At 37.4% G+C, this 72,089-nt stretch overlaps 1 long non-coding RNA gene across 1 annotated transcript; it reads left to right on the top strand.

Annotated features, from left to right (window-relative positions):
• The first annotated feature begins 34,320 nt into the window (after window positions 1-34,320).
• On the top strand, window positions 34,321-60,786 carry LOC141551821 (uncharacterized). Its single transcript, XR_012484972.1, has 3 exons — window positions 34,321-34,478; window positions 35,748-35,856; window positions 59,901-60,786. It is a non-coding gene; the product is annotated as an uncharacterized LOC141551821 (long non-coding RNA).
• The last annotated feature ends 11,303 nt before the right edge of the window (window positions 60,787-72,089 follow it).

Below are 72,089 nucleotides of genomic sequence, written 5' to 3'. Positions count from 1 at the left end.
CCTTCTTCTGTGCCTAGTGTTGTAAGTAACTGGATGGTTTCTGGTCCGTCCTTCCCAGTGGACGAAGAAATGCATTCTGTTACAAGTGCTTCTTCGGCTTTTGTTAAAATAGTTCTAGCAAAAGAAACCTTATCATGCATTCTATTTGAGGATAATTTTCAACATCATAGAACAAAATCTGTCCTTCTATTATGTCCAGCAATTGGTGATAGAAACATCCTCACAAACAATATAGTACTAATCTTCTTTCTACACCATCTTGTATAATCTTCTGGTTTTACAGATGAGAAACTAAGGCCCAGAGACTTTCATAAGTAGTAAGAAATTGAGCCAGGATTTAAACCCAGTTACCCTGACTATAATCATATCTGAAGACTATAGTTATATACTTCAATTAATCAATCAGTAAGCATTTATTATGCATCTACTGTGTACTGGCAGCATACTAACCTCTAGTGAAACAAAAGGAAAAAAAAACTCAGGGAATTTACATTCTCCTGAGAGGCAACATCCAGGTAAATAAATATATACACAATAAACACAAGGTAGCTAAATCCAAGGTACTTAGGCAGGGAAGCCACAAACAGTTGAAAGATGAGAAAAAATCTTAAGTGGAGAGCTAAACAAGCATTTATTAAGTAACTGCTATGTGCCTGGCATTGTACAAAGTATTTTACAAATATCTCATTTGATCCTCACAACAGCCCTAGGAGATAAGTGCCATTATCCCCATTTCACACTTGAGGAAACTGAGGCAGACAGAGGTCTTACCCAGAGTCACATAGCTAGTTCATACTTGAGAATAATTTGAATTCTGGTCATTCTGACTCCTGTTCTGGCTCTATCCACTATGCCACCTGGATACTTCATCTAAATCTTCTTTTAACCCCAATTCTGTAATGTATTTCTAAATGACAAAGTTTTTACAAGCCTACTTGTATTCTAAACTGGCTAATGTCCCTCTTTTTCCCTATTATTCCTGAATCACTCCTTCCCTCTTTTTCTTCTTCCTTCTTCTTCTTCCTCTTTCTCTTTTTACAGTTTCTCTTCTTTCTCTTTGAAGAGACAAAACTCAGATCTGAAGTCTTCTTCGTGCAAATGAATTTGGTCAGTGGCTTATCCTGTTTAAAGAAAAGAATTCTCTTTTTATGAAATTTGGAGGAGTAACCTGTGTATCAAATTGTATTTCTGTGACTTTCAATGTTAACGGGTAAGCTTTCATGATCACTCTCTGTTTCCTACCTTACTTTTTAGCAAAAGGAAGATAGATGGTTTTTTAAGCTAGATTGAAAAGCAATAATATGAATGGACCTTCAAAAATCAACTATTTATTCAGTAGGTTTCTTCATCAGCCTAGGAGAATCAGAGACATAGGAGAGAAGAATGAGCTTGATCCAGTGAATGAAAGTTAGCAAGTCCCCAAATGGGTTTGGAAGTCATTTAGGGGAGAGGATGCTATTTTTATTAGGGCTTTGAGGAAACTGAAAACTTGCATGGACAATCATGGGCCAGGCTAGAACTCTAAGACATTACGTAAGAATTAAATTCAATTTCAAATAATATATCCCTCTTGTTGATGCTTTGATTAGCTTGGTGAAGTGCTTTTTTTTTTCAGTTTAAAATCTTCAATTTAGATGGGGACTTAATGGTGAGGGAGAACAAAAGAATATCTTTAGAAATGATGGGGTAAAATCAAATGATATCTATAAAAATTTGGAAGCAAAGATTTTTAGGTTCAAAAGTTTCTGTGCCACTTCCACTGAAACTGAGAGTGAAATCACAATGTGGAATCATATTAGCAACGAAAGAGACCTTAGAGATCATTTGCTTCTTTTCTCCCCATCAGCAAGTTCAGGGCTGTCTACCCCAAGCACGGGAAGACTTTTCCTGGCAGAAAGTGCAAAGGAGAACAATTTGTTCCACTGTCCGTGAAAGTGGCCGAAGCAGCTGAGATGGAGCACTCAGAGCTTGGCCAGACATCTAAGATACCAGGGTCATCCACCGCATCCAAGGCCATCATCATATATCTTGATTTTTGTCTTGTCACTGGACTTCGATGACTCAGGGAGAGAGAATGAGGCTGATGCTCTGAGCAACTCTGCCTCACTTAAATCCAATTCGAGGACAAGTAGAGACATCACTCTCAATGTCACTGGTCCTCTGGAAAAATGAAGGGCAGAAATGTATATTGTCTTTTCTTGTAAATAACTCCAGAAAACACATTTTATGATTGGAGTGTATGAACAGAGTGGGTGGAGGAGAAAGAGAAAAATATGAATATTAAGAAATACTAGCAGCAATCAGGCAAGGTACCTGGCAATGAATCTGTGAAGCCGGCTAGGCTAAGGCTCCCCTAGCATAGCTAGATACGCCCTGCTTCCAGTAGGGGTAGTAGGATCATTTAGAGCTAGAAGAAAACTTAGAAGTCATCTAATTGAATCAGTATTCTGCAGATGAGAAAACTGAGATTCAAAGGGGTCAAACAACCTGGTCGGGGTCACAGTCAGCAATTATTAAGTACCTACTATGTGCTAGATGTTATGCTAAGTACTGAGGATACAAAAAAAAATGCAAAATAACCCCTGCCCTCCAAAGCTCATATTTTAGTCTTGAGGTAATTTGTAAGTAACTGGATGCATGCACAATATGGAAAGGGGAAATAGAAATTAATCTCAGAGGGGAAGACAGTAGCAGCTGAGAGGACCTTACTGGAAATGAGTCCTGAAGGAAGCTAGGAAGTCAAAGAAGTAGCCATGAGAAGGGAAAATAATACAGGAATGAAAACCCACCACAAAGGCATGGAAATGGAGCTGTATGTGTGTTTGTGCATGTGTGTGCAGTATGTGTGTTTGTGTGTATTGTAATGCATGTTTTGTGTATATGTGTGTTTGTACGTATATATTTGTGTGCTCAGGAAAGGTTTAAGAAGGGGATGTGTCCTGGGTGAGGTCCTAACACACTAAGAGGGTTGAATCCTTTCCCCAGAAGCCGGGAGCAGAAATCTTTGCATCCATACCAAAGGAACTCAGGATACTCTTCACCAGCCCCCACCCCCACCCCATCCATTGTCTAAATAGAAATAAACATCAGAGTGATGGATGGATGCTGGTGGGTGTTGTTATGGCAACTGATGAGCCTTTTTGTATCTCTGAAGGCAACTGGCACTCTCTGAAAAAAAAAAAAAAAAAAAAAAAAAAAAAAAAAAAAAAAAGAAGTTTCTACTAATTCATTACAGGGAAACCAGGAGGAGAGGAAGAGAAGAAGGGGAAAAGGGGAGAGGGGGGAGTAGAGGGAATTCCATGAGCTTACTGAGCAAGAAGTCAGGGGGTTCAACCAAAGTGAAAACCAAGTCTGCCAGAGGTGACTCCCTCTCCCTGATTCATAAGTGACCAATCAGTTCTTTCTTCCAAATGAGTAACCCTCAGAAATTCAAACCTTATCCTGTGTTCCCAGAAGTGAATGAAGGAGAGGATGAGAGAGTCAGCCAGACTAGCTAGGTTCCTTGCCTTGGTAGGTTCACACCATTTCATTTTCTGCCTCCCTGCTCAGAGCCTCCTCTCTCCTCACCCCTGCCTCTTGGAACCCCTCCCCCCTCCTCCTCCCCTGCCCCCCCGCTGGACTAGGTCTTTCCTGCTCCCCTACATCGTTAATGCTCTCTGAAAAAAATGCTTGCTGATTTGACTTACTAGTCACATCTCTCATTTCCCTCTGGTCCTCTGTTCTCCAGAAAAGGCAGGAGGGGATTGTGGGTTAGAGACTAAGGATTCTATTAAAACAGCGTGTCCCAGATCCCTTTGGAGGGACTTCTTAAATGCAATCCCTCTTAATTCTGGTGTCTTCCCTCAATTATTTCCTATTTATCCCGTAAATAGCATTTTTTGTATATATCTGTTTGCATGTTGCGCCCCCCCCCCCTTCTAAATTGTAGGCTTCTGAAAGCAGGCATTGTCTTTTGCCTTTTTTTGGATCCCCAGCACTTAACACAGTAACAGCCTGGAATGTAATTGACAATAGATGTTTATTGATGGATTTAATTGATTAATTAATTGAAAATAAAATGCTTGAGATTAATAAAAAACCAATTATATTGAAAAACAATTATTAAAATATATTTTTAAAACTCAAATTTAAGGACTCCAGAGTCCCTGTAAAAGAACCTGCCTCTTGTATAGAGAGTCATTAATCTCTCTGCTTCTAGTAAGTGTATTATAAAATGAGGTCCAGGGGGAAGGGAGAGCTTTCCAAGGCACAAAGAATGATTCTAAGCAGTGTTAGGAACACCAGGAGCAGGACATGGGATAGTCTGAGATCTTAGCAGGCACCAAGCCCCTAGACAAGGGTTCCTCAGCAAGTGTTTGAGCAAGATAAATATTTCACCAGAAAAGGAACATTTATGTGAAAGTTCACAAAAATAAGGGTTGCAGGAGACCTTAGTTTCTTGTCACTCTCTGCTTGTACAACTTTGAACAGGATTTTGTCTTTCTCTGGCCCTTACTTTCCAGATTTGCAAAATGACTTTACATGTTCACTAAGAACTAGAATTCCATGAGTTGAAACTCCAACTTGAACTAGTGTTCACTAATCATTGTTCCATCCATCTGCAAGGGCCCTGAATTACCTAACTCTTCTGAGACATGACTACCCCAAAGGAAGCCTTCTGCCCTATGTTTGCCCAGTCCTCTAAGGCTTAAGACAAAGGCTTTTGTGAAATTGTTAGCCTTGTCAATGGTTATTGGATAGGAGGGACACTTTTGAGGATTCCCTGAATCTTGTCCTCCTATAGCTCTAGACATACCTTCTTTGATACCTGGGAAGGACAAAGTCCCTGTTGGGTATATGAAATCTTCCCTTAAAAGAGAAGTGAGCCTCAGAATAATCAACCTATCAATCAAAAAAAAACATTTATTAAGCACCTCCTATGTACCAGACAATGCATTTGGTACTGGAGATAAAAAGTATCAAAGAATCAATCCTTGCTTCCAAGGACCTTGTATTCTTATAGGTATGAACTAACATTTCATGGGGCATTTTTAATTTTTAAAAAAGGAGGAATAAAAAGAAGGGAAAAGGACCCACATGTGCAAAAATGTTTGTAGCAGCTCTTTTTGTGATGGCAAAGAATTGGAAAATGAGTAAATGTCCATTAATTGGGGAAGGTGAATAAGTAATGGTATATGAAAGTAATGGAATATTATTGTTCTATAAAAAAATGATGAACAAGCTGATTTTAGAAAGGCCTGGAAAGATGTACATGAACTGATGCTGAGCTGCATTGTATACTGTAGTAACAGCAAGATTATGTGATGATCAACTATGAAAGACTTAGTTCTTCTCAGAGATTCAGTGATCCAAGGCAATTCCAAAAAACTTTGGATAGAAAATGCCATCTGCATCCAGAGAAAAAACTATGGAGACTGAATATAAATCAACACATGCTATGTTGATTTTTCCCTTTTTTATTCTCTTTTTTCTCTTGTGGTTTTTCCCTTTTGTGCTAATTTTTCTCTCCCAATATGATTCATAAAGCAATGTGTATTTTTAGAAAATTAATGTAACTATAACCAGAAAATGAAAACAATAAAAAGGGGAAACAAAAATTCATTTATAGTTAAAATAAATAAATAAAAACAAAGAGACCAAGAAGCAGAAAGGATCTACTAATTTATTGATGTAGGAAATCAAATCATTGAAAAGACAAAAAATATGATAGCCATTATACCTATAAAGTCATGCAAAACATTAAATATTAGCCATATTGATGGTGGAGGAAGCAAGAATAATAGAGAAAAACAATATCCTCTAATCTGCACTAAAAGTTCATTGGCTCTCTATCTAGAGATGTATAACATTTTTCATCATAGGTCTTTTGGAAATTATATGAATTATTGTACTGATCCAAGTTGCTAAGTTGTTCACAGTTGATCGTTGTTATAATATTGCTATTACTGTGTACGATGATCTCCTGGTTCTCTTTGCTTCACTTTGCATCATTTCATGCCTTCCCGATTTTTTCTGAAATTATCCTATTCATTTCTTATTGTACAATCATATATCATAACTTTTTCAGCTATTTCCTAATTGATGGCCATTCATCTATTTCCAATTCTTTGCAGCCACAAAAAAAAAATGTTATATTTTTTGTACAAATAGGTCCTTTTCCCTTTTCTTTGATTTGTTTGGGATACAGACCTACTAGGGATGTTGATGGATCAAAGAGTATCATAGTTTTTATAGCCCTTTGGGCAGTATTGCAAATTGTTCTCCAAACTGGTTATGCCAGTTCACAATTCCACCAAGAGTGCATTAATGTACCTATTTCCCAAATTTCCTCTAGCATTTGTCATTTTCCTTTTCTGACATCTTAGCTAAATTGTGAATGTGAAGTGGTACCTCAAAACTGTTTTAATTTGTATTTCTCTAATTATTACTGATAGATTTGATTTATTCTTCTGAAAACTATTCATATCATTTGACTATCAGTTGAGTGGCTCCTAATTTTGTAAATTTGACTCAATTATCTCTATATTTGAGAAATGAGGACTTTATCAAAGAAATGTGCTATAAGAATGTTTTTCCTAGATTTCTGCACCCCTCATTTTGGCTACATTACTTTTGTTTGTGCAAAACCTATTTTAATTTAGTAGACTGCCTTCCTTCACTTTTTTATTGATTCTCTGGATTCTTGATCTTTTGGTCCTTCAGCTAGATTTTTAAATTTTTTTTCTAGCTCTCTAAAGTAATTTTTTGGTGATTTGATTGGCATGAATGTCAGATATTCTATTCATTTCTGATATTTTCATTAGAAATATTTGGCAGCACTCTAGTTCATTACATATTAAGTTTTTCCTTGTAGGATTACACTCAGATTTATTATTTTTTATTTTGATCTAATTTATTTCATAAAATCACTTTTTAAATGGTTTCTAAACCACCCATCCACCTTATTTACCCACATTTCTTCCCTTTTCTCATCAAGCTCCCTTTGCTATATCTTCAGCCTAGGTATCAAGGAACAGCCTCCCCCAAAAGGTTAATTCTGACCAGCAAGGTGTCTCAAAGTAAAGTCTCCTAGTGCCCAGAATCTCTGCTCAGAGCCCAGAACTCTTTAACAATTGTGTCTGCCAAAGATCAGCCAGCATCTGCCTTCTGACCTCTCTAAAAGTCATATTAATCTTTAGCAAAATTGAAAGGTAGGACCCAGCTCATAGAGAATGTCAAAAAGTGGTAGTATACAAAATATGGATCTCTTCTGACACAAACTTGGGGATGGTCATCACAACCAGCACATCAGTGGACAGCAGAAAAAGCAATTGCCTTAAGTAAATTAGACAAGCATTTATTAAGCGTCTGCTATATATACTAGGCCCTCTTTTGCTATTAATCATAACTAGCCATTTTGCTCCTAGAATAAATTAGGGAATAAATTGTGGCTACTGAGAGAGGTATCCATGTGTCAGGACACCACAAAGTTTCGAAGCTACTAAAGAAGCAGAAAAGGAATAAGAAAAGGAGGGTATCACTGCTATGCAGGCAAAGCCAACTAAAAAAGGAATAGCAGCCAAGGATGGACTTATCATAAATTTGTCACCTTGGGCAAAGCCCCCATTACCCCATCCTAGTTATGGTTCTTTCTATGGATCTTTAAAAAGATATTGGGCCATTCTCTTTCAAGGAGCCATGTATACCTCACATGGTGGTTAGTAAAACTTAAATCAGTTGTATAAGTGGGAATTGTTATTGCCAAGACAAATGCTTGTTAGAAATCAACAAGTAACAGATACAGTAGGTCTCCCTATTTGCTATGGCTGAGAAGATAACACTTGATCTCTTCGCCAAGTGGAAAGACACAGAGCCAAGGACAACATTGATTTAAAAGTACAAGCTCATTTGCAAAACATTACAAAAGCAAATGAATTCAGATTACAAAAAATATTACTTCACAAAACAGCAGAAACCAAAAGAGGGGAAAATGAGCTTGCAGAGAGCTTGGCAAGAGATCCAGATCATTTCCAAAACATTTGCCCCTCTGTAATCTACTACACTCTACTTTCCTACTCCTCTCCTCCTACAAAGGTACCTTAGGGTACAATGGCAGAAGAAGAGAAACATGGGCAGAGCTGGTCCTCAATCCCAGTTCTATCAGGATATCACAAAGAGTCACAAGGCAAGGGAAGGTATATGGACAACATGGTAAATAGATACTTCTCCCCTCCTCCAGAGACTTATGGAAAAGGCAGCATAACAGTTGGAAGAGCATTGGTGCTGAAGTCAAAGAATCTGGATTCAAATCCCACTCTTTCTCCAGTGAAATGAACAGTTTGGGTAAATGTTCTCTGATATCCCTTCCAGTTCTAAATCCAGTCATCTAATGGATAGCAATCCAGGTTTCCTGGGCCTCCACATCCCATCCCAATTTACTCAATAGTAGATAATTAATGCTTCTTGACTAATGATTAGTTGTATCCACTTTCCAGTCAAATCTTCTTTATGAATAGATCAAATCATAACATTATTCTACTCAAGGTATTTCAAAGGTTTCTACAACTAGTTAAGGTCCAGTTCAAAATTCTTTGAAGACACATCATGATCTAGTACTAACTAATTTTTCCAGTTTTATGTACCACTATCCCTTCCCCTCTAAATTCCAGCTAAACTGAATTCGATTAGATGGCTTCTCAGATCCCTGATAGTTCTGAAGATCTTTATTTCACTGCGTGTGTGTGTGTGTGTGTGTGTGTGTGTGTGTGTGTGTGTGTGTGGAGAGAGAGAGAGAGAGAGAGAGAGAGAGAGAGAGAGAGAGAGAGAGAGAGAGAGAGAGAGAGAGAGAGAGAGAGAGAAAACAAACATGCTTTGGTATAAAGCTATTAAATTTAATTTGTTGTTATTCAGTTGTACCTAACTTTTCATAACCCCATTTTGGGTTTTCCTTGGCAAAATTACTGGAATACTTTGCCATTTCCTCCTCCAGCTTATTTTATAGATGAGGAAACTGAGTCAAATAGTGTTAAGTGATTTGTCCAGGATCATAAAGTTAATAAGTGTCTAAAAGGTGTCTTTCTGATTCCAAACCAATACTCTATCTACTGAGCCATCTAGCTATTTCATTAATTCTAAAGAAGAATGGAAATTTGAACCTTTAGAAAGCCTGAGGTCTTTTCTTTCTGAAAAGAGATAATAAGAGGTAAGAGATAAAAGAGGTAATGGGAGAGTATGCATTTTGATTTGATTGCTAGTACAATCACACACACACACATACACACACACACACACACACACACACACACACACACACATGGAATATTAGTATGAAATAAACTAGTAATGAGCTGTATAAGATCAAACTCTGTCTAACAGAATTTAACATAGACTACTGTATTTGACTGGATCACATTCTCAAAGTAGCTGGGAGAAAGAGAGATGAGATAGGACAATCTAATTCCAGTCCCCACCTCCTTTTTTCTGTCTGTACTAGGTTAATGCTGCCGAAAGCCATCTTTCTCCTGTGTATCCATGTTGCCTTGAGTGCCTTTCAAATGAGATAGCATATTAGCATTAAAGATGATGCCTGACATATAGTATGTGCTAAATGTATGTCTGTTCCCTTGTTTTTATTCCCTCTTGCACTTCCTCTGTTCCCCCTGTATCCCAGTTTGTCAAGTTACCAAAGGAAACTGTTTTCCTTCCCATCACCACCAATTCTTTCTCTTTCCTTTTCTTTCCCTCTCTCTTTTTCCTTAAGCCAGATAAATACTGAGTCAAATTATGGCAGATAAGCATGAGATCATTCTCAATGGCATCCTGGACTGAGGGGAAAGAATCAAAAGTTAAGAAGCAAAATTAGAACTAATTCCCTCAAGTTTCAAGCTCCTATCAAGTACTCATAATTGCCCTCCAGATTCTCCTCAAAGGCTTCTCTTTCTCTCTTCATCTTAAACAGTTTCTTTTTATAATTCTAACCAAGTGTTGTGATCGAAAATCACAGGGTTCAAATCTCATTTTTAATGCTACCTGTATCAACTTAGACACATCTATAAAATGATGGCATTGGATCCAGTTGTCTTTAAACTAACTTCAATTCAAATCTCCTCTGATCAACTATGGTGGATTATTGTTTCATTATGAGGACCTTGAGGCAATGGGTAAGACATCTTTGTGGGAGGTAGTTAGAATATAAGTATGACATCATTTCCAGGGAAAATGAGATCTGAAAATCAAATTAGAAATTATGTTGGGGAACACACATCTCTCAAATAGTTTGAGACAGTATGTACTTAAAATTAGAGAGTTGTTTATGGTACATGGATCGAAAACATTTTAGAGATGAGGAAACTGAAGCTCAGAAACCTTGGACAATTTATTCAGACTGACACAATTAGTAAGGGATTAGTCAATCAATCAACAAGTATTTGTTAAGGTTTTACCATGTGATGGGTGTTTTATTTTCTATCATGCTACAATCCCCTGGATTTCTCTACCATACCCCCAGAAATCACCTCATGTGAGAAGAGCATGTCAGCCCTAGAACTTGAAAGTAACTTCTGCCCCTGGGGACTCAACCTTTGATTAAGAAGGCTATTTGAAGACACTCAGTTTAAAGAGAACAATCAGACTAGCCATTGTTTCATTTCCCAACAGGGGAACTGATCTGGATTTCTCCATCATCCCCATATTTCCTCTGCCCTATCCCAACTTTTTTTCACTTTCCTTTTATGTGTGACCTTTCCTGCTAGAATGTAAGTTCTTTAAAGGTAGTAATTGTCATTCCTTTTGCTGATATTTGTATCTCCAGAGCTTATCCCCCTACTGGCACAGGTGCTTAATAAATGCTTGCTGACTGCTCATCTGAAGAGAGAATGCAATAAATGAAAAAATTCCCAGTAAGTGATGGAACCAGGTTCAAACTCAAGCCTCTCTTGCCCAAGTTATTTCTCTTCCCACTCTACTCATGACTTATTTTGGTGCTTGCTTCCTTGAGGTAGTAGGTGCTGCTGCAATGGATAGAGTGCCAGTCCTAGGGTTAGGAAGAACTGAGTTCAAATTTGACCTCAGATACTTTCCTAGCTATGTAACCTCCAGGAAAATCATTTAAATCTGCCTCAATTTCTCCATTTGGAAAATGACCTGGAAAAGATAATGGCAAGCCACTACAATATCTTTGCCAAGAAAATCCTAAATGATATCACAGAGTCAGATATCACTGAAACTATTCAACAATATTCTTGTGGTGCCTTTTTTAGTGTAATGGTTTATTACTCTGCTATAAAAATGAATGTGATGAATGCAGAGAAGCATGTAAAGACAGAGTCATAAAAACAATATACATGATAACTATATTGCAAATGGGAAGAAAACTTCCACAAAACTAATCAAAAATGAAATGTTGCAAAATTATAAATAAAAATTTGATTCCAAAGAAGAAATAAGAGAAAGCATTTCCCCTTGCTCCTTTAAAGATATGCAATATTCCATAGCATTGGATGCTCTGTGTATATGTAAAACATTACATATAATTTCATTTTTATTTTAACGTGTTGATTAACTTTACTGATTTTTTTTCTTTTTTTTGACTATGTGACAAGGGATGGCTCTCTGAGGACAGAGGAATAAAATAGAATTCAAGGCAATGTAAAAACAAAAGATAAAAACATCTATTCTTATGAGAAGGTTATTGCAACAATCTATGCAGAAGGTGACAAGGACCTGAATTAAGGTGGTGACTATGTGAGTAGAAAGATGTGAGAGATAGTGTGAAGGCAGAAATGATTCGATTTAGCTGGCCAGTTATGTGGTTTGGGTGAGAATGAAGAGTCTAGGATGATACTGAGGTTGCTGACCTGGGTAACAGGAAGGATATTGTTGGTGTCCTCAACAGCAATGGGGAAGTCAGGCTAGAAATCTATGTAGTTCTTCAAACTTTGGGGAAGGGCAGAGAAGGGTCAAAATAAGGAGTGTGTGTAAGAAAAATATATGAATAAAGGTAAAAGGAATTTGGTTTTGACTTACCACAAAGGCTTGAGAAGTTACAACCCATCTCTTTTGTATTATCTATATTTCCATTCTATGGAAATTCAAACACATACTGAGTACCTACAATATACAAGGCATTGAGGAAAGTAACCATCATATCCTATATTTACAATCAAAAACTCCAAAAGAAATAACATACAGAGGAAAACTTTGGCGGATTTCAAGGCAACTAACATTTTGTCCCTGTGCTCTTCGCATGAGAGATATTAAAATTGCATATAACATATAGTCCCTGCTCTTAAGAAACTTCAATTGTGGTGGTAGAAAGAAACATATGACCTCTGGCCTGAAGTGCTCCTATTCCGCTCCCCCAAAAATCTTGGGTACAATATAAACTATATCCTGGGGCCATGGAAGTTAGTTTCTCTCTTAGCTCTTATCTTAACTTGGATTTCTCCAGGGGAGAAAATTCTAAAGTAAAATTAGATATGGATCATATCTATGGTTTCCCCAAAAGTGGTTAATCAATACCCCAAATTCTAATCAATGTTCTCTTTGAACATCAGGTATGAGACCCCTTTTTATTTGATCCACCACAGAAAATACATAAAACCCACAAGAAACATAAGCACAGAAAATGTAATACACTAAATTGTCCATTAGACTCATTAGCCTCTCCCTACCCCAGTGGAATTGTCGAATCTACTCATTCCCCTCAGACCTGCAACATCCAAACAACTCACAACATTGTCATGTAGAAGTGGCAAGTTACAGATTTTCTGCCTACCATGACATAGGTCTGGTCCTCCATGTGATGGGCAGTTGTCTTTCATCTCCAATTTTCATACTGTTGAGGCAATTGCCCTCTGGGAGATCAGTGCCTAATTAAAACTCAGAAATTCTCAAACTCAAGGGATTACTTTTGAGATCACCACTGAGGTAGGAAATGTCCATTTTCAAGATTGTCTCTCATTTATGCTAAGAAAAAGAATAGAAAAGCAAAAATAATGAGGAAACAAAGGTTCCTCAAGCTTGCTTTCGTGAATATTAGTCAATTACTGTGCCCTTCTGGGATCTATCATTTTCTGTCTCTTGGTGAGGGAGGTGTAAAGAATCCCTTCTCCTCATCCCAAGACTCTCCCCACTTTGTTGCGCTTTAGTCATTATAACCAAGGTGAAGATAACTCCCCCCCCACCAAAAAAAAAGAGTAAAAGATCTGGGCAATGTTTAAAACCCAGTTTTATAATGTATAAAACCCAGTTTTATAGAGCAAATTGAGATAGGTCCTTCCATTTTGGAGCGTCAGACAACTAACATCAGGATGCAGGTTCGGTCTCTAAGGACCAAGTAGACAATATAGAATTTTTTGCATCTTTTCTACAAGAAATATAGCAAGTTCTATAAGAGGAGTCCTTTCCAACAAAGCTCCTTTGTTGGTCGTTGTCCTTGAGTCTTGAAAAGAACCCAAATGACATCACTAGGGTCAAGTATGTTCTATTGTGGAGGATTAGACGAATACAAGTCCAAAAGGCTCTACCACAGGTTGGGCACAAATGGTTCATATAAACATTTAGAGTGAAGATGGCTCTGAATTTGTGCATCTCACTTCCATTTGAGTTTTTGTAATATTGCTATGTCTATAGAATACAGCACCTTCTATGAGATGGATATGCCAATGTCTCCCATGTATCACAATCAATTCCAAAAATAACAATAATAGAAAGCATAAAGCAATAAGAGAGCTGGTAAAGGTGGGACAGGAGAGCTCTTAGGGCTTTGTAAGAAGGTCTCTGAATGATGGGAGCACTAAATTGTGTCCAAGAATCTCAGTCTTAATACCACTTCCCACACTATCAAGGTGAGTGAATGTTGACAAATCTTTCAACTCTATGACTCAGCTTCTCCTCTCAAATGAGGGGACATTCACTCTTAAAGGTCCTTTTCACCCATCGTGAAGTCATTATGATTCAATTGGACAGACAAAGCTGGGAAAACAAAGGTAGAAGAAATTGAGCTATTATAGGCAGAGAACAAAAACATACATCAATGAGATTGGGTTCAGAGAACTGGAGGTGGAACCAGAGGAGTGGGAAATAATTTTGAAAAGATAGGGGGTAATCAAGTCAAGGGGGGGTGAGCAAAAGGCTGAATACCAATTCAAGGAGGTGGGTTTTAACACATTCCACGAAACTGACTAATGGTGTAATAAAGAACAGCTTACTTTATATCCTAAGCTTCACATATGAAATAAAGTTGGACCAAATAAACTCAAAGTTCCTTCCAGCTCCAACACTTTATGATTATATCATTTTAGTGAGATATGCCCTCCCTGAACCTGACTTAGATTGAGGAAAGAAGAAGAGATAAACAGCACCTTGGAAAATCTAAGAAAGCCCTCTAGTGCCTGATGTTTGAGTTGATGAGCAAAGATAAGAACTTTATCTTATGGTAAGATACCCCCTAAGTAGGATGTGATCTTATCTTATTTGTCTTGAGCAAGCTTGATTGCCACACAATAAAGAGTAGCTTCTGAACCTCAAATGGACATTGGTCAATGATCTCAAAAGATGAAAGTTCCTATCACCCCTTATGTTTCTATGGGCAACCCAAGAGTTCTCAACAAGTGCCTTCTTGAGATGAGCCAAGGCTGGATCAAATCAAATCCAACCTTCTCTTTCAGTCTTTGTCTTGGAAACATCCACAATCTGATCCCATCCAAACCAACTTTGTTTCTATTATCTTACATAGCTCCAATCAGTCAGGAGTGCAAGCAATAAAAGCTCATTAAAGGCAGGAATTACAAATTTTAATTTATTTTAATGTTCCCAATGCCTACCACAGTATCTAGTGTACAGTAGGTACTTAATAAATATTTGTTTAGTTGAATTGAACTACATAATCAGAGCCATAGATAATGAGAGTGCAAGGGGGCCTTAGATAATAGGATGTTAAAGTCAAAAGAGACTTTATTGTAGAATGTCAGCACCAGAAGGGAACCTTAAAATATCGACTGCCAGACCTAGAGGGACCTTGGGCCACAAAATGTCACAGCTGGAGGCAAAAAACAACTTGGAACTTAGATTTGTTAGCATTGTAAAGTACCTTAAAGCATAAAATATTTCAGGTAGAAAAGTCTTTGGATTATAGAATTCCAGCAATAGAAAAAATTTTTCTAACTAATTTTCAATTTCCAATTCTTTTAAGAATGGGAGAACTAAGGATCTCCTCTGAAGCAAATACAATAAATTTTGTTTTGACCCACATAAGGTATGTGATGTTTATATTTCTGCCAAGATCAAGTAACTACTCTTCATGATTCATGAGTAGGGTAGTCTCCTTCCTAGAAGAAAAAAAAATTAAATTGAAAAATGTTCTTCATTCCCCAAGTTACCAAGGAAAAATGATGTTTTCCTTTTTAAAAAATGAAAGAGCTTCAATGTGAAAAAAGAAGAAAAAGGAACTGGAGTTGATTTCTGGGGGGAGGTTAAAGCATGAAAGAATGCGACAAAGAAAAGAAGGGGAAAGGACCAGTGACAATTTGGAGCTAAGCAATAGATATAATATAATAGGCTTTTCTTGAAGTGACAGGCAGAAACTCTGAGAAGAAAAGAGCTCTTTGACGTTCAAAGAATGGTGATATGGATTCATAGGTGGTGCTAGAGGACAGCTCTTCCTATAAGGGTCAGAGGAAGAGAAGAGGAATAATGGTGGTTAGTGACTTTCTGAGAAAAAATACTAAGACAACTCTTTTTGTACCTGATAACAATCAAGAAGTCTGCCGTCTTAAAGAGGCATGTAACCAGTTCATGACAGAGAACCTACTAAGACTCATCAAACCTAATGATTCTCAGGGGCACAGGTGATACTGCCAAAAGGAATCTGGAAAGATGATTGGCAAGAAACTGAATATCAGTGGGACACAGATGGTGTTCTCATCTCTGCTTTCAAATGAGAAGGCAGGAACTATCAATTTCTAACTATAAGTTTCTAAAGAGAAAGATAAAAATCAAGCTGGGGAGCTTCCTTCAGCTGAACTAACCCAGGAGACATCCCCAATGCATATATATTTTTAATAACCTTCTATTATGGCTAAGCAAATAACCTTTTGTCTACTGTTTAAAAAAAATAAAGAGAAGGACAGAAGAGATATTGGAAGTAAACAGATGGTTACAAGGAAGATATTTGAGAATAGGTTTTGGATTTTCATATCTATCAAGTTTAATACCACAGAGAATATCTATAGTTTGGGAAAGGGAGTAGTGAAAACACTCCAATATTCACAGGAGACAAAAACCAAAGAAAGTAGATAGCAATTAAAACCATTATCTCAGTAATGTATAGAGAAGTGCATTAAGTATGAGTAGAGTTCAAAATGAATTAGACAACGCAAAGAGCTCATAGTTATCACAGAAATGGGCTAAGAGCCATAATCAGAATATGATTCTGCAATAATGTATCTTACTATAAAGAAATAAAAAAAATAAAAATGGAAAGGGGAGGGTGGAGTACTATTTTATGTTAAATGTTTTTTGTTACATATTAAAACTGTAAGAATCAGAGATAGGGAGTGTTTGGATGAATACCAATGGAAAGAGAAAGAGAAACAATGTAGTCATTGACAAAGATGTCCCATTAAAATGTGAGCTCCTTGAAGATAGGGATTTATTTTTACTTTTTGAGTCTAGCATGGCATATAGGAGATATAAAAATTTTTCTATGTGTTTCTTTCTTTGTTTTTACTTTTGATGAGGCAATCAGGGTTAAGTGACTTGTCCACAGTCACACAGCTAGTCTCAAACGTCTGAGGCCGAATTTGAATTTAGATACTCCTGACTCCAGAGCTAGTGCTCTATCCACTGCACTCTCTGGCTGTAGTGACCATCATAAATTTTTATGGATTCAAAAGTTTATTACAGACCATCCACAGAGAAAAAGATAGTTTGGGAAGTAAATAACAAGCCACCCATGGAGGCATAGTATCCACAGTGATAACGCTGGCACAGAGATTTCCTAATGGAAGATCTTTCTCTAACAATGTGAATGGGTTATTCATCTGTAGATTATTATCTTAGAGAATTTCTTTTTTTTTAATTTTTTATTATATATATATTTTTATAATATTATCCCTTGTATTCATTTTTCCAAATTATCCCCCCCTCCCTCTATTCCCTCCCCCCGATGACAGGCAATCCCATACATTTTACATGTGTTACAATATAGTCTAGGTACAATACATGTGTGTGAATATCATTTTCTTGTTGCACAATAAACATTAGAATCCGAAGGTACATGCAACCTGGGCAGACAGATATTAGTGCTAACAATTTACATTCACTTCCCAGTGTTTCTTCTCTGGGTGTAGCTACCTCTATCCATCATTGATCAACTGGAAGTGAGTTGGATCTTCTTTATGTTGAAGATTTCCACTTCCATCAGAATACATCCTCATACAGTATTGTTGTTGAGAATTTCTTAAGACATTGAGTGACTTAAGTGACTTGACCATGGTCACATAGCTGGTATATATCAGAGGAAATAGCTCATTTCTTGTCTTCATGCTTCCAAGACCAGCCTTCTAGGACATTGTCAACAGAAGTGAGGAATTATTTCAATTATCTGACTTCTGATGGAGCTTTCTTTCTGCTAAGAGCAGAGCAGATAAAAATTTCTTGACTTGTATTAATGATAATTGTATCCTTCAAAAGGCAGAAGGAAAACCAAAGGAAACCTCTTTTGAATTTGCTTCTTATTAAATCTTATCAATTTGCTGAGATGGAAATTATGGAAACTTTTGAGGAAAAGAATGTTCTTTTGTTAGAATTTGTGATATGGAAGAAAAGTGTTATATATACCCTAGATTCTGGCAAAGCATATTTCAAAACATTAATAGAAAGTATAGTTAAAATAGAAGTTTTTGGTGTAAAATTTTACAGAGAATTTGAGAATGAAATATTAAAAAGTTGATTGGTGAGTATCTAAAATGGAAACAATCATCACAAAAAGCCAGCATTGCTTCTGCAAAAACAGCCCCCAGCCTGTAGGTTACTTACTGTTATACACATAATTTGCCTAATTTAAGCAAAGCATTTTATGATGTATCTCATACTATTTGGGATAGGGAGGTAAGAGAGGGAATGGGAAATTTGACCTAGAGAGTCCTTTCTTAGGTGGACCTAAAAGTAGCTAAATGGCCAGACCCAACAAGTAAAAACAATTTGATGAATAAAAGCATATCTATAGAATTTGTAGATTTGACAAAACTGGGGAGGATAGTTCATAATGAAATAGTTAGGAGCCAAAAAGATCTGTTAGGCTAGAGCAACTGGATCAAATATAATAAGGTTAAATTCAAACAAAATAAAGGTAAAGATTTGTATTTGGGTGCTCACTTTGGAATTGAAATAGTCCCAAAGATACCTTCCAATTGGTTGTAATTCAGGAGGATAAGTGATTTGAGTGCTCAAGGAAGACTAGTATCTCTGCTGTAAGGGCTTGCTAAGATCTTTCCAAAAATCTATAGTATGTACAGTGACCACACTCCAATAGACCATCTTGGCAGATGGGTTAAGATAGGTTGAGGGTAACCAACTGGGCCTCAAACCCATTGGCGAATTAAAGGGGTGTCTACCCTAAATATGTGAAGACTTCCTCTGGTGAAACAGATGGATGAGAACAATTTGTTCCAATGGCCATGAAGATGGAGCACTTAGAACTTGCTCAGACATCAAAGACACTGAGGTCATCCACTACATCCCACGTCATACCACCAGTCATCTTGCCTTTTGTCTTACCACCAAATTTTGATGAATCTAGAAGAAAGAGTAAGGCTGAAGACTTTGTGTAACTCTATCTCAATTAAATCCAATTCATTCATCAGTCAAGACCTTACCCATGATGTTATTGGTCCTTATTGAAAATTAAGGACAAACAGCAATAATTTGGGGCATGCTATGATAGTTCAACATCTTCATTTGATGAGATTATCCTTGGAATGAGTCTAATGCATTCCTGTTACTTTCTTGTCTCATTGCTCTTATACCCTATAACTCAACCAAATCTCTTCTCTTATGTTCATCACACAATACTATCTCTGATATTTGTGACTTTATACTGGCTATCTCCTATTCCTTGGATGTACAATTACGTCTACCTTGTACAGGCCTCCTTTGCATTCACTATACTTCTTGGGCACCATCTTTTATACATAAAGCTCTTCCTGATTCTTCCCAAGTGCCAATGCCCTGCTTCTCAAAGTATCTCATTTTAAATTACTCTGTGTGTGTACACACAAAATAAATATACATACATATATGTATGTATGTATAAATAATATATTTATGTGATATGTGTATATACACATATTTGGCACCCCATTAGAATATCAGTTCATTTAAAATTGGAGTTGTTTCATTCTCTATACCTCTGTTTCCAGTGCCTACCACACAATAAATTCTCAATAAATATTTCATTTATTGGTATATAAGTTAATTTTCTACCACCAGATGGGTCTCTCACCTTCCCCAACATTCTTGGTCCCCCTCCTTTCTCTTCTCAATTTTCTCCCTCATCTTCTCCTCCCCCACTTTTTCCATCTCTTCACAATCTTCTGGACCCAACTTGAGTTCTATTTCTTCCATCCATCTTCCCTAATTACCTCAACCGAGAATGATCTCTCTCCCCTGAATTTACTCTTTTGATACTTAATCATATAATATTATTTTAACTTTTATCTAACTTTTCAATGTGCATATGTTTTATGCCTAGGAAAATAGATGAATAAGTAGATAATGCAGAACTTAATATCAGTAAGATTACTTGACTTCTCTTAGCCTCAATTTCCTTATCTGTAAAGTGGATATCATAAAATAGTATCTATCTCAAAAGGTTGTTTTGAAGACCGAATGAGATAAGATATGTTTTTTAAAAAAAACTTTTTTGTAACTTCTAAGAACTACAAAAGTTCTAGTTGCTATTATTTTCCAATTAAGACCAAAGTCCCATAAGAGCAGAGGCCATGTTTTACATGTCCCAGAATTCCCCAGATCCCTAAGCACAGGGCTAGGTTCATAACATATACTTGTTGGTAGATAAGATTTGTAGAAGGAATATGAGCCATAAATATCATGAGTCAAAAACATCACATTTAATGGATGATGAGGATGAAGGGAAAGACCAGCCCCAGAACCAGGGCATGTTAGAATTAAATATTCATTAATCCAGTCTTCCTATTTTAAAGATGAGAAAACTGAAGCCCAAATGGGGCAATCGATCCAAGAAAGTGAAAAGCAAATCCAAGATTTTAAAAACAAATGTATAACCCCTATGTTGACTTGATGCTTCCAAGTAATAAAAAGAGAATAACAACCATAATAAAAGATTAATAATATGCTTTAAGATTCATAAAGTTCTTTTCATCTATTATTTCATTTTAAATAGATTTCCCCCTCTCCCTGCATCCATCCCATTTCCCCTTCTAAGAGAATCATCCCTTATTACAACAGTTATCAAACTTTTTGATTTAGGAACTTTTATACTTTTAAAAATTAGTGAGGACCCCTCCTAAAGAGTTTTTGTTTGTATGGATTATATCTAAAGATATTTGCTCTATTCAAAATAGAAATTGGTTCATTTTTAAAATATTTATTAATTCATTTTGAAATTAAAATAATGAACCCATTATATGTTAACATAATAACATATTTTTCTGGGAAAATAGCTAGATTTTCCAAAGCAAAGAAATTAGTGAGGAGTGTCATTATTTTACACAGTTTTGCAAATTTCTTTGGCTTAATGGAACACAACTAGATTTTCTTATCTGCTTCACCATTCAGTCTGTTGCAATATGTGGTTTTGGTTGAAGTGCAGGAAAAAAATCTGATCTTAAGCAAATGGTAGTTGGAGTGTTTTAAAAAATAACCTTTCAATAGCATTATGAAAATGGTTTGAGCTCATGAATCACCTGAAAATGTATCAGTGGCCCCACTCCCATCCCCATGAATCCATGGACCATACTTTAAGATGAACTACCCTATAACAACAAGACAATTTTTTTAAAAAGTGAGAATAATTACACAAAACCAATCAATATTTTTAAATCTAGCATTATACATAATTCTCCATACCACTGACTACACAAACATACACACATGCACACATCCCCCTACAAAGAAGCAGAAGGAAGTATCTTCTCATATCTCTTCTTTGGGGTCAAATTTGCTCTTCATAATTTAACAACATTGATTTTCTCTTATTTCATAGTGCCAGAGTTCCATAGAACAATTATTTCATGGTTCTTTTGTTTTGTATTGTTATAGTCATGGTACTTATTGTCTTCCTAGCTCTACTTCCTTCCTTTCCTATCAATTTGTATAAGTCTTCCCAAGATTCTCCATATTCATCACATCATTTTTTTTTGTAGAATTGTACTCCATTACATTCATGTTCCAAAATTTATTTAGCCATTCTCCAGTTGATAGGCTTCTACTTTGTCTCCAATTCTTTGCTACTACTGGAACATGCTGCTATATTTTGGTGTGTATGGAGTTTCTCTCTCTCTCTGTCAATTACCTTATCCATTAATTCATTGCAGCTAGAAGGCAAGTGTGCTTAAAATTAAAGTCTAGGAGCTCTTTTATAACTTTATTTCTCTATAATTGCTTTCCATTGCAATTTAACATATTTTTACTTTTTACATTTAAAGCAGCTATTCTGTGAAGTTCATAGGCTTCTCCAGACCATCATGACACACAGAAAAAAGTTAACAATCCCTGATATAAGAGAATTGGGACACAGTATTTTGTACTCTCACTCCCACTCTTAGCTAAAAAGACTTAAAAGTGAAGCACTTAGTAGATTCAAGGAGGACCAAAGTCTAGGCATCAGGAAAAGATTGGCAATAAGAAGAAATGGCAATTTTACTTAGCAAGTCATTAGGAAAGCCTTTCAACACGTATGAACATGTAGCATATACATGTATATACCTGAATGGGATATACCCCCCCACCAAGATTTGCAGTTCTCTTTATGAGTTTTGTTTCCCTCTTACTTGAGGATTAATCTTATCCTCACAATGATAAAATAATAAAATTAATAAATATAATTAATTAAATAATTAAAATGTCCACAGATTGAGATTGACTTACCTTTGCCAGGGGAGATCCAAATGAGGTACTCTCAGATCATCCTGTTGGCTCTCTGGGTCTTTTGGTACAAATAGATTCAGACCATTGATCCCTTTACAATTAAGTTGCATTCTTTTGTTAACAATTATATCTTGCTCAGAGAATTGCCTCAGTTTGCCATTTTGTTGAATGGATCTCTATGTATCAACATGCATTTTATAATCCTTTATTATCAATTTATTATTATTGTATTCTTTTGTTAACAGATTATATCTTGCTCAGAAAATTGCCTCAGTTTGCTGTTTTGTTGAATTTCACTTGTGAGAGTACCTCGTTCTAAATAAATGCTCTAGCGACATGTCCATCTAATTGCATGTATATGTTTATATATGGATCTCTGTGCATATGTATAATCCATCATTGTACTGGAAGGTGAGTTTCATCTCCAATTTCCCTTGGATTTCAATTGACCAGTATAGCATAGAATTCAGTCCAGTACACTAAGCATTTATTAAACATAACATATGCCAAGCCCTGGAGACACAAAGACAAAATGAAAAGCCATCCCTATATCCTCAGGTAGACATGTAAACAGGCAAGTAGAGAAATGATTGTCTGATATGAGAGAGCCACTTTTCAAGGGAGATGACATGAACTCAAAGTCATGGATTCCAAGGGTTTAGGAAAAGAAGCAAGCATGCCAGGTATAATGAGCATTCTAGACAAAAAAAAAAAAGTCAGAAATGATGAGTTCAGATCTCTAGGTTCATTCACTGCTCACCTGTGAAGTGCCCCAAACTAAGGCATGGCTCTTCCCTACAGTTCAGTTTCCTTGTGTATAAAATGAGGGAGTTGGATTTAATTCTCCCTAAGGTCCCTTATAGTTCTAACATTCTATGTATGATTCTATAATTCCTCTGTGAGTCTTGTGATGCAGGATGATGGTATCCCTCTCTCCCCCACGCTCCATTGTCCCTTCCCTAATACACGAGATGGCAGAAGAGCCAGGAGTCATTGTCACATTACTCTGTGTATCAGGACAACCTCTGTACTTGTCAGAATCATACACAATCACAGCTCCCCGCAGCCTGGTGTACCTCCCAGTCAGCCATTCATTCAGACACCAGTAAGGAAGGAATTTTCTGGCAATCATCCATGATCATTAAGCTTCATCTTCTTTCGAAAACCAAGTATGTACTTCCTCCCTCACATCCTCTCACATACTCATTCAAAAATTACCTCTATCTAATCCTGCTTCAGTGACAAGACGATTGCTATCATCATGAGTCTAAGTGTTTTATAATCAACATGTGAATCATTCAGTCTATGTATGCAATAATCACCATTCATCATTCATTTCATAAATTATATTTCCACAGGCAGACATCAGTTTCACTTATGCCCACTTAAGAACTACTGAATGTTCAAGCTGGAAGGAATCTTAGAGTTTAACTTATCCAATGCCTTCATTAAACAAGTGAGTGAACTGAAACCCATGTTCACAAAAGGACTGCCCACAAATCCCAAATCCAATAATTCAGTTTCACCTCAACAAAATATTTATTAAGTATTTAGTTTTAATTTTTTTTAAATCAGACTTTTGATGTTGTCCACTATGTGGATCTCTATATAAGAATTCCCTCTACCCAATGAAAATCAATAACTGTTTGCAATTTATAGTCTTAAAAAATTGCTTGGGTGATTGAAAGATTAAGTGATTTACCAAGATTCATGCTTGCCAGTATAATCTTCCTGATCAAGAGACCAACAGTCTATCCACTATACCAAGCTGACTCTCGGGTACTAGAAATAGAAATACAATAACAAAAACAGTATCTTTGCCTTTAAGGAGCTATGATCTATTAAGCCTTAGATTTTATCCCAGTTCTTACTCCCACCAATATGGTGTACTCTTAATTATACCACAATGCCTCTTTTCAAATGTTAAGATATGCATAATCCCACATTAAATAGACCTCAAAGTCTACAAAGATGCATGTGTACACACTCAGATGCATATGTGTATACAGAGATACAGAAAACAAACTACACACTTACATGCATAACCTGAGCCCCAAAGCTCATTTGCAGGGAACTCTCCTTACTGGTAGAGATCAATGCTGCAGGCTGCATGAGGGTTGGGGCAGAGTTAATTGAGGAGAGATACCATCTTTTAATTTCTCCAGGTTCTTCTGGCTTCAATATCAAGAGTGAGATCATGGGGAATTCCAGTCTTTCTTCAGGACCAGGGAAGGAAATTATTCTAGGAAGAAGCTGACATGGAGACTTTAGTCACGTCCTTATCCTCAGCTTGCTACACTGAAGATGTGAAGCAATTTTCCCCTTGTATATTCTCTATAACTCTTTTTCTTAATTGAGCTGTTACCTCACTCCTAAAGGGAAACCTCATTCATTCTGTACTGTTTAATGTATATTTTTATATGTATACTTTCTCTGATTTTAGTTTTGCTCCCGTGCTCTGAAGGAATTTATACCCTGAGGAAGAAATAACACTTACATAATTAAGTAAAATAAATACAAGCTCTTCTCAGGAGCAGGACAAAAGTACTGGCAACTAGGGAGCTCAAAAAACTTTACATAGGAGATTGTAAGAAATTCTAAGAAAGAAAGGTAAGGAAGAAAAGCATTCCAGGAATGGGAAACACCTGGTACAGTTTTACAGAGACTAAATACAAAGCAAACACAGAAGTTTAGGAATGAAACAGACTTTAGAGATAATTTTAGTCCAATCCCTTAATTTTGCAAAGGAAAAAAAAAACTTTTTTGCCAAGAGTCTCTTTCTGTAACAGTAAGAGATTCAACTATACCAACTATATCAACTGCACAAGAAGTCCACAAAGTCCTTTGCTTCTAACCTTCCCCATACCTCTAAAAAATTAATCACTCCCTCACCAATTATTCTCTATTTCAGTAAATATACTTATTTAATTTAAAATAAATACCTTCTATTTGAAACCAGAGTTTTATTATTTCAACTTAATTTTTTTAAGCTACCTCCTCTCTGATTCTCCTTTAAACAGATTTGATATCATCCTTCCTAAGAAAACACTCATAATTCAAAGAAGGGGACAGGCTGATTACCTAAAGTCCAGCCTTTGATCCCAAGTCTTCTGACTCCAAAGCCAATGAGTTAAGGTGAGGTTCTGAACAGCAGTTTCCCCTCCTTGAAAAATGTCTCCCCTACTGCCTGAAATTCCCCTGTTTAGGGACTCTTTCCTTTTTAGTTTGGAATTATTTTCAGTTATTCTGAGTTTCCAATTTCTCTTTTAAGAGAAGTTTATTTTTTGAAAAGGAACCACTTTAAAAAATATCACTCTTTCTTTAAAGGGGATTGATAAATTTCAAGATATCAGAGGAATCAACATTGAAGGTCACACAAAAAAAAAACATTTAAAAAGCAATGGAGGAACATGTGATGAGCTCTAATGAGTGGCAACACAAAGTCATTGATTTCATCAGAGTATGGATGGTGAATGGGGATGATGAATGGGGATGGTGGGGGAGAGAGAGGAGTTTGTAACAGTCCCATTGTCCTCTGCCCTTGTCAAACCATGTTTAATGTCTTGGGTTCATTTCTTGGTGATTTTTAAGGAAAGATGTTGGGAAATTAATTTCATGCAGAAGAAGGCATGAGGGGTTTTGAGGGGTTGCAACAACCCCATGTGATGGCTTGTTAAAACTAGAATCCCTAGTTTTGTTGAAAGTGGTTACTTCTAACACAAGATCTTTGCTGATTACCACCTCCCAAGTTGTTGTTCTCTTTCTCTCTCCCTCCTTCCCTCATTTTCCTCACTCCCTCTCTTCTTTCTCTCTCTCTTCCTCTTACTGTTTTTCTCTGCCTCTCTGCCTTTCCCTGTCTCTCTATGTGTCTCTCTTTGTCTCTGTCTCACTCTCTCTGTCTCTCTATGTATCTCTCTCTGTCTCTCACTCTGTCTCTTTATCTATCTATATCTATATATCTATATATCTATATCTATATCATCTATATATAGAGATATATATACATCTCTCTCTCTCTCTCTCTCTATATATATATATATACATATACATATATATGCCCTTCATACGTGTAATTCAATTGATTTTCAGGATCCTTTGTTTCTTTAAACACTCCACACAAATGTCTTTTTTTTTTTTATATGAGGACTTTTTTTTGTCTCTCTAGCTGATAGTTCCTTTGCTATCTACCCCCACTCTCTAAACACACACACACACACACACACACACACACACACACACACACACACACATTACCTTGTATTGATTTTTATGTACTTTGGGGGGTTTATGTTGTTTCCCCCAATAGAATGTAAATTCCCTGAAGTCAGGAACTATTTCACTTTTGTCTTTGTGCCCTTGTGATCTAATACAATATAGTGTACACAATAGGTGCTAAATGAATCTTTAATGATTTATTAATATATTCTTTAAATTAGTGGTGAGCTTAATGTAACAGAACATTAGTACTAAACTTGGAATCAGGTCATGGCTTTACTGCTCCCTTGCTGAGAGGCCTTCAGTGAGATGCTCCATATCCTAGAGCCATAATCTCTTCATCTGGAAAATTAGATTCATAATGATTCTACCCCTAACTCCCACATATGTTATGAGACAAAGGTTTGGGAAACCTAAGAAGCATTAAAGTCCTCATTGAAGCTGTTAATTAATTCCCAACAAAAATGGACAAGGAAGCTAAAGTGAGATAATAAATTATCCCATTTCCTTGGTTATACAACTTTAGTTTTCTTCCATAAGCCACTAAAAAGTCAACTTTGTCTAGGGTTTATCCTTTCTATGTCAACCTATAGATGATCAGCATCTTTGTCAATAGCCATAAACACTGTGTTGACCTCCTCACTCTGTGACACAGTTTCTCCTGTCTCTCAGCTAAGTATCCTCTTATAGGCCCAGAAGAGTACTTCAGCCATGACAGCTGACTTCCAGGATTTCTGGCATGATATTTTCCAACATTGAGTCCATCCATTTGGTTTTTTTGGAAATGGTTATTATTAGAGCCCAGATGGGAGCAACTTATACTCAGGAAGTGAAACCTTTGAGACACATCCTAAAGTACAGAGTTCTTGCTGAATTATACAAAGACCAAAAAAGGAGGGGTGGTGTGGTGAGAAAAATTCAAACAAGTAACTTCTGAATCTTTTTTTTCACTTCTGTAATCTCTTCACAGCTGCACATGAGCTCATAAAGGGATCATAAAAAAGGGAAAGGAATACAAATGTGCAAAAATGTTTGTAACAGCCCTTTTTAGTGACAAGGAAGTGGGAATCAAATGGATGCCCATCAGTTGGAGAATGGCTGAATAAATTATGGTATATGAATGTTTGGAATATTATTGATCCATAAGAAATGATCAGCAGGATGATTTCAGAAAAACTTGGAGAAATTTACATGAACTGATACTGAGTGAAGTGAGCAGAACAAAGGGAAGATTGTACTCAGTAGCAACAAAATTATACAATGATTAAATCTGATGTTCATGACTCTTTTCAACAATGAAGTGATTCAGGCCCTTTCCCGATGATCTTATGAAGGAGAGAACCATCTATACCTAAAAAGAGGACTCTGGGGACTGAATATGGATCATAACAGTATTTTTGTCCTTTTTTGTTGTTGTTGTTTGGTTGTTTTTTGTTTTCTTTCTCATTTTTTTTCCTTTTTGATCTGATTTTTCTTGTGCAGCATGATAATTGTGGAAATGCATACAGAATATATGTTTAACATATATTGGATTACTTGCCATCTAAGGGAGAGAGTAAGAGAAAGGGAGGAAGAAAAAATTTTGGAAAACAAGGTTTTTGCAAGAGTGAATGTTGAAAACTATGCATATATTTTGAAAACAAAAAGCTTTTAAAAAGATAAATAAAACTATTGAATGTAAAAGAAAATAAACTTGAAGCTTACAATAAAAAATAAATAACAATGCCAAAAAGAAAAGAAATGAACTTCTCCTAAACCTTATAGTACTTATGATATATGAATCTAGAGTAGTTCAGGCAATTCCCAAGATTGCATTAAGATATTCAAATTCAAAATAAATATATATATATATATATTGATATAAAGATAGAGAGGTGACAAAATTGAAAGATGATAAATGAGAGAATGAGAGAAAGATGCTAGATAATAGGATAGCAAAAGACAGATAGATGATAGATAGATAGATAGATAGATAGATAGATAGATAGATAGATAGATAGAATGGTAAATAAAGGGAGAAATAAGGATAGAAATATAAAAAAGACAATCTCTTTTTTCAAGGAGCTTACATTCCAATGATGGAGAAGGGCAGGAGAATAATCCATAAAGGAGAGATGGAAAGGAAGTGTTTGGAAGAATACTCTCACTTATGGCAAGAGAAAAAAAAATTTCAGAGGGAAAGTTCAGGTGTGAGTGAGAAGAAGCATAGCGGGAGTCTTTCCTAAAATGGTTGCCATGGGGAGGGAGTCACCAATCAGGAGAAGAGGGCCTCGAGGTGGTGGTTTTCAAGGTGGCAATGCAGCAGTTAAGAAAAAAGAGAAGTCCATGTTGAAATGCTAAGAAGGAGAAATGATGCAGCTATCAGGGGAATAGGAAATTAGGAATAACATTAATGGATTTTTATGATGGTTATAGTCTAATGTTTATATTAGCAACTGGAGAAAATAATTTATCAAGATAGCTAAAAGCCCAGAGAAGCAATGGAAATTACTTGGTTTCTAGTGTGCCTAGAATTCACTTTGGGAATGATCCCAAACAACAAATAAAGACTTTTAGTCAAACAAGATTGTCTAGGCTTTAAAATTGGACCACACATCAAATATGACATCATAAAACTCTAAGTGGTCATTACTAATGTCCAACCACATTAGACAGTACTCCCCATCTTAAAATCTGAAGTCCAATCAAAATGGCCTTTGTACCCATCCCCTCAACAACACCCTACCTCTCACTTCCATGCATTTGCCCTGGCCGTCCCACATGCCTGGACTGCACTCCCTCTTTGACCTCAGCCTCACAAATTCCTTCTCTTCCTAAGGATACAGGCTAATCACCATTTGGTGCATAAAGTCCCTCCTGATGCCTTCAACTTCCAATGAACTCCCTCTCACAGTACTTTGTATATATGGATATATATTCATTTTATCTGTAACCCCAATCCCAAAGCCCATTGGTATGAGATTCTCTCCTTTTTTGGAGATGAATGCCCTGTCCTTCAGCCTTTTTTTTGTACTCCTCAAGTTTCAAGTCTTTTTTAAGTTTTGAATTGTTGTGGGCACTTCTGGTTTTCAGCTTAGGGAGAGGAGATGGAAGAGGTCAACCCCTCTTCTGGGTGCTGAAGGGAAAAACTAAGGGAAGGCATAAGAGACATTCCCAGCTTGTTACATATAGAGACTTCAGAGAGTTTCCTTTGGGTGAAATGGAGAACAATCTCTTTTGGTTGAGTTAAATTATCTCTCCTAATGGGAGAGTGCTTTCATTCTGTATTCAGGGGTATATGTTCTATTTAGACTATCTGATTTTTGCTCTACATATAGGCCTCTCCCTACCCATGGGAACTCTATCCTTAGGAATATAATTGTTTTTTTCTGTCCTGTACTTCTTCAATATTTTATTTCCTTAAGACTGGTCCATTGTGTTTTAAATGGGGTCACTTAGGCCAAATTGCTTCAGGAAAAGCCCCCTTACTGTGTATAAAAAAGATTCCACCTGTAGTCAAAGACTATCTTTGTGTGGCTCTGAGGAAGACACAATAGATATCCCTAGCCCTCTTTCCTCCCCATCCAAATCACCAACTTTCACTGGATTTGGAGAAAGCAAGGAAATTCCAAAAAACCTGCTTTTGTTATTGACTACATTAAAGTCTTTGATTGTGTGGATCACAACAAAATGTGGTAAATTTTCAAAGAGAAGGGAGTATCGGATCATCTCACTTGTCTACTGAAGAACTTGTACGCAGGTTAAAAAACAAGAAGTAGAACTAAACATGGAACAACTGATTAATTTAAGATTAGGAAAGGAGTACAACAAGGATATATATTGTCCTTATTTATTTAATTTATATGCAGAGTCCATCACATAAACACTAGGCAGGATAAATCAAAAGCTGGAATTAAGTTTGCCAGGAGGAATATCAATAATCTCATATATATGCATACATATACTCTGATGGTAAGAAGTGAAGAAGAATTCAGAAGCCTCTTGATGAGGATGAAAGAGGAAAGTGTAAAAGCTAGCTTGAAGCATAACATTAAAAAATACAATAAAATCTTGTCAACTTGTCACATCACTTGCTGATAAACAGAATGAGAAGAAATGGAATCAGTGTCAAATTTCATATTCTTGGGCTCAAAGATGACTGCAAATGACTACTGGATTCATGAAATTAAAAAACACTTGCTTCTGACTCTGAATAGCATACTAAAAGGCAAGGACATCACCTCACCAACAAAGGTCCATGTAGTCAAAGGTATAGTCTTTCCATAGTAATGGATAACAATGAAAGTTGGACTATACGGAAAACTGAATATTAAAGAATGGATACTTTCAAAGACTTTTCAATGTCCTTTGGACAGCAAGGAGATCAAATCAATCAATACTTAAATTAATTCACTGGAAAGACAAATATTGAAACTGAAGTTTAAATATTTTGGCCACATAATTAGAAGACAGAATTGTTTGGAAAAGACTTGGATATTGGGAAAGATAGGAAGCAATACAAGAAGGGGATGGTAGAGGATAAAATGGATAGTGTTAATGGGAGCAATCTAGATGAGTTTAAAGTTCAGGAGAGGGTGAAGGGTAGAAGAGTACAAGGATACAGCATACTATGGTCAATAACATCATAAAGAGTTAGAAACAAACATTCAAAGATTATAAGGCTATTATTTAGGCTTATTTATCTGTTTGATGGCTTATAATAAATATAAGTAGTTGTTTTCTACCTCAATCTGAGAAACTTGGAGGATTTTTGCTCTCAGGCTATTTATTTTGTAGTGATGAATCCTAAATATTTCTTCTTTGAGTCATTGTCTCAGATAAGTTCACTAATGCTGTAAAAATCTGGGTTTTTTTATTTAGAAAAAATTTTTCTGATATCTTTCTGTGGTCAGTTTTGTTTCAGATCTAGAATTTTAGCTTCTCCTTCTTGAAAACACTTTTTGTTTGCATTCTTTATCTTATTTTTTTCTTCATAGGAAGTAGAATTTTTTAGAGCCACAGACATAGTTTCCATATATAAAGAAGACTCCCATTTATAGAAAGGTCCATCAAAGATTATTATTGTATGGCCTGGAGAAAGGCAGAATAGACATCTCTGTCCCTTCCCTCCCTCTCCCATCTTTCTCAATGAACACTCATTCTTGCCAGGAGGAGAAAGAAGCCAGAGAATACTACTCTGCTCTCCTCAAAGAGATGGAGTACTTGGTTAAAATTATATTTATCAGAGTCCTTAAAATGTATTAGTTTAGAGGATATGATCAGGTTCAATCTAACTACTATTTTTGTCTTATTAATATTGAAGGAAAAGGAAATCCACAACATCTATATTCAAGGCTTGACCTCTTCACAAAATAACAGTTCCATGACAAACACACATAATAAATACCAAAGAAAATCCATTTATCCAAAACAGTAGTAAAATAGAAATTAAAGAAAATATAGATAGGACAATGTATATACCAACAATATAGAGTGAAGGTTTTCTCCCCCTAGAAGGGAGATAACTCAACCCAACTAAGAGAGATTGTCCTTTATCTCAACCAAAGGAATACTCACTGAAGTCTCTAGTGAAGCAAGTTGGGGACAAGAACACGATGGAAACTGCCAGGTCTTGACATGTTTGGTCCACTCAGAGTTTTTCCTTCAGTAACCTGAAAGTAATTGGCCTCTTTTACCTTCACTCTTGAATCCCCTGAAACAATTCAAATCTGGAAGAACTGAAACTTCAAGAGTCCACAAAGGGTGGAGCTCTACATCCCCTCAAGCAAGGCATTCAAGTCCATCAGAAAGTCCCATACTAATGGGTTTTAGAACAACAGTTTTATATTTGTGTGTGTATACATACATATATGTGTGTATGTGTGTGTGTGTGTTGTATAGTTTTGTGATAGGAAGATTTTTTTTCCTGATTTTATTCATTATATGTGTATAATATATATAATTATTATTTATACTATGTATTTGTGCTTGCAACTTTTCTTTCCTTTTCTTCCTTAATTTAATAAAACAATGTAGTAAGCATTTATGCCAGGTACTATGCTGCACACTGAAGACAGGAAAACAAAAATGAAAGTCTTTGTCTTACAAGAGCATATACTCTCTTCTAGTAAAAAACAAGATGTACATAAATGCAAAGTAATTTTTTAGAAGGACATAGGGAAAACTAATAAAAAGGAAATCAAAAAAAGTCCTGATGTAGAAGATAGTATCTGAGCTAAGTCTTGAAGGGAGTTAGGAATTCCAAGAGGTAGAAATGAGCGGGGAAGACATCCCAGATAACTAAGAGTATGCTCAAAGGAACAGAGGAAATGAATGAATGAACAGATGAAGCATTTATTAAGTGTTTACTACGTGCAAAACATCAAGATAAGCACTGGACCGAAATAGAAAAGTCAAATAGTCCCTGATCTCTCAGAGCTCACATTTTAATGGAGGAGATGATACATATGGAAGGATTCATCTGCAAGTTAGATGAAAAGATTCCATGATCCTTAGTGTACAGTGGCAAAGCAGAAGTAAATATTATTCTTTCGATGTTACCTTCACCAATACAAGCAAATCATTTTCTGATGTTGAATTACTTGACTGTGACAAAGACTTTAGCAAAAAGAACTCTCCTTTCTGGGTCTTCAGTAACTGTGGCAGTAGCACCTATAGAGGTAGTTGCCGGGCTATATCTTCAATTTTCCCAGGATGGTGGCTGAAAGCACTGAGCTGGAAGCATTATTCTTCCCAGAGCTCTTAGGTTCAGGGTCCTGAGCTGTCTCCATCAGAGTACAACAGGAAATGATGGTGCTGGTACTGGTACTGGTGCTGGTGCTGGTTTGATTTGCCTGGCATATACTGCCTCTCTTATCTCCCTCAGGGTGCCATGAAGCTTCAGTGAGGCCGGTTTGCCAGGCCCAGTGCGTGGCAATTGGCATGAGTAAACATTCTGACCCAGTTCTCACATGCTTTCATCTCACAGTCCAATAATGAATTGAAAGTTAAGGTTACTTGGGTCCTGAACAAGTTCATTAAGGTTTCTGACTAACGGTGACCATGGAAACCAGACTAAAAGTGGAGAGCAGGAATTTCACTGGAGTCTTTCTATAGAGGGGGAGGGGTCTTCTCTCTCTATTTCTTCTTCCCCATATTTTTCCAAATAAAAATCTATACGATGAAAGACCAAGGGGAAAGGAAGAATCATTGAGTCAAAAAGGATCTCTGAGCTCCTTTAGGATCGTAGGATTTGGAGCTGAAAGGAACTTTCCGGATCATCTAATTCAATTCCCCCTCCTTTTGGAGGTGTAGAGTCTGAGATAATCTCCCTTGGCCCCAGCCCTTAAATGACTTGACACAATGATGTAGGAGGCAAGATCTTTGGGTTCCAAAGCCAGTCCTCCTATCACTCTACCTCAGCTACCTCACAGACAACTTATGGGGAGCACGGATTTCCCTACCACCCCAGCAGGTAACGCCCCTAAGAGGAGCTCAGGGCTTCGGGAGGCAGCCTCGCCACTTGTGAGAAGCTCGGATGGTTAGATGCTGCTTTGCCCCCAAGGATGGAAAAGTAAAGAAACGCTGCCGGGGGCAGGCTGAGGAGACAGGTCAGCCACTAGTTGGAGTGCAAGCCACTTCTTCCTATTTTTCTGTTCCTCTTTGCCTTTTGCCCTTTCTCTCTTTCATGCCTTTTCCTCTTCGGTGTTCTTTATCCTTCTTCCTCTCCCTCCCCCTAACTCCTCCGCGGCTCCCCACGGTCCTCCTCCTCCTCACTCTCCCTCCCACACTTCCAGCAACGCCCGGCAAGGAGGAATCCTAGAGAAGAAATCCTCTCCTCTCCTGCCCCCTGATCCAAGGAGATCCTGAGCCGCGCTGCGGGCATCGGGCCCCCGCTCCTCTCTCCTAGGGCCCCGCCCCTCTCCGCCTAGGCCCCCGCCCCTCTCTGCCCGGGCCCCTCCTCTCCCCCCGGTCCCCGTCCCTCCCCTCGCTTTTCCTGCGCACCCAGGCTGATCCGGCGCCCAGCTCTGGCTCGGGCTCGCCGCGACGGCGTTGGCTCGGGCTGTAATCCCGCTCCGCTCTCGGCCGCTGCACTGACGGAGCAACCGGCGCGAGGAGACCCGGCCGAGCCGGGAAACTTTTCCGGGAGCCCTGCCCGGCCCGGGGCCGCTCGGGTGAGTCGGTTCTGTCCCGCCGCCCAGGCGCTCGCGAAGGCATTTGGAGAGGGAAGGAGACTGGCTTCGGGCACTGGGGCACCTTGAGGTGGGATTGTGAACGCACCCTTTCCACATTTCCCTTACACACACACACACACACACACACACACACACACACACACACACACACACACACACCGCCCCATCCCGGGTTTGCATGTACTCATAGACCCGGTCCCGGAGGGTCTCCAGGCTCGCGCGGGGTGGACAGATCCCAGAAACTGAGGGGTCCATGGGGAAGAACCCCACTGGCTGCGGCGGGGGGAGGGGAGGGCAGGGAGGATGCTAGTGAGCCGCAGCTGCATTCCAGGGTCCGGGAGATCTGGACCGTGGGAGGAGGGAAGCGGCACCAGTAAGAGACTGGGGTACCTGTCTGCAGAGCAAGATTTGGATCCGGGGAGACACGGCGATATCCTGCCCGAGGCACAGCTCGGGACGCGCTGCCCGAGCAGGGGGCCTCCGTATCCAGCTCCCGGGGCACCTGTGGATTCACCCAGGATCTATGGGAGACTGTCAGGCAGCCTTGAAAGCTGTATCAGTCCCTCCGGGTGAGGAATCGCAAAGATCCCACCTGCCTCTTTGGGATCCTTTTAAAGGGTGGAATAGATGGTCCTTCGGGGACTTCCGCCACGCTGAATTTCTGAGCCTTCAGCTCAGTAAGCAGACGGGGGTAGGACGTGGGTGGTTTGTTAACAGAGGGGCAAGTAGGAATGATAATAATAATAACTAACTGTTACAGCACTTAAGATGCTTTGCATATATAAATATATAGAGAGAGAGATTGAGAAAGAGACAGAGAGAGAAAGAAATTGAGAGTGAGAAAGAGAGATTGAGAGAGGGGGGAGAGAGAGAGAGAGAGAGAGAGAGAGAGAGAGAGAGAGAGAGAGAGAGAGAGAGAGAGAGAGAGAGAGAGAGAGAGAGAGAGAGAGAGAGAGAGAGAGAGAGAGAGAGAGAGAGAGAGAGAGAGAGAGAGAGAGAGAGAGAGAGAGAGAGAGAGAGAGAGAGAGAGAGAGAGAGAGAGAGAGAGAGAGAGAGGTGGGCAGTTTTAAGGTAACAGGACAAAGATGTGCCAAAGACTGGGGAGACAGATGGAATAGTAGGGAGACTTGAGATCTTTTGGTCAGAAAGGGAGGAAGAGTTACTATGATCCCTTGGAGTATGGGTTATTGTATGCTGTGTTTGTTAAATAAATACAGAAGAGTTTAACTCTGACCTCTTTGGTGGCAGGGTCTGAGATCCAGAAGCCTGAGGAGGGGCTGAAGTCTAGGGAGAGAAACTGATCTCTAGAGGAGAGAGAACTGTGAGAATATCTGCTTTGGATCGCCTTTGGAATCCGGTAAGTCTCTTCAAGAGCCCTGCACCTTCAAACACATCTGTAAATGGGATGGGTTTTAACAACTAGTCCACCCACCTGTTGAACCCCATTTGAGAGTGGCTGTGAAAGCACTTTAAAGAGTACAATGGTATACGAATGTAGCAGCAGAATGGTGGTACTGTGTTGTTGTGTTGTTGAGAAGGGCTATCTATTCCTTTCCCTTCCATCCTCTCCCACCTCCTACTTTACCTTCCCAGATCCTCCTCTCACTCTGACCTTCTGTAGAAATGGATTTCCATTCAAACAAGTCAGGGAAGACAATGGAAAGAAGAAAATTAGATACCTATCATACTACTCTCAGATCATCAGTTAATCAATAGGCATTTAAAGGCTTGCTTCCATAGAAGCATATATCATGGCATATCAGGCACTGTGCCCAGCTCTAATAATATAAAAAAAGACAATAGCAAACAAAAACAAAGTAGATTAAAAGAAAACACCAGTGCCTTATTTCAAGGAGAATATATTCTAATAAGAGAGATGATTTTAAATAACTAGGGATATACAAGATAAATACAGAGTATATGAAGATAATTGGAAAGGAGAAAATATCATTTGGAGAAGGAAGGAGTAAGGGGAAAAGCACAGTCCAGAAAAGGATTCCTTAAGGTAATGTTTGAGCTGAGTCTTGAAGAAAATCAGAGAAACTAAGGAGGAGATAAGGGGGCAGAGCATTCTAGAAATAGAGAATAGCTTTTCCTTCCTTCCCCCTTCATCCAGACTGCTGATCTGTTATCTAAGAAGATCCTGCTCCATATTTTGTCCTCCCAACACTCTGGGAAGTCATAAAAAATGAATTAATAGTTCTCTTTTGTTTAATTCTCCCCAACTAAAGAACAATCTCTTTGTATATATACATATATGAGTGCATGTATAGTAGTAGTTTTGGGGGGGGGTTGTTTTTTGTTTTTTAAGATTTTTAATGGTCGAAACAGAAGTGAGTGCAAAGGATAATGTTGTAAAAAATTACCCATGCATATGTTCTGTCAATAAAAAGTTATAATTAAAAAATAATTTAAAATTTTTTTAAATTTTATCACACATATATTTTCTTCCCTGTCGTTCTCAGCTAAGTTTCTGCAAAGAAACATGTAAATCTGTAAAATTAATCACATTTGTCTTTGAAAACTGGTTTTAAAGCAAAAGGAAAACAGAAAACAAATGTTTAAAAAACAGATTTGAGGAGATAATCACACTCTTTTTGAGAAAGGATGAAGCAGAGAGAAAAGGGAGGGGAATGAATTAAATCACCTAGTTTGAGCACATGGCTCAGTCACAGTACCTCCTTTCTCTCTCTCTCTCTCTCTCTCTCTCTCTCTCTCTCTCTCTCTCTCTCTCTCTCTCTCTCTCTCTCTCTCTCTCTCTGTCTCTGTTGCTGACCTCTGTCTCTCTTTCTCTTCCTCCCTCTCTGTCTCTTGACTCTTTGTGTCTGTCTCTCTCTCTTTCTGTCTCTGTCTCTGTCTCTGTCTCTCTCTCTCTCTTTCTTGTTCTCTCTCCTCCCCTCTTTTTTCCTCTGTCTTTTCTCTACCCCCATTTTCCTGACATAATATCAGTTCTCATTGTATTGTCCACCAATGTTCATAGCTCCTCTGTCATCCAAGTCATAGCCAATTTCAGTCTCAGTCTCCAGTGAAACTTGCCTGGACCAGGTATATACACTGGTTTATGACTTCTGACTTCTCTTTTCTTTGAGATAAGACAGGAATAACTAATCATAGTCTAGCTTTGTCATAATAGGTCAAGGCTAACTTCCTAACAGTCAAGGAGGGGGACAAACCAATAAGCATTGGTCTATAAAATCCTTTGACATTTCTCCCCAGAGTCATAAATTTTCAGCCTCTTGCAAATTCAGCCAAATTATACTCAAGATCTCTAATTATATATCATGCCATCAATATATCTATCATCACTTAATAGAAGAGGGATGATTAACCCGGCATTTCATATAATCATCTCAGGATGCCATTCACAAAGATGCATATCATCTGTATAGACATATCACATAGACATATCGCAGTGACAAGCTGCTTCTGTGACTACAGGTCAAATACAGGAAATATTGTAGGTACATATCATCGTAATATCTGCATATCTGTAGAACACAAGAAAACATGGATAACCACCAAGGAAAGACATATTAATAGGACTATAGAACAACAAAATGTCCATAATCAGAAATACATGTTAAAAAAAAAAAACTTTACATAGCTGAAACTTAATTATATCAATGGCAGAACCACAGAAGCAAATTAAAAAAATATTCAAAATAAGTTCTAATTGGCTTGTTCATCAATAATTATGTAATTATATGCAGGACACATATTAACAAGGATAAATATTATTATTATCATCTGGTTACATTGTGATTACTTTTACAGTTTCTCCTGAAAAACCATAAGTTAGCCCTGTCAGTAATCACATAGACCTATCTTAACTGTGATGTGCTGGCTTGCCTGTTCCTATAGCTAAGTTGCTTGAGGATCCGGGCTTACCATAGTCCTCAAACCTAAATTTTAACATGAAATTGGGGCATAGGTAACAGGGAAGGGCTAGGTTGACAGTGTTGCTATGTTCTGTGGGATGTATCTGTATGTTAGGAATCTCAGTAGCTGAAATTCTAGCCAAGAAAGTTGTTTCCTTTGGATTCAATCCTTCCTTCTATCAGAACTGGGTGCTCACTTGAAATATCTGTTTCTAAGCTATGGTTTAGTTCTGACAATTTTCACACAACTGGTTGGCAATTTCTTTTAATAAGTCTACTAAATTAAGTGCTCAACAATCTTTATCTGCTCATCAAGAATTCCAACTAGCTCTCCTATAAGTAGTAAATTGTTGTCATAAATTGTCTTTACAGGGTCCTTGATAGTCTGTGGGACTAATCTGTAAATGGAAAATTGCCCAGTCTTTCCATGACTAGATATGTAATAGCTATGCATTGATTGGTTAACTTGTGCATCCCATGAAAGCTAAGATCTCTCAACAAAACTCTCCTTAAACATCTTGTTAATAAATTCAAGCATCGTATCCATGTTTATTTCTATCAGAGCTCTTCTGGGTTAAAGTTATAGTTCACTTAAGGGACATTTTAATTTTATTTCTCTACAGTCCTTCCATTCTCAGCAACTCCAAAGCAGAAATCAGTAGATAGGGATCTAAATGTATGACATAATGGAATGGAGTAATAAGAGTATTAAGAATGATGTATGTTGATTCCTCTGAGATTTTTGGTTTAGTTCCTCCTGAAAATATTCAAGATCGTGCATTTGAACTGCTTAACCATTAGTTCTATATTACTCAATGTCAGCCAAAGTTAACATGCCTTAAGTAGTGTGCTTTCAAAGTCTCTGATTTAATCCTTTGTTGATTATCTCCCTTCTCTCCAAAGTATATCTATCTTTTGCCTTTCTTGTATCTCCAGCTCTTAGCACAGAGCCTAGAGCAGGGGTTCTCAAACTATTGCCTGCGGGCCAGATGCAGCCGCAAAGGATGTTTATTCGGCCTGCTGGGTTATGGCAAATGGGCTGAGGGGCAGAGACAGAGTGTGAGCTTTTGTTTTTACTATAGTCTGGCCCTCCAACAGTCTGAGGGACAGTGAACTGGCCCCCTATTTAAAAAGTTTGAGGACCACTGGCCCAGAGCATGGTCAGTGATTAATAAATACTTCTTAACTGATTGACTGACTAGATCATAGCAGCAACCATGTAAGTTTTCTGGTTCCTAGGTGGGTATGCCTAAGTATATATACTGCAAGATGGTCTCATTAAGGACTTTATTCTCTTGAGCATCTCCTCCTCTTCAGTAAGTAGATAAGTAGATTGGTAGGTTGGTAGGTACATAGATATGCATATATAGATATATAACAAGTGCTAGATATCCTCTTTTTAAAATTTTTGAATGATTCAGTAGATCAGGTAATTCCCAAAGTATTGACTGATCATTCTCCCCCTCTTGTTTTGAATTACCTTAGAATTCTCCAATTCTTCAACATTTCTTTGCCACACTGTTATAATGTCTTTATTTTTATTCTTTGTTCATTTCTAAAATCAAGAGATTCCACTACCTTATGAGGGCTCTAATTTCAAAAAAGTGACTAAACTTTTCAAGCAACTTATATACCAACTGATCAATAGATTGATGAGTAATTGACAAAACCAAATGCAGCAGTATACAAATATGATACAATCAAACAATGTCTAAGCAAATAGAGGGGAAATGTAGATGGAAAAGTTTTTTTTAAGTTGTTTCCCTCTCTTTTCTCCCTCCTTCCTTTTCCTGTGTCTCTCCTTCCAGTTCTCTTTGTACCTCCTTCCTTACCTATTCATTCTTCCCTCTTCATCCCTCCACCTCTCTCTCTCTCTCTCTCTCTCTCTCTCTCTCTCTCTCTCTCTCTCTCTCTCTCTCTCTCTCTCTTTCATTTTCTCCTTCTTTCCCCCATTGTTTTCTCATTTTCATTTGCTCAGGTATATATAAAAATGCAATTGTCAGCCATATGTATCTTAGAAAATGAATTTTTAAGGAAACAAAGCAATCAAACTTTTTTTTAAATGGAGATTTGGGGATAGGCACACTTTTCTGAAGAAGGAAAAGGAAAGAATAGAAGGATGAGTGTGAGAAATCTCCAGCTTTGAATTTAGAAATATAAACAAACCCAGCAAACTTAGAATCTACCCCAGACCTGGTACACAGCTTGGTCCTACAGTTCCCATCCCATACATAATCTGGCATTCTCCCCCCACCCCGCATTTCTTTCTCAGGGGGCATCTGTTCTCCTGCATAGGTGCTCTAAGTGGCCATAGCAATGGGGACTCCTCCACTTCCTTCTCCCCAAGGCACCACTGCTCCTGTCTCACTCTTAATTTCCCATGTAGTTCCCAGGTTATTTTTTCTTCCTTTCACTCAAGATAGGAAGCAGAGTTTGTCAGTCATTGTCTGTTGAAGGCTAATTCCCTTAGGGCTAAGGAGAGGAAGTGGGGGAGTTTTTATACCTGCTACTGGGCATTGACCTCTGGCATCTTGTTCTATGTAAATGACAGAGCTTCATACCAAAATAGCTTCCACCCTTCCCATGCTGGTTCCTTGCCTAGAAGCTGGCATGCATTCAGTGGCAGATGGCTGGCCCCTGTCATTCACTCAGTTGGAGTCAGTCAGTGGATCATTGGACTCTCGCTGATTGTGCTGAGAAAGAATATGATCCCTGGGCTCTTCCATGAAGGCTTTGCACCATGGTGCTCGTCTCCTACATGGCGTGGAAGACTTATGAAACACTGGGAAAATCCCCAGTAATTCTACATAAACAAAGGACAGAAACACCCTAAAATGGATTCAAACAGAGGACCCTGGTTATTCTCAATGCTTTTACTAATTACAAAGGAATAAAAAGGGTTGAGGGACCTGGGGATCAGTTGGTGAGTCAGTAGAAATGTTAATAGATTTCACCATTCCTCCTCAGAGTCCAGAAGGTATCTGGGGGAACTGTCAATTATCTTGATTCAGAACCTGAGGTGGTGAGAACTGCATGCTAAGTGATCCCCTGGCAGAGACTGGCATTCTGAAGAGAAGATTAGGAATTTCTCTAACTCTTTCCCTTCTCTTTCCCCCGGGCCTGAGGAAGGAACAATTTCTTATTACTGAAGGCATGCTCCCTGACTCAAACCCCTGTTTTCTCTTCTTGTCCATAGCGCCACTGTTGAGAAAGTATGTCTAACCCAATCCCTTCAGGATGGAACTTCAATATACTTTTATTTTGCATCAATAAAAAGAGAGCCTAGTTGGTCCCCATCAAACAGAATAATAGTTGATATGCATTGTTTCCACGCAGGAATTTGGCCTGGAAAAAGGCTTAGATTGCTGCAAGAATCAGAGTTATGTTGGAACCAGCTCCATGATATTCTTGAGAGCCCATTGTTAAATTTTCAATGTGTCTGTAGCTCAGAAATTGGCAAATACTCCAAACCAGGGCTTGATTTATTGGTTTGTTGATTGTCTACATTTAAAGCATGGCACTAGATTTTAATAATTCAAATTAAGCTTAAAAATGCTATCTCTAGACAAGCTAGTTAATGGAATCTACTACAGGGAGAATCTGGAATAGAAGAAATCTCCAAATTCTTCTTCCAAATCTATGAATCCTGTGAATTGGCTCGGAATGACGGAAAGAGAAATGGATCTTCACATAAACAGTCTGGTTTCAGATCCCAACTCTGAAACAAGACATTTTCCCTCTCTGTGCTTCTCTTTCCGAATCACTATAATGAGGGGATTAATTGACTGAACTTGAACTTCTAGCTCCAAACCTGTGATCTTGTGGGCATCAGACCCTAGACTCAAAGAGAGAATGAAGGGCCTGAACTAACCACTAGAGGAGCCCCTAGAGCCACCACTTGGTCTACTGCCTTTATTGTCTTTCACTAATTTAGGGAAGAGGTCAACAAACACATGGGGGAGAAAATAAACTTACTTGCGCGCTCTCTCTCTCTCTCTCTCTCTCTCTCTCTCTCTGTCTGTCTGTCTGTCTCTCTCTCTCTCTCTCTCTCTCTCTCTCTCTCTCTCTGTCTCTCTCTCTCACATACACACATACACATACACACATTTGTAGTATGTATATTTTATATTTATTATATCTACATTTATTTATATATTATATGTATGTATATAATATGTAAAATATATATGTATATACCCATAAATAGTCATGCTGAAATTTTTAATTGACAATATCCTCTTTCAACCTCAATTTCCTCAGATGTAAAATGGGTCTACTTCCCAGAGTTGTTGTGAAGCTCAAATAAGATAATATCTATAAAATGCTTAGCACAGCGCCTGGCACATAATAGGTGCTTAATAAATGCTTAGCCCCTCTCCCAAACTCTTCCCCTGCCCAAACCTTACAAAAGAGAATGTTCATGCTCATTTACACATACATACAGATACACTGTTACCTGTCCAACTACAATGTCTTTAGTTTCCTTCAAAGCTGCCCTTGATATCAATTTAACTGATTTCACTTATATAATTGACAATAATTAATAATAATAATAACAGCTAGCAATTATATACAATTTGCAAAGCACTTTCTATATGTTATCTCATTTGATCTAACACCCTGTGAAGGTTTTTTTTAGTATCTTTAAAAATAAGGATATTATCAATTTACAGATGAGAAAATTGAGTTTTAGAGAGTTAAGTGACTTGCCCAGGATCATACATCTAATAAGTATGTGAGGTTATATTCAAACTCAGATCTTCTTGACATCTTTCCAGTGCAACATTCTATCCACACTGCCACCTAAGTGCTTTTATATATATATATATATATATATATATATATATATATATATATATATATATATATATATATATATATATATATATATATATATTTTTTTTTTTTTTTTTTCCCCAGGGAGTGGGTGATGGAGAAAGGGAAACAAAGGGATTGAATGTATAATAAGACACCTTGGATTCAAAATCTGGTTTAGTTCTTTTAAAAATAATATATGTAATATATTTGTAAACCTTAAAGCCTTTGGATAGAATAATATATATTAATGTTTATATAGAATATATCTATTCAAATTGAAAATTATATTATAAAAATAACATTCAAATAGATTATGCTATATAAATTTATAAACAAATGTAAATATATGTAATGTACTATATAAATATATAAATGTTATTTATGCTATATTAATATAGATATGTGCTATATAAATATGTATTATAATGTTTATTAGTTTTTTTTGTTTTTGTTGTTAATATTATCATAATTATCATATAGTCCTTCACTGGGACTCAGTTTCTTCTCTGGAAAATGAAAGAGTTGGACAAAATACTCCATGAAGTACCTGAGAAAGTACCTATCTAGTCAATATCTCCAAGAAATCACGTGCCAAGGGCTGGCCCCATGCCCAAAATCAGTACTATAATAATGAGGCATTTATCACCCCACAGTAAGTATCCTACAGAAGGAGTTAGAATCCCCAAATCCACATTCAAATCCTGGCTTTGCTCTCCCACTGGATAGCCATGTGAGTGTAGATCTCTGAGGCTCTCTCCTCATCTAGAAAATGCAAAGAATGATATCTGATTTATCTGCCTCCTGTGACTATGATGAAGTCCAGGTGTGACAAAGCACGCAAAGAAATTTTTTTCAAATATTAAAATTCTATGTAGATGTGAATTGTGGCTTTTGTGTTATTTCCCCCAAGAAGCTTTATCTCTGAAATACATTAGGCTGAGTGTCATGTAAGGCTCCAGTTACCTGAAATTTTCCCTTCTCATCAAATCACTACACATTGCCGAATCTCCATCCCTAATTATAACAAAGCTCTTCCTCTTTATTTATAAGTGACTCACTTCTGCCAGGGACCGTTAATGGTGATGGAGAATTCTAACTCACACTCATTAGGAACAATAAAGCTGATGGTCTAGAAAGCCAGGACACCTTGCCTCTTTATCCATTCATCTCCTGAGATGTAATTCTCTGTATTTAATGCAAGAAGGTCATAGTGGGGCAGACTCAGATTGAGGCTGACAGCACCCAATTTGTACCTGTAGCTTGAATGACTTTAAAAGTGCTCCTGACAGAATTTGTTAGAAACCATTTCATCAAAGGAGAATGAAAGCTAAATGCATTTGGTATCAGGCTGGATTGGAGGAGTCTAGGAGAGATAGATGGCTGGGTCATTGTAGTCCAGGACACAGATTTTTTCCCCTGCAAGTCCCTTTTAAAAAAAAAAAGAAAAAAAAAAAGACAATTTAAAGTTGCCTTTCAGGTAAATTTAGAGAATACATCAGTTGGTGATAATATATGTAAAGCACTTTGCAGACTTTAAAGAGTTATGTAAATGTGGTTTGGTATTATTTTTATTATGTTCCCAGGCATTAAGCAACTGAGTCTGGAGAACATGGTTGAGAATGGGAATGGTGTATTTTCAAACTCTATTTAACTTTTTTACTTCCCTGAATCTGGATTTGTGTCAGACTTGGACTAATAATGGACTAAAAGATGCATGGGGTAGGTTAAGCAGATGGGAGATATAATATGGGAGTGATTTATAGACTACCAAAATGACAGAACCACCATTACTGGGACTCTTTCAAGACTAGGAGAATCCTCAGGAAGACCTAATCTGGCCTCTCACTAGTAGCTTTTGTGACTCTGGGCAAGTTATTTAACCTCTGTTTGCCCTAGTTTCTCCCACTATAAACTGGGGATCATAATAGCATCCATGTCCCAGAATGAAATATTTGTAAAGTGCTTAGCATAGTGTTTGACCCTCACAAATGCTCATTTCCTTTCTTTTCTCTCCCCCTTTTTCAAGAAGAATACTTTACTCAAGTACTCATTTTCCACTGAACCTCCTAAAGATGACGATGACGATAATTATAGTTCGTGTTTATTTGGTTCTTCATAAACAAAGCATGGACAGAGAGACTGGAGAAGCTAGACAACCAATACTTGTCATATGACTTTTATGTCATCCTTAACTGCTCATTCATTCTGCATACCCAACATCCATATCCAATCACTTGCCAACATTTGTCAATTCTATCTCGACGATATCTCTCACTTATGCCTTTTTCCCCAGCTCATGCACCCCCTCTCTTAGCCCCTCATCTCCTCTTGCTTAATTTATAGCAATGAGTTTCCAATTGTTCTCTCTGCCTCAAGTTTCTCCCCATTATGATTCATCCTTCATTTAGTTCTTATTTTCCCAAAGGACACTGACCATGTCACTGCCACCACCATTACCACTCCACAAACTTCAGTGACTCTCTATTATTTCTAGAAACAAATAGAAACTCCTTTAGTTGCCATTGAAAGAGCTTCATGACTTGTTCCTTCCTATCTTTGCAATCTTCTTAAATACTATTGCACCTCCATCCATTGTTTGAAGCAGCCATCCTGGTTTATTTGCTATTGCTCACACATTGCACCCCATATCCCATCTCTATCCCTCTACATCCTCTGCCTGAAATATTCTCTCTCTTTTTTCCCTTTACTTTGTAGAAGGGAAGCTTCCTTAACTTCCTTCAAGTCTCATTTTAAATGGTCCCTTCTACTGGAGGCTTCTTAATGCCCCTAGCTGCTAATGTTTTCTCTTCTAAGTATCTTCCACCTTTTCTGTATGTATCTTTCATATATACATATATATATATGTATATATATGGGGGGTGGGGGGGCATATATGCGTTGTATATATGGTGTACTTATATGTGTGATTACATGTAAATATGCATGTGTGTCCTCCATTAGAATTTGAGCTCTTGGAGGACAGAGGATGTTTTTGCTTTTTATTTGTATTCCTAGCACTTAGCACAGTGCCTGGCACATAGCAGGCATTTAATAAATGCTCTTTGACTGGTTGATTGAACAAGGCACAAACTTTTCAATGCCTCTAGGTAGTTCTCCAAAACATAAGTTGCTGGCTGAAGAAGAACCAAGCTGCCTAGATAGGGAGAGTTTCCTTGCCAGAAGTTCCCCAGGCTAATAAAATCAAACCAGTTTTAAAGATGAGCGTGGGGTTAACCCTATGAAGTAGGTACTAGATTTTACAGATAAGGAAATTGAAATTCAAAGAAGTGGTGACTTATTTAGGTTCCCACAGCTAGTAAACGCCAGAATCAGGATATGATCCAGGTACTTCCTTGCCTCCAGTTCCATTGCTATACTTCTCCTTGATATACAGATCTTTCTTTCCCTTCCCTTCTTTTCCCTTCCTTTCCCTTTCCTTCCCTTCCCTTTCCTTCTTCCCTACCTTTCCCTTCTTCTAGCTTTTTCTTTTTTCTCTTCCCTTTCTTTTCTCCTTTCTTCTCTCTTGCCTTTTCTTCTTTATTCTCCTATTTTGTCTTTTCTTCTCTTCAATTTTTTAAAATTTTCTCCATTTTTCCTACATTTCTCAATTTGAGAACTGGGCACTCTTAATTGAGCTATTACTAGAACTCAAGAAAGTTTTGCAAATTAGGGGGTTAATCACCAAAAAAAAGAAGGGAATTTATATAGGATACTCCCTGATGATTCTGATCAGAGCTGAAGAACATATTCACAAAGGAAATTGTCCCTGGGACTCTGTAATTTCCCACCTCCTCTCTCTATCTCTCTGTTCCTGTCTCTGTCTCTGCCTCTCTCTCTGTCTGTCTTTGTCTCTCTCTCTCTATAGATAGATAGATAGATAGATAGATAGATAGATAGATATCTGTCTCTCTTTCTCTGTGTGTTATATGTCTGTCCATCTTTCTGTCTCTCTTTTTCCTCTCTCTTTTTCTCTTTCTCTCTGTCTCTATCTCTCATACCATGCCAAAGACATCAATAATGTTAATTGATTCCCCATCAATATCCCTTAAATATTCTGAGAAGCCTCAGGATGGGTGGGGAATACACTCTACTATCCCAGAGTAACAGAGATTTCTTGTTCTCTTCGATTTCAGAAACATTATTAAAGACTGAATACATACTATAACATTATTGACCTTGTGTTCTTTTTCACCTGGTCCTTCATCCCATAAGACAAGATGTTTAGCAGTGACTTCTGATCAGAGATCTTCTCCCCAATGCTATCTCTCAGTCATTGCCACCTTAAGATAGACTTTCTGATGCAATGAGAATAAAGTTCCTTGTACATTTGATCTACTCATTTTGCTGATGAGAAAACAATGACCCATGATGATGATGTGGCTTGCCCTGGAGCAGGCAGTATATGGCATATGTGGAAATAGAATCCAGCTCCTCAGACTCTAAAGTCGGCCAGCAAACTGTGCTACCCCACTGAAATGTCTCTTGAATTGTGTGACTTTGATCCAACATATAACCTTTTAGCTAGAGTGTAAACCCTCTCTGCCTATGTACCATGGTTCCTCAAGCTTGCCTTCTACTTTCTAATTTTTCCATTATAAAGACAGTGTTTATAATAACTTTTTAAAATTAAAAAGCATTTCTTTTTCTCTCTCCCACCTATATTCACTTTAAAAGGAAAAAATAAATAAAGAAAAATAATCCTTGTAAGGAATAGGCATATTCACATGCCAAACCCATTTTAATGTTGACCATATTCAATAACATGATGAGATCATCTTTTAAATGCAATTTTGTGAACTGCCTACATGATAGTCTGTTTATATCCATTCACTAGAGAAATACATGATGACCAAAGTCTAAGAATGCAATACACATTAAATGACTGTCTTATTAATTCCAACAATAGCTACATGTTATTCAGTAATTTCCAGTCATGTCCAATTCTTTGTGTCTTCATTCAGGTTTTTCTTGGCAATGATCCTGGAACAATTCACTATTTCCTTCTCCAATTCATTTTACAGATAAGGAAACTGAGGCAAACAGGATAAAATGACTTGCCCAGGGTCACATAAGTAATGTGTGTCTCAGGCTGGTTTTGAACTTATGAAAATGAGTCTTCCTGATTTCAGGCTTGGTGCTCTAGCTACTACATTACCTAGCTGGTGATCACTACATATAGCTAAATAATAATTAAAAATAAATTTATGTTCAAGACATACAATCTCCAGAAGGCACATTTACTTCTTCATATTACTGAGTCATTTATGAGTCAATTGGATCTAGTTTCTTGCTCTAACATATCACCTGATCTATCTAGTCCTCAGCTTCCTTCTCTGCAAAATGAGGGGTTTGAACTAGACGACCCCTAGTTTTAAACACAATCAAACCCCCCTGATTTAGGTTGAGAGAAAAGTTTTCCTTGACCTTATTTCACTACTTCATGCCTTTTGTATCCAAACTTTGTGAACTCTATGCATACTTTCTCCATTTTTCTTTCCTACACAAATCAAGCCAACAAATATAGATTAAGGACCTACTATGTGCCAGGTGGTGTAATTTTTCTTTCTTTAAATTGTCTAATCTGGTTTCTTTTCCCACTGATCTCTGTCATCAATTACCATCTATCCCAAAATCCAGTTGTATATTTTCTTTTCTTTTGGGATTTTATTGATTTCTTTCTACTCAAAACACATCAAAGGTCCCTTATTGCATCAGAGGCATTCTTCCATTTAGCTTTCTATTCACTCTACCCATTCTTCTTAGTCACAGTCCTAGTCTCTGTCTTGAGATAAATCCAGTTTTCAACAGGATACTGGATGAAGAGCCAGGAGATGTTAATTTTACTTCTGACTGTCATTTATTAAACAACATTGAACAAACTTTTTAAAGTATTGCATTTCTCCTTCCTTGTCGTTACATGGGGCTAATTGTGAATCAGATGGTACTGGGAATGCAGAAAACCAGATCCTAAGCCTGATTTTGTCTCTGATTCGCTGTGTGAGTTAAGGCCAATCATTTCTGGGAAGGCAATATGGTATGCTGAATAGAGGCTGTGTCACAAAAACCGGTAGAGCAGAATGAAAGGAGGTGCTTTTATTATCTCTGATGTGGTGGAAGATATGTAAGTAAACAAAGGATAGAAGAAACCACAGATGCAAAATAAACAATTCCGATGATATGAACAAAACCCACTCAAGTAGAATAAGAAGAAAAAACTATTGATTGGGAGATAGGGAACCTTTCCCATCATATAAACCATTACACCATTGAGTTCTTACAGAGGAAATTTTGACTCAGTTTCCTACTAAATAACTCCAGCAATTAACTTGGCCACCATATTAGATAGTGAGTTCTCTATCACTAGACATATTCAAGAAAAGCTTGTCAAGGCTTGTTAAAGAAGTAGTTACATTTCCAATGAGATTGAATTAGATGGCCTAGTATGTCCCCTACAACTCTCAAATAGTGTGATTTTATGAACTGACTGGAACTGGATTCTGTTTACTTCCTCTGTTGAATGGCCGCATACCCAGGTTCACTCTTTAATGCCGACACTGGGCAGCAGGCCCCTGCCTGATGCAAATAGTACAATCACATTGATCCTGATTTATGCAGTTTCATATAGATGATTATCATTATTTTTTCATTGACTGTTGGCCTCTTACTTCCTTGATCCTTATATTTTAATAAGCCAAAATTATATTTAAATGATTTAGGCTATTGGGTCATGGAAAATATACTTTTCTAAGTCTATAATAATAAAAGGTAACAATCCTTCATTTAGCTTTAAAATTAGAACCCTGAAGAAACTTTGGAAAGTTGGGCAATACATTTAGAATCTGTAAAAACAAAATTATGTGATCAAACTACTCTAAAGTTCTAAAGGAAGGATCTCTTCTCTAAAATATCAATAGAGAAGGAAGGATGGGGAACAATCTGTTCTAATTTTCACAGGATTCTGGGATCAGAAAAGTTATTGATCTTATTGCAAGATTCAATGACTAATTTTTATCCATTAAGCTTCAAACCATATCATAGTCAATCCATTTGTAAAGCTCACCTCAATATTCCAAGGATCCATGACATCATTGGATTGGGTCTTCCATATACAAACACAGATTGTGGCTCTCTCCACACTTAGAAGATAGTCTTTATGAATTTATTCAACTTAAAAAACTCATTACCTTATGGTCAATTCTCTAGTGATTATGAGAAGAGCAAGCAAATAGTCCTAATTTTCTTAGTAAAACAAGAGGGAAAAAAAGGGAGATAGGATGTGAATGATTTGAGGAAAGTAGAAATTTGGAATCAAATAGGGAGAGATAAAAGGAGCCCCTTGCTGTAGTGAGGACTTAATTGAAGTTAGATAACATGAATTACATAAAATAAACACTAGATTATCAAAAAACAGCCCTTCTTGCCAACAGTTCCCCTAAATGTGTCCTTGATCTTCTTCAGTTGATTGCATTCTCAGGCATTCCCATTCTCCCTCGAGTTTTCAATTTCTCTTTGTTCCTTATTGCCTTTAATCCTATCAAGTCTCTGCTATACTTAAAAAACCTCCCTAGACCTGCCTCCATCCATTCCAGCTATCATCTGTCTCCCTCTTCCGTTTCTCGGCTTTTAACTCCAATTTCTCTTCTCTCACTCACTCCTTCTAAATCTTTGCAATCTGACTGTGGACTAGAATTGTTCTCTCCAAAGTTACCCAGGATCTCTTCATTGCCAGATCTCGGTTTTCATCCTTCTTGACCTCTCTGCTGCATTTGATATGGTTGATTGTCTTCTTCTTAGAAACACTTTTTTATTCAGAGAGCATAATAAGGATAATGAGCTAGAAAAGAGAGACAGAGAAAGAGAGAGACAGAGACAGAGAGAGAGAGAGAGAGAGAGAGAGAGAGAGAGAGAGAGAGAGAGAGAGAGAGAGAGAAAGAGACAGAGAGAGAGAAAGAGACAGAGAGAGAGAAAGAGACAGAGAGACAGAGACAGAGACAGAGATAAAAACAGAGAGACAGAGACAGAGACTACAGAATGGTTGGATTGGTAGACGAGAATCAAGAAAGAGTGTCACAAAAATCCACTTTGAGTGTCCCCTAGAGCTTTCTTTTGGATTTTCTTCAATTCTCTCTTCATTTTCTTGGTAACCTCATCAGTTTCTGTGGATTTAATCATCATTCCTATACCAGTGACTTTCAGATTTCTATGTCCCATTTCAGTCTCTCTCCTAAGCATCAGGTTCATATTACCAAATGTCTCTTGGGCATTTCCAACTGGATATTCTGCATACATCTCATATACAACATATCTGAAACTGAATTGATCCAACACTATCCCCAGTCTTCCCTCTTACAAACGTCCCTGTTTCTGTTGAAGATGTTCCATCCTTTTAAACTTTCCATTTCTTAGTATTGACATTTTCCTTTTGTCTTCATTCAACCCATATTTCCAACCATTTGTCAAACTCTATCTTCACATCATTTGCATGTGAAGTGAAGTTTCCTTCACTCATACAACTTAGTCTTAAGGCTTTAGCCTAGACCCTCATCATCTCTTATCTAGAGTATTTAATAGCCTCTTACTTGGTCTCCCACTGATCCAGTCCATCCTATCCACCAATGCAAATGTAACTTTTTTTCAGCATAGATGTGACATGTTATTTTCTTACACAATCAACTCCAGTGGCTCCTTATTGCCCCTAGGATAAAATATGATCCTTTCAGTTTTTAAAACCCTTTACAATTTGGCTCCAACCTAGTTTTATTCTTTGTATTTCTATTCCCATCTAGCACAGTGCTTGACATATGTAGGTATTTTTAAAATGCTCATCAGTTGATTCAATGAGGAGCCTTTCTGAACCTTGCGAGATTCCAATACCAATATATGGAAATTTTCCCACTTTGTTGTACTTAATAGAGCTTCATTCTTCTGGATTAGCTTCAGTACCACACCATAAACAGGCATCACAATAGAACTGTACAGAGAAACATAAGATGTCTTGATACTAATGCGAAGTAAAGTGATCAGAATTTGGAAAACAATATATGCAGTGATTTCAATGATGTAAATGAAAAAGAAACCTGACACTGTAACCATAGCAACCAATACTGGCCCTGGAGAAGAGATGAAAGTGTATATCCCACTTCTTTCTTTACAGAAGTGGGGGACTTTGGGTGTGGAATATTATGTATTCTGTTAGATTTAGTTGATGTATTGGGGGTTTTTTTTGGCCAAACCAGATGTTCTCTCTCTTTTTCATTCTTTATCACAAGGGATGGCTCTCTGGGTGGGAGAGGATTATATTCAGAAATAAAAGTAATGGAAAAAACAACTTTTTAAAAGACAGTTTTAACAGAACAGCGTATCATAGAAATAAAATGTTTATGGTCCCTAGCCAACTGCCCTCCTCTCGCATACATAAAAAGCACATGTTGGATATATACAAAGAGACAGTTTCTTCCTCCAAAGAAATAACTGAGTATCTCATAATGTGGGAAGTTAAAAAGAAGCCTTCTTGCCCTTAGGGGAAGCTTTGGTATTTACCATTTCTGTCTCAGATCTCTAAAACTGAACTGAACAAGCACTCCTTATTAAGAGTTAACTTTATATAAAGGCACTAGGGAGATATAAGTGAAACATGACACAATCCCTGTCCCCACTTCCCAAGAATCCTACAGTCCCTTAGGGAAGATGACTTGCACATAGATAACTATAATACAAGTTAAACTATGATGCTTCGGGTATATAGGAAAAATCCAAATAGAATGGCATGAGATTCCAAGACAGAATCTACCTTCACATTGGTCTTCTTCACTCACTTTGAGGACCAAATGGACCCTAAGACCACTTCAAGTTCTAAATCTATGATCATATGAAATTTTGAACAAGGGAGTAATATGAGTAGAACGGTGCTTTGAGAAGATTACTTTAGCCTCAATAGAAATTCAGTTTGCTTGTTTCTTTGTCTCAAATGTGTGTACAGGTTAAGCAATCACAGTGAGGTGGGACATTAGCTACATAAATTTTATCTATTATTGTGCGCACCTACTAGTTTGATCATAGTTCCTCTATTGAGTCCTTGGGTTGGATGAGAAATGAGTAAACAATGATGGAGGGAAGAATTTCTCTAGATTATTAATTTTCTATTTCCAGGAATGAGAAGAGTACCTGGCATTTACAATAATTCCATGGTGGGGAAAAAGCTTCCGATTCAGAGATTGTTGGGGGTTTGGCGGGAAGGGCATGAAATCCTACTGACCAAACTCAACGAGGAGTAAATGACCTTGCTAGTGATAGCAGCAGAAGTGTTGAGAAGATGGGACCACTGCCATTATTATTCTGGGAGCTACCAAAACTCAATCCAATTCAAAATAATCACCCTGATGGTTCCATTGGCACATTGTCCTCCCTTCTATCTGAAGTTCTGGCTCAGCTTCCTGGAAATGAATTAACTGAATGATTCTTTGTGCTTGGGTTCCTTTCCAGCAAGAGCTCAGTACTCAATGACATCCAGAAAACTTTTTCAGTAGAGAAGATGAGAAACATTAGACAGGGAGAAAGAGTTTTGTTATCCTAGAGAACAGAATTAATTGTAAGATGAGCTTAAAGTTACATAGAGACCTATTTCAGTCACTATTTGGAAAAACTTTCAAACAAAACTATTCCAAAAATGAAATGGGCTTCCTTGAAAGATAGTAAACTCCTCATCATTGGAGGTATTCAACTGGTGATTAAATGACCAACCTCACAAGACTATTGTGAAGGAATAAATGCTTTGGATAAAAACAAGACAAGATCTTATTTGATATCTAGAACTCTTCCAAATTGTTAAAAAGAATGGTGTAACAGGAAGAAGAGTAGATTTGGAATCCAAAGATCTAGGAGAAAATCCTGCCTCTGCCAGTTACTTGTATGACTTTGGGCAAATCTTAAAATCTCCATTTCCTTATCAACAAAGTAAAGGTTTGGGACTGAATGACCCTAAGATTCTAAATCTATGATCCTATAAACTTTTAATATTCTATTATTCTGGTTAGTAGTCCTGCCAGAAGCTCAAACTAGAGTGAGTCACAGGAACCTGGTTTCTTTTATAAGGCTTGGAAGGCAAAGCTTGGCCGTTTCCCAATCCACAGAAAATTCAGTGCATCATAATTGTAGTCCAATGGTACAGATTTGGCACTCAGATTTATAACATAAGGTTTTACTGGCATTCATCATCACTCTGACATTTTTAAATTTTGGCTGATCTCTCCCTCTACAGATTTTCTCTTTTATTTAAATATTTTCCTGATAATTTTCTATTTACATCATTATCATTTCTCAAACCATCTCCAATATAGAATGCTCCCTTGAAACAACATTAATTGAAATACACCAACATTCTAACCCTGTTTGGAAGTGTATGCTTCATTTTGTACCTATAGTCTACCACCTCCTTTTTGAGAAAAAAAAAAGCTGTGTTTGGTCATCAATCTTTTGAGCAAAAATTGATCACTGTATCAATCTTCATTCTGAAGCTTTTCAGTATTGTTTTCCTTTCTTTTTTTGTATTATCATATATTGTTCTTATGATATTGCTTACTTTGCCTTGTGACTTCCCATTTTTCTCTGAACTCTTCATAATCATTATCTGTCACAGCCCAGTAATATTCCATCACATTCATAAGCTCATAATATGTTAAACCATTACTCACTTGCCAAATATCTGCTTTGGTATATTCATTGCTTCTGCAAAATCTGCTCTGTAAGTATTTTGGTACCCATAGGAACTTTACAAAATTATTCTTAGGTTACTTTATTTTAATCTCTCATTTTCCCCAATCATATTCTACCTTGAAATGATATTTATCTCTGTACATGTTTCAATATAAAACTGTAAGCCCCTTGAGGGCAGGAACTGTTATTTCCCCTTTCTAGCCCAATGTTATATACATATTATTTCAACAGAGATCTATTTTGTAGGAACATTCCCTCTACCAATGCTGATCTGAACTTCTCCATGACTGTTCTTATGGTATGACTTTTGTTCTTGTTTGGGCTTTGGTTTTGGTTTTTGGGTTTTTTTTTTCAACAAACCTCCATAGAAGATAAACCCAAAGTATCAAAAGACTTCATCTAATTATTTTAATAGTTATGTGATGCTCATCTGCACATTGATTATTTTTCACTCTCAATTCATGACTCTCAATTTTTCTTCCATTTCTTCTATACATCATTATTAATGCTACACCACACTCTATTAACAACACCCCATGCATCCTCCCATTATCATTTGGACTATTTTCAACTTTGTCTATTTTAAAGGATCATGCTGTTCTGTGATTTTTCAGCAATATAGTAGGTTACTAGTTTTTAAAAGACAGGCAATAAGCATTTTAAAATATTGCACCATTTCCCAAATCAATTAATCAGTACTTATTGGGGATGTACTGTGTGCCAGGCACTGTGCTAGGTGATGGAGAAATGAATCAATCCCTAAATTCATTGAGAGAAACAATATGTATATATACAAAAAGATGCAAAATAAGCATAAATGGAATTACTGCAAGGTAATATGAGAAAGAAAGCCATTAGCATTTGATGGGACCAAGAAAGGCTGCCTTTGATCTATTCCAGCGACTCCTATTTAGTAGTTTATAAACCCCTTGATGGTTTGCGACAATGGTCCAAGGCATTTGTGCTAAAAATTCTTAAATGGCCCCTTTAGCAGTAATAATTGCCCAATTATGTTACAAATATATTTTTCCTCTGTGGCAACAATGATGTGCATGTTTGAAGTATTATAGATTTGTTTCTGTAGTAATTCACGGACACAATAATTTTGGTGTTCTTGCAGCAATTACATCAATCTCTGACCACTTTTGACTAGATGAAATGTGTTCTTGCAATTTCTTAATCAAATTGTTTACAAACCATCACAAAGGTCAGATGCATGCACACACTCTTATTTCCATTTCCATATTGCACCAGAGAAGTTCTTTCATTTCCCTCTGTAACTAAATAATCTATCCTCATAAGTTATTTAATCTCATGATCAAGATGTTATGAACATTTGTGTTCTTGTAACACAAACATCAGGCTACTGAAAATCATGATCACCAGGTTTGCACATTACAAGTCATTTTGAAAGCATGACAGACCATCACAAACATCCTACAGAAACAAACTTTATATTTCCTGTCATTGTAGTAATATTAAAGTTGTTTTTCAATTTAAAGTTAACTTCTGCTCATGTTACTAAGCTTTTGTATCACATATTTTCAAATGAATTGGTTCTGGAACTGGGCAGTTTCTCTGTAAAGTATAACTAGTAAACTATTAGGAGAAGAGAAGAAAATTTCATCTAAAGAGATTCTTTCCTCCCAAGGGTTAGTTCACATTTAACCTTTGTTGAAAATGAATCAATATACACAATTGAATTTTAAGTCCATTTATCATTTGATGTCAACATTTTATTGGTTAAATGGAAAATTGACTAATTAAATATTAACTTTTCTATTGGCTAAAGATAAGTATTTGTCTTTAGCCAATATAAATCCTAACTTTTCTATTGAAAAGTTATTTTAGCCAATAGAAAAGTTATTATTTTCAGACACATATTTGTCTTTAACCAATAGAAAAATTAATATTTTCTATCATAGCTACCTATTAATTTTCATCAGTTAGGTGGCTAAAAAAATTAAATGAAATTTCATATTTCAACAAAAAAGTTGTAAAATTCTCTCACTGTTTTCTACCAAATATTTATGTGAGTATACATTTTCTCTTTATTCTTGTTTGAAATCAAAATACAGAAATTAAGTAAAAACAGAACCCAGATTTAAAAACTGTCTAATATTGAGCAAAATAATGCAAACTTTTTTCAAATAAAAAAGTCAGCATTGAAATTAAGTCTATATATGATTATTATATTAAGTATCTTCCAAGCTATAACTTATTTTATTATAAATGAATTTACATTCAACAAAATATATAAAATGAAGAATTTAAAATAAAGTCTTGCAGATAATAGTAAGCATGTGAGATCTTGCTGAATTACTTTTTTGAGGTCACAAAGGATGTCCCACATAAAATTTTCATAATTATTTTACATCTGGATATTTATAATTTATAATTTTGTATTTAGAGCTTGGGCAGCTAGGTGATACAGTGGATAGAGTGGGAGAGCTGGAGTCAGGAAGACTCATCTTCTTGCATTCAAGTCCAGCCTCAGACACTTATACCTATATGACTCTGGCTAGTCATTTAACCCTGTTTGCTTCAGTTTCCTCTTATGTAAAATGAACTAGAGAAGGAAATGGTGAACCACTTTAGTACTTTTGCCAAAGATGCAAGTGGGGTCACAAAGAATCAGACACAACTGAAAAAAGAACAACTATTTACAACTATCATGATTTGTAGTAGAATAAATTTTATAATCATATAATAGAAATTTCAATTGTGATCTTTTGGGAACCCAGTCTCATTACAATTATAAGCATTTAATAAATCCATCTCAGAGTAGTATATTAAATTACCCTAGGATTTCATAACACATTTTTGTTGCTGTTGTTAAAAGGAGCTTATGGAACAAAAACATTGGGAACCATTGATCAATTCTAAACAGCTCTTCCTTTTCAATTTTTATCCCCTCTCATTGGCCAACCACAACTAAAATGTTCATTCTGATAGAATAAGTCAATAAACTGTCTCTTTAACAGTATGCTATAATCTGCACAGTATGTGTGGATTTTTTTAAAAAATCTATAGTTTGTTTTTTTTTTTTTCTTTATGGATTGTTGTTGTGTCTTTTCAGTCACGTTCAACTCTCCATGTCCCCATTTACAATTTTCTTGGCAGAAACTCTGGAGTGTTTTGCCATTTCCTTCTCCAGCTCATATAATAGATGGGGAAATTGAGAGTTAAGTGACTGGTCCAGGATCACACAGCTAGGAAGTGCCTGAGGCCAGATTTTAACTCAGGAGGATGACTGCCAAATGCCGTATGCCGTATTCACTGTACCATGTAGCTGCTCCCATTGTAGATGGATAAGCCAAAATTCTTTCAATGAATCCATGGATTCCATTGAGGAGGGTTTTTTTTAATATTGGATGAGATGGCTCGCTGTAATTAATACATTAGAGCTTTAGTGGTGAATCTTTCCATTTGGATTTTGCACAGGACATACTCTATGACAGCAGACTAGTAAGTATCTGTCTCCCTGGTTTATGCTTCACTTGCTGTTTGTGCTCAGAAGATATTTGAATGACATTGAAAAGTGCAATTGTGTCTATGATGGAATCCTGAATGATTTTAATAGAAGCATGGGAGACATCTTGTTAGAAAGGCAGTCTTTGAGATTATGCTTTTTTGACCAACTCAGATGCTTTAAAGAAAAGACCATGGTGATAAAGAGAGCCATCTACACCCAGAGAGAGGACTCTGGGAACTGAGTGTGAACCACAATGTAGCATTTTCACTTTTTGTTATTGTTTGCTTGCATTTTATTTTCTTTCTCATTTTTTTTTCCTTTTTGGTCTGATTTTTCTTGTGCCAGCTTCAAGTATTTTCTATTTGATATGGGATCTTTTGGCTTTTTCATTGTGATAACTTTTGTTTTGGTTTGAGTTCTAAGTAATGATGATGGAAAGAATATTTTCCATTTTTGTCCATTTCTCAGGGTTGGTTAGAGAGGTGAGATCATGATAGTCACTACATGCAGTGACTTCTCATCTTTTTTCTTTCTTGTAATTCCGTATTGATTTTGAGAACCAAAGAGAACAAATGGCATATACCCAAGAGAGGCTTAATAAAGTCCTATTGTGAAATTCATCTGCTTTTATCTATATACATAAAATTTTTCTTTATATGATGTTGGACTGAAATAGGCAAATTCAATAGCCACATCAAGTGTTATCCAGAGTAATGCTGATATTTTTAATTAACTATAAGATCTATATATAAGGCTATAAGAACCTTAGTTTCTTCATCTTTAAAATGGGGACTGTATTACCTGTAAATAACTACCTCAGCATTTTGGTGAGGTTCAAATGTCTCACTGTAGTGGCCACATTGTACAAAAATCTTCCTCAGAGCCATGTCCCCACAGGTTTCAGAATTTTAAAAGCTCAGTTTGGTTTTGAGCTTAAGAACTCAACCGGTGCATTTGGGGAGAAGTAGATGGGGAAAGGGAGGGGAAAATGCAGGTAGAGAGAGCTAGAGTGATTGACAAAAATGTGGAAGTGCCATCCCTTCCTTTAAAGAAATTCTAACAAAACCTGAACCGGCTTCCTCCCAGAAGGGCACCTGGGATTTGGTTACTTTAGACTGCAACATCCATCTCTCTTTATCCATCTCAATGTCAAATTTCACAGCCCCAAACCTCTGCAGATTGTCCAGCAATTGAGCTTGTCTGTGTCGAGCTGACTTCCTAGGAGCAATTACTTGAGTAGACAAAGACCAAGACCCAGCAAGAAGCAGTGAGACAGACCAGGATGTCGCCTCCCTCCTTACACGCTCGAGTTTGTCATGTTAGTTTATATATTATTCCATAAACCTGGTGGCTAGATGTAATGAGTGGAAGGCTTTGTCTCTGTTCCTAAAAACCCTGCCTGGCACTTAGTAAGCATTTAATAAATACTTGATTAATTGATAATATGAGGCTCTGTAAGGAATGACTTTGTAAATATAGGCTTTTAAATTTTGTTCATCCACTGTTCTTATCTTGCAGACACCCATTTTGTAACTGCTCAGATCCCTGTGTTTCAGCAAAGCCTCCAGTGGTTAGTAGTAACACACCATTGGTACATGGTTATGAATGCTTCATTCAGAAGTCTGCCAAGCGAATTTTGCCAGATGAGGTCATGTTGCCCTGGTACGGTCCCACCTGCCTGTTTTTACTGCACTGGCACACCATCGCTGCTGAATGGAAATATATCTGCCATCCCCCTCGGCTCCTCCACAGGGCTTTTTATATAGCAGGTGTTCAATCAATATTAAAATGAATGAATACGTGTTTATTGGAGACAGCTAGTAGTCTCTCCTTTCATCTGTTGCCATGAAGACTGAATAGTTACATAAGACTCAGCTAGAGCTAAAAGATATATCCCAAAACTGTTCAGCTGCTGATCTATTTCCCAAAACCTAACTTGAGCTAAGCAAATAAACAATGAGATCCATCCTTCATTGCACACTGATCCTCACCCTTATATTTTAGTCTGCTTCTTCCCTCTTCCCATGGTCGATCCCAGTTGCCATCTCCATCGTGTTCTCCAGAGCCCAGCCCTACTTCTCATGCTCAGTTCAGACTCCCATAGGTTGCCTCATTTACCCACTTACCCACTAGCCTCATTTATGTCTGGTTCCTGTTGCCCCTCCCTCCCCATTCATAGATCCAGCCTCACTCCCAAGTTTCATCCCAAAATGTATTTCTGTCCCTAGTTCTTAGAATTTTGAGCTCACTTCATTGCCTTTGGCCATCTACAAGAGCCCTTTCCCTTTCCTTCTGTTATTAGTATTTACCTCTCTAAACTCCATTCTTATTGCATAATATTTTTGTTCACTCATGTTGAATGTGGCATCCCCTCAGCAGAATATAATCTCCCTGAAGATAGGGACTCTTTGTTTTTGTTTTTATTTTTTGTCTTTGAATCTCCAGAACCCAACACAGTGCCAGGCACATAGTAAGCACATAATAAATACTCATGGTTGAAAGGGAGACATCACTGGCCAGATAGTCTAATCTGTTCATTTTATTGATAAATCACTGTGAGTGATTTTACTAGGGACATCTAGATTTGAACTCAGGTCCTCAGACTCCAAAGTCAAAGCTCTTTAGAGTGCCATATTGACTTGAGGTCCATGCCAGATCTTAGCTCTGTGATTCTATATTTTTTTAGCTGAGGCAATTGGGGTTAAGTGATTTGCCCAGGGTCACACAGCCAGGAAGTATTAAGTGTCTGAGGGTGGATTTGAACTTAGGTCCTCCTGACTTCAGAGCTGGTGCTCTATCCACTGCACCACCTAGATGCCCTATGATTCTATATTTCTGTGACACTTTGGGATCTAAAACTATACAGTGAACCAAAGTCAGGAGAGATAGAAGGAGAAGCAGGTACTCCCTGGTGTAGAGTCCTGGGTAAGATGCCATCTCCTCTACTCCCTAGCCCGTTTTGGCCATTCATCAAGGAATCAGAAAAAGGAGGAGATGGCCGGAGGGATGTTCTGTTAGGAGGGGGAAGGGAAAATGAGACAGCCTAGGGAACAAAGAGGCTGCTAGCTTTGCTCATAGGGTAATGAGCATCATGATGACACACGAGCAGCTGATTATGCCAAATCATGGCCGGCTTCATGTCCTCATGCAGAGCAAGAAGGGGAGGGGAAATGCAGAGAGTGATTCATTTGCTTATATGCCAGAGTCACTCAGACAATACCTTTTCTCAAGCAACGTTCAGAAACCAAACCTTTTACTTATCCTCCAAAAGATTATCAAAGTGCCCTTCAATCCATAGATTCTCAGGGTCCCCCCAGGAAAAGGAACAAGAGACATCTCCCTTTCTATTCTTTCTCCAGGGTCTAAATGGATTGAATGTCCTTTGGAACCACATGCAACTGAATGATCCCATTCTCCCTTCTGGGATCAAGCAAAAAAAAAAATTGAATCCTTCTACCATATACTCCCCTTCAAATACTTGATGATTACCATCAAGTTCCCCACTAAATCATCTCTTCTCAAGACTAAACACTCATAGTTCTTTCAACCACTTAAAGGCATAAGACCCTTCATCATCCTGATTGAGCAGATTTAGAACCCGAAAGGACCTTAGAAATCATTTGAGTTTGAGGTGTAAAGGACTTCAGAAGAGGACATTTCTTTCATTGAGGCAATTGGGCGGCAGAGTGAATAGGACACTAAATGGAGTGTAAGGAAAACCTGAGTTCAAATTTGACCTCAGGTACTTATTTACTATCTGTGTGACTTTAGAAAAGTCATTAATTGCTTTTATCTCAATTTCCCCTTGTAAAATGGGGATAATAATAGCAGTTACCTCACAGGGCTGTTATAAGCATCAAATGAGAGAGCACAGTACCTGAAATGTAGTAGCCCCTATATCTTTGCCCCCTTCATTTTACTGATTAAGAAACTGAGCACTAATGAGGGAAAATGCTTTTGTCAACCCAAAGATCCACAGGCAGGTAGAATTAGAGATAGAGAATTCACACTCAGGTTCTCTACCTCCAAATATGGCTCTTTCTATTGCACTATGTAGTCATGTCCCCAGAAATTTAAACAGAGACGTTCAGGATTAAACAGATTCCCAGTCTTGGGGAGCTTCCTGAGGAAGAGAGGTATAACTTGCATCTACCTTCAGGTGAAAAAAATGCTTCTTGTTCCTTGGATAAGCAAACACAATTGACCAACCAGGGCTCCACAAGATACTCGGTCTTCAATAAGAAGCATTCTTTGTACTATCCCAAGCATTTGGGAGTGTCTAGATGAAAGCGCATTGGATAAGGGTTCATAATACTGCACCAAGAGAACAGGCTTGGTTTGTCTCAAGTCTGCCAATGACTAGTTGCATAATCTTGAACAAGTTACTTTCCTACTTGCAATCTGTTTCTTCATTTGTCAAAAGAGGAGTTTGAGCGAGATGATCCCTCAATTCTCTTGCAGATTGAAGTAGATGGCACATAGTTGGTGCTTAATAAGTGCAGGTTTCCTTCTATCTTAAAGTAGAACTCACAGTTCTCATGAACTAAAGTTTTTAATAACAGTCAACTCTAAACAGCATTTGTTGGCTTGAAAATAACTTTATAAATCTGATCTTACTTGATTCTCTCACAACAACCTTGTGAGCTATGTGCTTTTACACATGAATAAACAAATATTATGCAAACAGCATGCAGTTTAGAGAGGTAAATACTGATAACAGAAGGAAAGGGTGTTAGGTAGAAGGTGTTACATCACTTGGCCAGAGTCACACATGTAGTAAATATCTAAGGCCATATTTGAACTGAAGTCTTCCTCACTCCAAATTCAGTGTTCTAACCACTTAGCCCCACACTGCTTCTAATCTAATTGCAGGGAAAATGGCAATATCCATGAAATCATTAAAGTGCATGACAATATATGCAATTGGATGCTAAATTATAAAGTAGTAATTAGATGAGGGTTTTGGACCACATAATGTCCAGGGTCCCTTCTAATCTAAACCCTGTAATCTTCTAAATTCTGAAGAAGTTCCCAGAAAAGGAAAAGAGCTAGAATAATCAGAGAAGACTTCATGGAGGAAGCAAAATTTAAGTAGATCAAGGTAGGCCATGGGAATGATCTAAGCTATTGGCATAAATTTGATTTTTGTATTCCCAGCATAGGACAAAGGAATATCCTTTCAATGAAATATTGAGATGGGAAATAGGATTTCAAGATAGTCACCATGGGAGCAGAGAGACAAATGTGTTATTCTCCTTCCTGTTCAGCTTTCTGGAGAAAGTCAATAGGAAACAGGAATCTGCTTGTTTTGTTGCCTAGATCATGTGCAAAGGGCATCTTCAATAGGTGGGTCCTCACCTGGGACATGGAATTTCATTTGCCCACCAATTTGGCAAGATAACCCTGATCCCCTTCCCCCCTGAAACTTGAGAGCAGCTTTTTACCTAAAGAACAGACCCTGCACTGAACACTCTCTAATGCTTCATTGTGGCCCAGAAGCAACCTTGGGTGCTTATAAGCTATGAAAACAACATACAAGGGCATGGAGTATCAGGGTAGAGGGAGTGGAGGGCACCAGGCTACTTAAAGAAGAGCAAATTGCATGTTAAAGGTTCGATGTTGATCAGTCTTAGGACCTGGGAGTGGCCCTGGGAGTATCCAGCCTGAGCAAAATAAGGAGAACCAGTCAAAACAACAACAACCAAAAACCCAAACCCCATTAAAAACACACCCAAAGCCAAATGGAATCTTTTATAAGTCTCTTAATAGTCCAAACTTAACTTCCTTTCTGGTTTGATTTTTCTGTTCCGGGAAGGATCAGCTTCCTTTCACAAAGCATCAGTAGGCTCAGCTGTCTGGAGGGTCTGTTCTTTAATCATGTTGTTTCAAGTTTCAGGGGAAGGAGATCAAGGTTATCTTGCCAAGTTGGTGGGCAGATGAATTTCCATGCCTCAGCTAAGGACCAACCCATCGAAGATGTCCTTGGCACATATAATCTGGGCAAATTCTAGACCTTGTAAAGACCCTGTAACTCTAGCACCAGCCTCAGTTTCCCCACTCCTAAGCCCTACAAGTATGGGCCACCACACTCAAGCTTGTTGTTATTTATAAAGCCAACCATCAGTAAATATTCTCCCTTTCCCCAAAAGCAGCCAGTAGTGACTAAAAGGTAAAAGGATTGTCTTAGAAATGGAAACAATAGTGCCCAACCTCCAGAGACGAAGGGACCCAGACAAAAGTGGAGATGGAAGCAGGGGAAAGCTCTATCTTTACATAAGAAATCCTTATAGAGATTTTGAAGAAAAAAAAATTTAATGATCAAGGTTCTTAGAAATGCTCTGCAGAGATGAAATCTCCTGAAAAAAAAAAAAAACAACATAGCATAGTTAAAAGGAGATGAACCTCTCTGAAGTGAACCACATTAATCTGCGTCATCCTGAAAGAGATTGGGGATTCAGAATCAAAAGACATGGATTCAAATCCTGACTCTACCACTTACTAGCTGTATGACCATGGAAGTCATGTAACTTCTCCGTTCCTCAGTTTCCCGCATCTGCAAAAGCAGAATATATATGTGCTTCAGAGGGTGATTCTGAGGAAAGTGCTTGGTAACACTTAATGCCATCTCCAAAATTGTAAGAGTCTAAGATAACATTTATTATTGTAATGTCATAAGTTTTTATTGTTTTTATAATTAGAATGAGAGGCAATTGGTACCACAGTGGATAGCCGGTAGTCAGGATAGATCAGAATTCAAATCTGACTTCAGACACTTACTCACTGTGATCCTGGGCGAGTTATTTAATCTCTGCCTTCGTTTTCTTGTAAAATGGTAATAATAGTAGCACCTACCTTGAACGGTTGTGAGGATCAAATGAGACAATATTTATAAAAGGAACTTAACACAATGCCTCCCACATAATAGGTTCTATAACAATGATTATTCCCCTTAGAATCCAAAAAGGATAGTTCAGAGGAACCAAGAGGACCATTAAACCTCAGAATTAAACTCAGAGGGGCCTCAAATTTCCTGGGAAAGAATTGTCCCTATCCAATTATGAGAAAAGGACATTTGGTTTTTTTTTCCTTAGACTTAATATCAACTGCAACATTGCATGAAAGCCAGGTTTGGGATTCAATAAGTCACCTAGAAAAAAAGGCTTGCTGATTTTTTTTTAGACCACCAAATATTTCCTCTTATTTCAGCACCCTATTTTATTTTCATCTTCTGCTTTTTGTGGGTTTGTGTCCAGTCTTAACACTTTAAATGTGGGCAGTAGCTTCAACCACCAAAAAGAGCTAAAAATAGGAAATCAGGAGATGTGAATGCAAACATTAACTTGGTCACTTAAGTAGTTTTGTGTTAACGGACTAGGGACTTCATATCTATCTTGGATCCTCCATTTCCTTTTCTATAAAATGGGGATAATAAGAGTTAGCTCTATGGCTTTTGAGAGGAAAGGTCCTTGAGGAGCTACTTGTTATGAATAGGGCACAACATGCCCATTAATAAAAATAGGAGAACTTGAGGAAGGAGAGATTCTTAACCCTTGTGGGCTTCAGTGAAAGTAGGACATAGCACTGTTATGGTCCTTCAAGGAACAGAAAGTTTCTAAGAAGCAGAAATGAAAGACTTTTTCATAGACACATGATTTAATGGTGAATTCAGAGAATTCCCAGAACTTAGATAACATGGAATAAGTCTGCAAATGGGAGGCTGGGGCCAGATAGTAGAAGTCTTTAAATGATGGGCTGAGGAATGTGGGTTTTCTCAAGGCAATAAGGAGACATTGAGGTTTTTTGAGTATGGGAGTGATGAGTTCAGATTTCTGCCAAAGGAAAATTACTTGGGCAGTTATGTGGAGGGTGGCTCAAAAGGGTATTAAGTTCAGGAAACTAGATGCTAATTAAGAGGTGCTTATAATCTCCAGTTAGGTGGCACAGTGAATCCTGGAGTCAGGAATACTAATTTTCTTAAATTCAAATCCTGCCTTAGATACTTATTAGTTGTATGACCCTGGGCAAGTCACTTAGTCCTTTTTGCCTCAGTTTCTTCATCTGTAAAATGAACTGGAGAAGAAAATGGCAAAGCGCTCTGGAGTCTTTGCCAAGAAAACCCCAAATGGGGTCCTGAAGAGTTGGAAACAACAACAATGATAGTCAAAGGGAGACAGAGCTTGAATTTAGCCATGTGAGTTGAAAGTAATGGACATGAGATGCTGTGGTGATGTCAGTAACAAGATCTGACAGTTGAATATAAGGGAGAAGAAAGAATCTAGTTGATTAACTAGGCTACAAAGCTGGATCCCTGGAAGCACATGATGATACTCTCAACAGAAATTGAGAAATTTGGAGAAAAGAATGACAATCATTTATATGGTAGAAATATTGAATTCAAGCCACCAATATGATATGCAGATGGAGATATCCATCAGGCAGTTGATGATAGAGGAGTGAGGTTAGGACTGGAAATACAAATTTGAGAGTTGTTTTCATAGAGACAATAATTAACTTACAGTCATTGATCATGATGGGATCATCAAGAGAGAATGGACCAGGAAAGAGCTCTAAAATGTCAGAAAAGGGATAATAAATCAGCAAAAGATCTGGGGGGAAAGCACTGATAGGTATGAAGAGAACAAGAGAGAGAGAGAGACAGACAGACAGATAGACAGACAATTGGACAGACAGAAACAGATCTAAATGGAGAAAAAGAGAGAGAACAGTGTCCTGGAAATCAAGGTGGGGATAAGATGAAGAAGTATCCAGAGAGTAAATGGCAAACAATGACAAAAGTTGTGGAGAGGATGAAAAATAAGAAATGCCATTTGAATTAACATTTAAGATATCAATGGTAACTGTGGTTAATAGGATGGAAGGAAGTCTAGGCTAATGAAAAGAGAAGTAGATTGGGAGCCAGAATAATGTAGTTGGAGTCAGAGTCTCTGGTGCTATTTCCTAGCTTTGTTACTTGCTATATGTATATATTACTTTCTCTCTCCAGGCCTTAGTTTTGTCCCCTATAAAATGAGGGTGATTAGACTAGATGGTCTCCAAAATTCCTGCTAGCTCTATCTAATTCTCAGAATGGTTGTGGGATCTTAAGCAAGTCTTTTTAATCTCCAAGCCACAGTTTTTTTTGACTGGAAAATGGAAGTAAAAATACTTGCCCCACAGTATGGTTGTGAAGGTGAAATGAGTTAATATAAAGAACACCTTGAAAACCTTAACATATTATTTAAACAGGAGCTGCAATTATTAATTATACTTATATATTTTTATTGCATATTATATAATATCTACTATAAAATTATGGTTGCTAATTATAATTATTATAGTCATGTTGGTAGTAAGGGCTTGGGGATTTATTGTTTATATAGATAATATGGGACCAGACATAATACAGTGAAATATAAGAAAATATAAGAAAAATATACAAAAATTCTAGTCTCCAAAGAACTGAAGTTGTCATATCCCCAAAGGGCAGTGATCTTTACATCACCTTTAGCTCTAGATCTTATGTTCTAACTAGAACAAGTCCTAAAGAGGATGGCCAAGAGAGTGAAGTCATGAGTACAATTCATACTAAATGAGGATTAGTTGAAGAGTTAAAGAAATGAGGCATCCATCCCTTGGCCTGAAGGAGGGAAGGGTTTGGAAGCAGTGTGCATGATAACTAGCTGTCTTTGGTTATTTAAAGAAAAGTCATGTGGGAGGAAGGTTAAATTTGTTCAATTTGGTCCAGAGGACAGGATAAAGAGCAAAGAGGCAGGCTTCAATTTAATATAATAAATAACTTGTTAGCATTCTGAACTGACTAGAAATGGAATGGGGCATCCCATCACTGGAAATCTTCATGTAGAGTCTGCTTGGCCATTTGTTAGAGATACAGTCTCTAGGTTAACATTCTATGCAATATGAAGCTCATCTCTTGGTTTTTTGATCCAGACGACAGTCATCTCCTCCTCCCTCCTCCTGGCTGCCTCCTTCAGTCACTACCCAACCACTACCCAGGGGCTCCTGCCAAAGCATAAGGCCCAGAGCCACAATACTTGCTATCCAACACTCTTGCTCCCCAGGAAGAAGCTACTTTAGGGCTCCTCTGGAGAGCTAAAATTCTAAATCGTCCCCAAAAGAAAAGGGGTTGCAAAATCTCTCCAGGTCCCTGCTCTGATCAAATGGCTGGTGTCTAAAGAGAACAACACTGTTCCTTAGGAAACCTGTGATTGTTCTCTCTTTGTGCCATAGGAATGAATCAGGTTTTGCCTGATTACTCAAGTGTGCTATTTGAGATTTTCTGTGGGGTGTCTGAGTGCACAGGATAGAGAAGACGAAAAAGACCCCTGCTGTATCTGCTACCTGCACAGGCTTGTTTGAAAAATAGAGACACAGACGTGAGAAGCATGATCAAACAGCCAAGGGAACATGGTGAGCAAAGAGATCCTGCAGTTCCTTCCCTCAGAAAGAACAATAAGAACCATAACCAATGAACAGGGCCCATTTAGTCCAATCTCTATCCACACCTGGAGTCCCTCCTTCATCCAGTTGTTACTGGAGCAGCTCCAAGGGCAAAGAATTCACCACTTTCTGAGACAAGCCATCCTCCTGCTGGATTTCATCCCTGTGGGTTATGGATACTTCTGACTTTGTTTGGAATTCAAGGCCCTAGAACATGACACCATCCAGCATTTCTAGCCTTATCTCATATAACTGACCTCCACAAACTCTGCTTTCCAGTCAAACTAGGTTGAGTCCAAAAAGCCCCAATAATTTCACACCTCTGTTTCTTTGCTAACACTCTTCCTATACTTGCAATATCCCTCTGCCAATATAGCTGATATGTGTGTAAATTATTGTGAAAAAAAATGAATGGGAAAACATTAAGTACAGCTGTATAGCAAGCACTATGCTAAGTGGTGGTGGTCCCTGGAGGGGATTAGAACAAATTAGAACAAATAATGTTGTATGAGTTCAAAAAAGGAAGAATTTAGTATCTGATTGAAGGAAAAGTGTGGAGAGGATCAAGGAAAGTTTTATAGAAGATCTTGAGAAAATAAGCAAGAATAAGGATTTTGCCCAAAAGGAAAGAGTCCCATATCAAGGATTCAAGCCCTACATCCATCAGTTATTACTTGTGGGACCCTCCTCTTTCCAAACGTACTCCTTCTGTAAAATGAAAGGTTTTAAATCAATAGTTTCCGATGTCCTTACAGAACCAAATCTGAAAGGAACAAACCATCCTTATAAAATGCTCAGAGATTTTCAAAGGACTTCCTTTACAACAACCGAAGGAGTTTGGGAGCACAAATATTGTTCCTAGGGGCAGAGATCTGAAGCTAGAAGACATCTTGAGTTCATCTGACCCAACCTCTTCAAAGAAGTCTCTGAGATATGATTCAAATGAACCCAAATATATCCTGACTCCAAGTTTGGCATGAGGATGCTTCTTTTTGTTCAATTTTTAAAATATCTCTATTTAAATCACTTAAAATTTTAATCATTCTCTCCCTCCCCTCCCCAAGATGGTAAACAATTATCTTATATGTGTGTTATTATATCTATGTGTCCATATTAGTTCTTTTGTACAAAAATACTTAGATAAGAGAAAAAAAGAAAGAAAGTAAAAAATAGGATATTCAGTCTGTATTCAATCAAAATCAGTTCTTTCTCTGGAAGTGGATAATTTGCTTTGTCATTAGTCCTTTGGTATTGTCTTGGATCATTGTATTGCTGAAATAGCCAAGTCATTTACAATTCTTCATTGAACAATATTGCTGTTATTGTGTACAATGTTCTGGTTCTATTTACTTCATTGTGTATCAATTCATATGTCTTTCCAGATTTTTCTGAAATCATTTTGCTTGTTATTTCTTATAGCACATAACATTGCATTACAATCATATACCACAGCTTGTTTAACTATTCCCCAATTGATGGGCATCCCTTTGATTTCCTGTTCCAATTCATAACTACACAAAAACAAGTGCCAGAATTATTTTTATACAAAAAGATCCTTTCCCTCTTTTTAATCTTTGGGATATAGACCTAGCAATGGCATTGTCTTATCAAAGGGTATGTATGCACAGTTTTATAGCCTTTTGGGCATAGTTCCAAATTGCTCTCATGGGGGTGCTTCTAACAAGTGGGTGGGAGAGATTGTTGGGAAGCAGGCAGGGAATTGTGAGGAAAAGAAGGGTTTTTTGCATGTTGATGATTTGAATTTTTATACCACGAATACCAGCTGGACATAGGATATTTCTAGAAGGGAGTTGACATTTAATTTAAACAATTCTTTTCTTAGGAAACTTGCTTAGTTGTTAGAGAAGACTATTTTGAAATTATTAAAGTCCATCAGTATTTCCATCCTCTTCCTGCTAATGTGAATTTGACTGAATCATAGGATTCTAGCTGAGAGGGATCTCAGAGGTCATCTATTTTTAGAAGAGAGAGACTAGGAGGGATCTTAAATGCTACCTAGCTCTACTCTAGCATTTTACAGGGGAAGGAACTGAAGTTCAGAGAAATTAAGTAATTTATCCAAAGTCACAAAAGGAATAAGTATCAAAGCTGGAATTTGAACCCAGGTCTTTTACTTCTTGGATTGTACAATAATGTTTCTATGATGTTGACATGTAGAGAATTCAACTGGCTATCAATGTGCATGTGTCATTGCCAGGAGGTCAGCTGATGAGCAATTTAAAGCTACTATTTTTATGCTAAATTGGAAGGTACCAAGTTTATTGTATTGGAGCAGGTTAGTGACTCAATGAATAGAGAACTAAGCCTGGTTCTCCAAAATTACTCTCTAGGACCTGAGTTGAAATCTGACTTCTTAGCTCTATGACCCTGGGCAAGCCATTTAATTCTGTTTACTTCAGTTTCCTCCATCTGTAAAAAGAGCTGGAGAAGGAAATAATAAATGCCAAGAAAATTCCAAATGGAATTTGGAGTTAGGTTCCACTGAAAAGTAACTCAACAACAGAAAAAAAAACGCATTGTATTGCATTGAACAACAGACATCAATAGAGGTGAGAGGATGGTGCTTCCTATTTGTCTCCCTGGCAGGGCAGTGTAGTACAGTGCAAAGTGTGCTGACTTTGTAATTAGCAGATTTTGGTTCAGACCCTAATTTTACTATTCACCATCTATATGATCTTGAACAAATCCCTTCACTTCTCTGAAACTCAGTCTTTTCACCAATAAAATGCAAGGATTGGACTAAATGACCCTAAGTTTCTTTCTAGTACTAAACTTATGATCCTAAGTTTGAAGGACATTGTGACATGAATAATTAAGCAGAAAGATTAACTGTATATTTAAATATGCATACTTTAAAATGCAGCTAAGCTTCTTGGTCCCTGATACATGATTAGCATATTTTGGTAACATTCTGGCTTAAGAACTTGCTAACACCTGTGATGGATGGAAGAATTAAAATCTGAAATAGCTTTTAATAGAACCACAGCCTTGAGTTTATATTTGTTGCCATTAAATTTCATCCTATTAAAGTCTTGTACTTAGATTTAAAAACATCAGTTGTTTAGGAATAGAATGAGGGCGGGGGCAGATGAGAAGTGGCTAGACAACAATTCATATGACAAAGTCCAAAAAATGTTGTATTCCCCAATCTCAAAATGAGTTTGTCATAGCTGCCAAACAAACTAATGTTTTCTCTTTTTGTCTTGGTCTATATTTAAATTATAACAA

Source organism: Sminthopsis crassicaudata, chromosome 1 (assembly GCF_048593235.1).
Source record: "Sminthopsis crassicaudata isolate SCR6 chromosome 1, ASM4859323v1, whole genome shotgun sequence".
NCBI classification, from domain to species: domain Eukaryota; kingdom Metazoa; phylum Chordata; class Mammalia; order Dasyuromorphia; family Dasyuridae; genus Sminthopsis; species Sminthopsis crassicaudata.
This window is presented reverse-complemented; position numbering and strand designations above follow the sequence as displayed.